The sequence below is a fragment of the Aquila chrysaetos genome, chromosome 19 (assembly GCF_900496995.4).
Source record: "Aquila chrysaetos chrysaetos chromosome 19, bAquChr1.4, whole genome shotgun sequence".
Lineage (NCBI taxonomy): Eukaryota > Metazoa > Chordata > Aves > Accipitriformes > Accipitridae > Aquila > Aquila chrysaetos.
Genome location: NC_044022.1, coordinates 25,619,175 through 25,677,560, shown reverse-complemented (window position 1 = coordinate 25,677,560; position 58,386 = coordinate 25,619,175). Strand labels below are relative to the sequence as shown.

General features: G+C 51.0%; 2 protein-coding genes, 1 long non-coding RNA gene and 3 other non-coding genes across 9 annotated transcripts; 5 read left to right on the top strand and 1 right to left on the bottom strand.

The window, feature by feature from the left end:
• Positions 1 to 16,892: 16,892 nt before the first annotated feature.
• Positions 16,893 to 23,244, top strand: RPS3 (ribosomal protein S3). The gene is made up of 7 exons (XM_030043149.2): positions 16,893 to 17,003; positions 17,905 to 18,035; positions 18,288 to 18,381; positions 19,557 to 19,651; positions 20,521 to 20,708; positions 21,990 to 22,186; positions 23,176 to 23,244. Exons 1-6 carry the CDS (start codon positions 16,974 to 16,976, stop codon positions 22,181 to 22,183), a joined length of 732 nt encoding a protein of 243 aa, XP_029899009.1. The 5' UTR covers positions 16,893 to 16,973; the 3' UTR covers positions 22,184 to 22,186; positions 23,176 to 23,244.
• On the top strand, positions 20,036 to 20,182 carry LOC115353646. Its single transcript, XR_003927647.1, has one exon. It is a non-coding gene; the product is annotated as a small nucleolar RNA SNORD15 (small nucleolar RNA).
• LOC115353645 lies at positions 21,488 to 21,635 on the top strand. The gene has a single exon (XR_003927646.1). It is a non-coding gene; the product is annotated as a small nucleolar RNA SNORD15 (small nucleolar RNA).
• Positions 22,385 to 22,521, top strand: LOC115353647. The gene has a single exon (XR_003927648.1). It is a non-coding gene; the product is annotated as a small nucleolar RNA SNORD15 (small nucleolar RNA).
• A 3,493-nt stretch (positions 23,245 to 26,737) lies between the features above and the next one.
• On the bottom strand, positions 26,738 to 33,637 carry SERPINH1 (serpin family H member 1). Of its 4 annotated transcripts, none has more exons than XM_030043145.2 (5): positions 33,483 to 33,637; positions 30,269 to 30,882; positions 29,987 to 30,085; positions 29,340 to 29,572; positions 26,738 to 29,160 (listed from the first exon to the last, which is right to left on the bottom strand). In XM_030043145.2, the coding sequence occupies exons 2-5, from the start codon at positions 30,849 to 30,851 to the stop codon at positions 28,858 to 28,860; spliced, it is 1,218 nt and encodes a 405-aa protein (XP_029899005.1). In that variant the 5' UTR covers positions 30,852 to 30,882; positions 33,483 to 33,637; the 3' UTR covers positions 26,738 to 28,857. The 4 variants fall into 4 exon arrangements, with proteins under 4 accessions (XP_029899005.1, XP_029899006.1, XP_029899007.1 ...); XM_030043146.2 differs by having other exon boundaries at positions 30,269 to 30,885; positions 33,483 to 33,616; XM_030043147.1 differs by lacking the exon at positions 33,483 to 33,637 and adding an exon at positions 32,343 to 32,367.
• A 616-nt stretch (positions 33,638 to 34,253) lies between these two features.
• On the top strand, positions 34,254 to 41,816 carry LOC115353554. The gene is made up of 3 exons (XR_005930849.1): positions 34,254 to 35,831; positions 38,782 to 38,904; positions 39,546 to 41,816. It is a non-coding gene; the product is annotated as an uncharacterized LOC115353554 (long non-coding RNA).
• The last annotated feature ends 16,570 nt before the right edge of the window (positions 41,817 to 58,386 follow it).

The window sequence follows — 58,386 nt, the reverse complement described above, 5'->3', positions numbered from 1 at the left end:
AAACACATACTATAGAGACTGGCTGCTTTGTACATTGGAAACGGCTTGTGGAGGCTTTCAAATCCCGAGTCCAGACCACATCACCAGTGAATGAAGCATGTTGCGGTGTCTGCCAGATCAGTTTGCAGCCCCATCTTGTTCCTTCTCCTCTTCCCGTTTCAAGTTTGCTCCCTGCAATCAATTTTCCAGCCTCTCGGCCTATCGCGAATGTGTTAAGCAGCGGTTCTTCCGCCACTTTGTTTAAAACCCTCTTTTGCTGTCTTCTGAATTTCACAGCCGGTATCTGAAGGGGACATGGTGGAGGAAGCAGGCCTGGCGATCTCCATCCAGCTCTATTGAGCAGGCATCGCCTCTCACGAAAACCGTCCCTGCTACTTGACAGCCTGGGCAGTGGCCAAGGATTAAATGCAAGTTAGAGAAAGCTTTGGGTTCTCTTACATCATTTCACCCAACAAAAACGTAACCACTTGAATGTCTTTTAAATGTTGTCCCGAGTCATCCAGTATTTGCTGTGAAGAACAGGAGACATGGATAAGCTTGCCTTTTTAGCGCTTCACCTTTGCCAGTAGAAGTAGAAGCTACTCAACCTCCAGTCTGCAAGCTGAGCTCCACAGGTGGTTTCCCCAGCTACTCCAGTTCTTCTTGCACCTAAATACATCATATCAACAACGCGCTTGGATGCGGAACGGGCAGTGTAGATACGCACAGATGGAGAAGACTCTGGGTCTCTTCCCAGTGCTCACTGGGAGAGAGCGTGCTGCTGAGGCTGGCGGTCAGGCTTGGATCGCCAATACGCCCGTGTGTCGTCACACGGCTGAGAATGGCTCACGAATTACACGGTTACAATTCAACCCATGGGATTTCACTGCATGAGAATACACTATTTTACATTGCATTACGGATTTGCCGTGAGGAGAGAATCAAAATTAACTGGATGCTTTGAAGGAAGAGGTCGGGCTGAGCGAGCAGCATTGCCAGTCCACACAAAAGCGGTCATGGCTATGGCGTGAGTGAGCTGAACATGAAATGGGCCTGAGCGTGGAAGAAATGGTTACGTTAAAACATTGGATTGAGGAACTGGAAGCTCATTTCTGCTCCCTGCTCCGACATAGCTTCCCTGGACAAATTCTCTGTGCCCCTGCGTCCTGTTTGCAGAGCAGTGCCAGCATCACCTGAAGATTTATCTTTACAAAGATCTTTATCTTTACAAAGATAAATCTGTGCATTATCAAGCTGCGTGATAAAGTACCCTGCTATTTTGAAATTGTTTTTTATTCCACTCCCAAATTTTTACCTTTTTTTAATGGAGTGGGTTTTGGTTTAGATTTTTCATTTCTAATGCAGATTCAAGAGCAGTTGCTGTGAGGTATGCTTCTGCTCTGGTGTAATTAGTTTTCTCTACTGTAATTGCTTCTCCTTTTTCCTTTGTTTATTGAAAGACAAATGAATTTCCAGGTCTAGTTGCATTGGGAATGCTGACAGCAGCTTTTTAAAATCCCACAGCACAGCTATTTGTCTTTTTCACTGAGCTGAATCCTGCAGAGTGGGCCAAATTTGGCTTCACCTCTGTGTCCTGGGCAAATTACTGCACTAATTAATTTCTCTAAGACTGGGACCTCCTTCCTGTTTAACATTAGGGGAGTGATGAAGTGAGGGCACCGTCTGCAGGCATCAAGTGTGGATAGAAAACAGCAACAACTTGCTGAGTAAACTTGCATGAAGAGACGTGAGAGGCTGATCATTTAAAAGTAAGGTTACAGGATTTTTAAAAAATACATACTCCATTATTAATTTCTCCTCCTCCTTCATAAGAATATCTTGGTTTCTGAGAAGTGAGGTATGATCCATTGCATTGTGTGGTTTTCTGTTTATGCTCACTTGCTTTATTGCTGCAGGCATTGCTGTGGAGTGAGCAGAGTTGATTTTAGAACGGAAGAATTGGCATTTTTTCAGGAATGAGGTGACAAATTATTGCCGCTCCTTAAAAAGGAGAAAAGGGTGCTCCGTATGGCAGCAAGAGAAGAGACAAAGAGGGGACTGTGGCTGAAGAACGTGCGTGGTTACTGAGAACATCAGTAACGGTGGGAGACAGCAAACCGAGTGGCAGAGAAGGGCTGCTCGGCAGCACCCGACCAGCCAGCGCGTTCGGCTGCCAGAAGAGAAAGGCTTTGCAGAGGGAAGCTCCTTTGGGCAGAGCTTTGGAAGAAAGAGGGAAGCAGTGAGTGCTTGGACTTCCCAGGAACTTCAGTGAAAAGATCTGAGCGCTCCTCTTGGGGGGCATGAGCCAGCAGAGCTGAGACTAAGCCAGATAATAATCACTTGTTAAGACGTGAAAGCAGCAGGAGGCTTTCTGAGGCCATGGTCCAGTGATAGAGTAAATCCAGCTTTAGGACACCTTGTGCTAATCCAAGAATGCCATGGCCCCGTAAGATGGAGCGCTGGTCCAGATAAACTCCCTCTGCCAGCTCAGATGTGCCCAAAAGGCTTCAATAACTTAAGTTTTGTAGCAGCGGGCTGGGTTTTATCTGTCTATGTCGCTCTAATATGTCAAATCAGGTTTTGCATGTCCTCTTGCAGGCAGCGCGGCGAGGGAAAGCTGGCCTGAGTTCTGTGCTGTGGGTTGTGGCTGGTTCAGCAGAGACGAACTGGTGCCGGGGCTGGTTCTGCTTTGTCTTGGTGGATACTGGGCCGGGTCTTGTTTCTGAAACGAAAAAGCAAACTGGGAAAAACATGAAATTTTTTTCTAATGAAGCAGATTTCGTTAGGAAACGCTGGTTTGGCAAAACTTTTTAAAGATTTGTAGCAGTAAATAAAGCAGAACACTTCACTGCTTCAATCAGTTGTGTGGAAACTTGGGAGAGGACCACCCCAAACTCTGGTGAGCGTTGCTGAAAAGCTTTGTCTCCCTGCGGATCTGAGGCTCACGAACCCCCGAGTCCCTGCCCACGCTCTGGTCCCCTTGGGGTCTCCCGGGTTTCCATTGAAGACAGGCCTCCCTACCAGGGTCAAGGAACATCGCAGCTGCAGACTGCCTGTGGGGAGCTGGAAGCCGATGAACAACACGTAGAGACGAGGACCAGCCGTGTACAGAGCCAAGAAGCTCTCGATGCCTCGTGGGGCTTCCCTGCCAGTAACGGGGACCCTCTTTTGGGTCATGGCATCTGGGATTCACGGAATCTGCCTCCAGTTTTGCCAAAACAGGTGGGTTTTTTTGCCAGAGTTTCGACAGAAATTTCATTCCAAGTCTTAAACTTCATAAATATCTATTTTTGACATGTTAGTTAAACTTCTGAGCAGAACAGAAATGCCACGTTTTGAGCATCCCCCTGGCAGTGAGCCTGCACAGGTCTGAAGTGGAAGCCCACTGCAATGCAGGACACAGCCCCAGGAGCTGCATGGTTGTAAGACTGAAAGAGGGAGTGCTGAATTCTTCGCTCGGAGTGACATTTGAGGGATTGCAGCAGAGGAGAGAGGTGGCTGGAACCGAGAGGTGCGTCGGTAAATCCGCTGTTGTGATCTCCTTTATCCCAGCTCTCATCTCTTGAACGTCTCGTACTAGTTGGCTTTTGATTGCCGTTGCCTTTGCGAGGCCAAGTGTCCCTGCACCGTAAATCAGCGCAGCTTCCCTCGACCGATGTTGCCGCATCCCGGCTCTTGCAGTAGAGAGCCTCGCTGGGCGTGAGGACTACATGCCAGGCAGTTAATGTTCCTGGAAAGGAAACCCGCATCACAGCCGATTCTCAGGCTACCGCAAATTGTTGTCGAGGTCAGTGCAAATTGTTACCCAAGGACACTGGCAGAGTGTGATTGTTCTCGGATAACAAGGGGGATCTCATGTTAATTCAGCTGGCAGAGCTGTTACCACTAATAGCGGGGAACTGCTGCCGCTGCTTTCGAAATTATCCGACTGAGCTAATCCGAGGATGAGGAGACGATTTATTGATTTGAAGTCCTAGCCAGACATAGATAGAGATAATTCTAGGATGTTAGGGGTATTATTCCCACAGAAAAGCAAGCTTGGTAAATACTTTTCATTTATTTATTAGCCCCTGCAAAACAGTTGTGTTGTATTGCAGCTTGAATGTTTTATATAGAGATGTGAATAGCTGAGATACTGAAAATAAGAGCTTTCTGGATGGCAGTCATTTGATATTTTTGCTGAAACTGCTTGTTTCCTAAAGCAAATAGCCACTCGAACCGCTAACACTGGTTTGAGCTCACCCTTTCTTTAAAGCTATTTTTAAAAGATTTAAAAAAAAAAAAAAGGTGTTAAGTTTGCGGCTCTGCTTTTGCATTCTGGTCAGGTGTCTTTTCGCTCTTCATGGGTCTCTTGCAAGCTGGCTTCTGAGGACTCTGGTTAATGTCCTAGAAAATAACCTTGTGCTTAGAATAACAGCCATTTTATCCCTGCTGCTCTCTCGCTGTTTCTTGGGGGTGGAGAACTGCCTGCGGGAGCAGGGCAAAGCGAGAACCAGGTTATTGCCAGGCTGCTCGTCAACAGCTCCGGCTCTGCTGCCGCGCCGCCGGTCCCGAGCCTGAAGCGTTCCTGCCCGCCGCGGCTGGCTGACCCGGGGTTTTCACCGAGCCGGGCAGGCTGGCAAACCCCGAGTTACAGAGATCAGATGTACATGTTGTGAAGGACGAGCTCGGACCCCGAGCCTCAGCTGGCGATGGGACCTCAGAGAGCATTCTGCCCCATTAGTAGTCAGTCTGTCCTCTTGCCAACGGCCATTAGAAGGAACCGCAGGATGGAGGTCAGCCAGCGCTGGATCAGAAAGCCTCCCCGAGGAGCCCTCGTGTGGGATTACAAGTAAGGATGCCACCTCTTTGATGCCTTCATCTTCGTTCTCTGCATTGCAAAGTAGTTTTGCTTCCCCTTGCCCAAACAGGGAGGCGACGCAGCTGAAATCTTTTGAGGCGCAGCTCTGGGACCAAAGGTCTGGGCGTCGAGACCTGCCCTTCCACTGACTCCTGCTGCAGCCCTACCAAGTCACTTCACTGGTACTTACCTCCAGTTCTCTTAAAATGTTTTGAAGGTGCCATCCTCCCAGATGGACGGCTCCACGGAGAAGCGCAGTGTCTCGGAGACAGAGCAAACGTTGCTGATTTCTGGCCCTTTTCAGCCTTCAGTGTTATTGCTCCCCACCTGGATTCTTTCACCTTCAGTTTTGCTTTCATTCACCCTATCGCAATCAGGCTGGGATGAGCACTGCTCCTCTCTCATTCCCCCAAGTAGGGAAAATCCCACATCCTCCAAATCCCCAGACTCCCATAAAAAAACCCAAAATCTCTTATCACTCTGCAGCATAACAGATTTCACATTCTTAAGCGGAATGTCCTCTGGAAGGTGGCTGCATGCCTGCTTCAGAGATGAGGGCAGCATTGAATGTAGGTGTTACATGTTTATAGAGACCGAACTGGCAGTTAAATTGTTTCAGTACAGCCAACTTAATGCCCCCCAGCCTCAGTGTCTGCTGTTTGATGGCCTCGTTATACACAGGCTGTTGATATGGCTGTAGTTTTATTCAGGGCGTTGTCACTCGACCGTAATAGTGTGAAAATAAGAGAATGTTTTTGTGAGTCTGTGGCCAGCGAGGACTTCACAAATGTGAGTGCAGTGCGGTGCCGATCTGCAGCCCTGGTGCGGCGGCTGCTGTAGAAGCTGCTGGCAGCGTTTGGCTGCCCGTGGAGGGCTGCAGGCTGCACCGGAGCAGGTAAAAAGAGGGAATGTTTGGAACAGGCCCTATAGCACCTATAGCGGCGCTGCCGGGTCCACAGCGACTGATCGAGGCCGCAGCTGGGGTTGCGTGAACGTCACCAAGGGGCAGCTCTGCAGGAGGAAGCCTATGGGTCCAGCGCTCCTCAGAGAAGCAGCTCCGCAGAGCTGTGCCAAGTGCTCTGCTTTGTGCGAAAAAGAGAAAAAAAAAAAAGAAAAAAAAAAGAGGCCAGTTGAACCACTCAAAACCTGATATCGGTGCTCCCACCCGACGCCTGCGGTAGCGATGGGGTTCAGGGCTCGGTGTGCACGTTGGCTCGGACACCCCCGAGCCGCCCGCCAAGGCTCCGCTCGCCGGTGCCACACACCGAGCCCAGAACCGCGGCGGGCTCGTGATCATCCCCAAGTGACGCAGCACCGGCGTGGGATGTCAGCGGGCGTCCCGCGATTCTCCCGTTGGAGCTGGGGCCAGCGCTGACATTTTCCATTACCAGAAGCATGGGCGGGGGAAGGTATTTTAAAAGTGTATTTATAAACCTGTGCTCTTACGTGCTGTTTCCCAAACTTTGGGTGAAGAACGGCAGAGATGGGGATTCGTGTTGGGCCATATGGCTGCTGGTGGTTAGGAACAACAGGAGCACGACTCCTGTTTGGGAGAAAAGGGGAGTAATACGGGCTGAGCTGACTGCAGTCGGTGACGGGGTGCACGTGGGGAGGCGTGGGGAACGAAACACCGGTGCGGTGGACGAGGCACCTGTGTCCTCTCCTCCACTGAACCGCTGCAGCTCTGTGTGCGCTCTTCTCTTGCCTGTCCCCTTTCACAACTGTAAAAGAAGTGACATTTCCATCGCAGGGGGGGTACACGTGCACTAGGTAGATGTGGAAAACACATGCCGCTGCTCTGAGCCCAGGGCAGAGAGACCTGCGTGCCCACAAGCACATCATAGCCAGACGTTCTCCTCCACTCGCGTGCAAGAGGGAAAGCGCTTGTGTGCAACGCTCAGAGATCCCACCACGATGTTTGAGCCTCTGGACTGTTAGGAAATGCTTGCTGGCAGGAGGAAAAGCTCCTCTGCAGTTAAGTCTCCGATGCGGCGCGACATCTTTGTGAAAAATATAAAAGGGGTGTGATTTTTCTGGCGCTGTATTTCTCCTGCTGTAATTATTGCTTTTAATCATCTCATTACCTAGCAGAGAAAGGAGCATAAGGCTGTAGGTAGCAGCGCAGTGGGGACAAGGCACATGGAGGTTTCAGGCTGTGTTTTTTCACTCTGTGCTTTGGGGCATTAGTATTACTTCCCTCGAGGACCAGCTTCCCAGCAGAAAATCAAAAGCTGCGTGAAGAGGTAGCCCGAGAAACACAGCAGCAGCAGGGAAGAGCCCTCATCGTCTCGACACTGCCACGGCTGAGGTCGCCATCAGCTCGGGAGGTTTTGTCCAGACAAGATAATGAGGCATAAACGTCCCTGAGCGCTCCAGACGACGCTGCCGAGAGCAGGCACCACGTGCTGCCGTGGGTTAGGGCAAAAAGCGGTGGCAGGAACCGAGGAGTCTAAAACTTGGTACCACTTTCCCACTCTCCACTTTTTTCAATCTAAAGCAGCAAAAATGCCTCCTGCGGGATCTGGGCTGGCCGGGGGCGTAGCGTACCTGCGCTGTTCCTTGCATGCTGGCCAGAGGAGCAAAAGCAAACGCTTCTCCCTTGATTTCTCCCCACTTTGTCCTCATACTGAGTGCATGCTCCGTGTATGCACACCCACATCCATCTCAACAGAGTCCTGGGCTCTCCTGGGCTGTCCGCGTCCTCCTGTGTCATGTAACCACGGCGAGCGGTTAAACCATGAGCTGCCATTTCAGGGAGTGCACGGAAGAGCAGGTAACGGCCTTATCTCAGTGCCTCTGATACAGATGCACCCATAAATCATCGTAAAATGTGGCATGCAGGGGAGAGCAGCCACTTCCTGCCCTCTGCTTATTTCCTGGAGCTTGAAAGCTGATTAAGAACCGCTTACTTAAGCTGATGGGTTTCAAGTGATACTACCAGGGCAAACTGCTCTCTTCAAAATGCCCATTAAAGTTTCAGTTTACGTACCTCACACAGAGCCTTTAAGGCCAGGGTGTGAGCTGCTGGAATGACCTCTGTTAGCAGCCAGTGGGTTCATTAAATAGTAAAGAGCCGAACAATTTCTAGCTAAATAGCACGCTGAGTGTCCTTATTTCATTTCCTGTTTTTAAAGGAAGTATAAATTATTTACTAATGTGCTTAAAGTCCTTTAAGTGAATCCAGGCAGGGAAGCAAAATGCCCAAAGGAAAGTGTCAGAGTGATGGACCCATTTGTGAACAGCCATTAAAACGCTGCCAACAATTTATCAGATTTAATGGGGGTAATGGGCCAGGATTATAGTCGAGTCAGGCTGGTGGGTAGGACTTCTGCGCTTCAGTAATGGTTTGGTGATTGCTGCAATTTGTGGATTAAGTCCAGAGAACTTCTGGTGCAGAACTTCTAAGTTTGCCCATTTGTAAGTTCAGGGGTGTTGATTTTCAAGCCTTGTCATTCAAAAGCTTTAACCACGTTCTCACACGTGTGAAGTCTCCTCCTGGAGATTCACGCACACTTTTCCAGAGCCGCATTTCGCTAGACCACAGTTACTCATCCTTGGCATAGACCTGAGCAGTCTTCTGCCCCAGTTTCAATCCTGGCCTTGGATTCCTTTAGCCAGCTGCAGGGAAAGAGACAGGATTGGGGCAGCTGAATGCCATCTCTGCCTGGAAACACGGTACCCTTTCCCCTCTGTGTCCTGCGGGATCACGCCGCCTTCCACTGCTGCCGGAAGGTTTGCTGGACTTAGTCCCCCATGTTCTTGCCAAGCCAAGAAACAGTAAATCCTCCTGCATATGAAATGTTTACAAAATTTAGGCTGTGAACATGGCCCTGACTCCGGCTCCTCCCGGCTGCGTTTCCACTCCATCTTGCCCTGCTCCGACAGCTTCCTCAGGCTGCTCCGTGCGGGAAGAGGCTCAACGGAACAAGGCTTGGGCTCCCCATAAGGCAGCCGGCTCCACGGGGGCAGGACACATTTCTCAGGAGCTTTTCCAGAGCTGCCAGAGAGTTGTGAGTAACTCGGTGAGGGGATTTATAACAGACATGGCAATTCAACTCCAACGGTAGCAGCTGCTCCAACTGCAGCAATAAACTATAATACTGCGGCTCTTGCAGTAAAACTCCCATCTGAGTCAGACTTTACAAATGCTTTACAACTGGTGCTTGCAATTCATCATATCTCTACTTGAATTACTTTCCAGCACCAGTATCCATTCATTTAATGCAAACTATCTCATCTTGTCCATCTCTACCCTGGGTTTCATTTTCCACAGCTACTTGCTGGGAAAATTCATTAACTCTGTGGTGCGTCTGATGAAACTGCTGGTTGTAGGGATGGCGATTTGGATGTTTTTCTTTTCTAGGCTTCTGGCTCCTGTACAAAGAGGTGGTGCGACGTAGGCTTAACTTGGTGCATTGACTTGGTCTTGTTTCTTGGTGTCACAGCAGGGCTCGGGAGCTTTGGATGGGGCTCGGGAGCGTGGGACAGGCAGCCTGTTCCTCTGAGGATGGCGATGGTGCAGTTTGGGGACCCCTCACAGGCCATGTGAAGACAGCAGCATCCTACAGACACAAAGCTGCATAGCTGCGTCAAGCTCTTGGGTCTTGTGCCCTGCCCTGGCACCCAGCTCTTGTCCAGGCTGGGCAGAACTGACGGAAACAAGTCTGAATGATGTGTCTGAACAGATATTCATCCAAGTAGGTATTTCGGGTTGCTCGGCACCCTCCGTTTGGGAGGTGAAGAGACCTTCTGCCCTTGGCTTCTTGTGTATGTCATCCTGGTCCCCTCCTCTGGTCCTGGCAGCACTGGGGTGCCGTGATGCAGCTCCTGGCCCTCAGCAGGGCCTTGGCTTTGGCTGAGGTTTCTGCTCCATCCTCCATTTCCCATAGCAGACGTTCTCCCCTGGGACCACCCCGTTACAGGAGAGCTTCCTTGCCACTGAGAAATTTGGTTGGGAGCTGACTGGCGTAAATGCTTTTTTTTTTTTTTTTTTCCTTCTTTATATGATTTAGTTATTCCTGTAATAGCAATCATCAGATTTCTTGCTGCTGGGGGCAGCTCTTTTCTTGCAGAGGCCATGTCGGTCCTCCACAGCTCCTCCTTGCCGTTCCCCAGGTGACTGGGGTCTGGTGAGCCCCGTACTGGTCCTCGGTCCAGGAGTCTCTGCCCCGACAGCACGGGGTTGTAGTACACCATCCTGCTGGGGAACAGCCGGCCCCAGGGAGCCCGTCTGTTAGAGACAGTCTATCGGCCTCAGTCAGTAGATTTATATCCAGACAAATCCCTCCCAGCAGCCGCCCTTTCCTTTAGGACCAGCTCCATCTCCTGCTGCCCACAGCTGCAAGGAGAAAAGCTCATCTGCTATGAAAGGGGTGATTTTAGAGGCAGGAGCGACATCCTTCCAACACCCCAAAAAGCTTTTTGGGGAAGGTGGTGCGTCCTCAGAGCCAGAGCTCAGAAGAGAGCGCATAGTGAGGACTCGCTCTCGAGGGGCTCTTTCGGGGTCTGCCGTGAATGGAGACAGGGTCTCTGCTGAGGCTGTCGAAATCCCCCTGTAGCATGGCCCCAAGGACTGTGCCACGGCTTGTTTTTGCAGGGAGAGAAATCAGAAGAAACGGGCTCCTGCAAGGGAGGTTTCTGAAGTCCTCGGGCGTATTCAGAGAGGTGATGGGCCCTGTCCTGTCCTGGATGGGGACCCAGCTCGTAACCCGAAATCCTGCAGGTGTCGGAGCTCGAGGGACCACAGGGCGGAGGTTTTACCTCACCTCCCTCCCTCCCGTGAAGTTCAGTTTGCATCTCGCTCTGCGAGCGCAGGTGGAAGAGGCTGGGTCTGGCCGCGGCTGCCCCGTGTCGCCTGGGGAATGGCTGCCTCGGCCACAGCAGGAAGGGACAGGCCCCGTGCTTCTGCCCGTACCAATTTGTCCGGGTGCGATTTTTATGACCCCCAGGCTGTTCCCTGATGCTTTCTTCCTTTGCAGAGCCAGCATGGTCCTTGTGTGCCTGCAGGATCTCTCTGCAGCGCTAGCATTTTATTGCCGCGTGAAAGCAGCAGCAGCAGCAGCAGCAGCAGCAGCATCAGCAGCAGCAATGGCAGTCGGGGACCTTCCCAGGCAGGACTTTTGCTCCCAGTGCCACCTTTCGCTATCGCCCAGAGAAAGCAGGGGGTATCCCAAAATCCAGCATGCCTGCAAGCCGGAAAAGCCGCTGGCTGTCCTGGCCCCTTCACTGCGAAGGGCTGCCAGCCCCTCCTGGATGCTCTGAACAGGAGCCAGGTTCCTGGGGAGAAAACGCGGGGATGCCGGCTTAATTGAGCCTGTTCAATGGCCTTCGGCTGCCATAAACCATGTTGCTGTCTGGGCAATGAAAGGAGCTGGGAGGAGGCAGGAAAGCTCCCGATTCCCGAACCTGCTCTAAGCCGGCATCCCCCACAGCGAGGAAACCTGCTGCTAACCCCCCAGCCCCTGCAAGGGGCCCTCGGCGGGGGCACAGGGGGGTCCCTGGTGGCACCAAATGCCACGGCCGGGGGTAGCATCCCTCCCGTGCATCCCCTGTCTTTGCTCCTGCCCATGGCTGCGAAAGAGAACCTGTTTTCCAAGTGCAAGAGGAGATCCAAGTGCTGTGTGCCAAGAGTGGGGGCCTTTAATGCCAACTTGGGGGGCAGGTGGGATGTCAGGAGTGCCCATCCTGTGCCTGGGAGCCAGGCGGAGCGGTCATGACCGGAGCCGGAGCCGGTGGCTGCATCGTTGTGGCAGCCTACGGGGACTAACCCCCGGTCCTGGGCAGTGGAGTGGGGCCGGGATTGCTGGCGCCTTCCTGACCACCCCAGTTTATCCCGCTCCCGGAGCACGGGGGAGCCCCGAGGCAATGCTCTGGGCATGCAGCCGGGGACCTGTTCCTTTTGCTGCCGCAACCCCAAGGGTTTTTCCATCCACCCAGGGCCCCGGGGACAAAGGGAGCTCCTTTCCTTGCGGGGGGAGGCAGCCCCTGCCCTCTCACGGCTGGCTCCACGCAACAGCGGCAGGGAAATGGGGGACAGCCGGGCTGCAGTCCCCAAGGGTGGCCGCCCCTTCCCCAGCTCCCTTCGGCCACAGAAACCTGAGCAACAGCCGCTCCCGTCGTGGACAGTCCTTGGCCCGCTGCAGACCCAAGCCACCGACTGGCCTCACTGGGGCTGGGAAGCCACCTGGGGCCCTTTTGCTTTGTTGGACCAGATTTGAGCTCTCCAAGGCGAGGGCTTGCAGGCACATCGCAGCTTTTTCGGGATGCTGCCAGCCTCCGTTTCAGCAGGGATGGAGCGGAGATTAATTCATCCCAATTTGGCTGCAAACAGCATCTCAGAGCATCACCACGTATCTCTGGGAGCTGCGCCGGCTGGCTTGGGCTGCCGACGGGGATGGCCGGAGCTGAGGGAGGAATCCCACGTTGCTATTTGTGGAAGGGACTGAAATGTTCCCGGCTGCGAAGGCCGCAGCTTGGAGCCCGCTGACTTAGCTGGGCCACGTCTGGGGGGAGAGGGGACATTCCCTTGCTGCCGAAAGCCACCGAGGCCCCTGCTTTGTACCAGGGTGCAGCTTGACCCCGACTCCGGTTGTGGATGCTGACCCTGAAATGCTGACACAACACATAGTTTCTCCTTAATAGGGCATGGAAAAGGCGATGCACGTCAGGGCCAGGCTTTTTGCTAATGTCGTGCCTTTCCCTGTCTTTATATGATCCAGAAATACATTGGTTGAGCCCCTCCTGGGTAAACTCAGCCCCCAAAAAAAAAGATGATCTTGGGCAGATACTTCCTGCTCTGGAAGTATTGTGGTCCCAAGCTGGAAACCAGCAAACAGAGTGGGTTTTGTGCAGATTAGGAGGGTCTTTTCTTAAAAATTGTTTGAGACCCTCATTAATAGGGTCTTGGGCTCAGATCCCTGCACAGAGACATCTTCAGCTCCTGGCCACTTCTCCAAAGCCAGTGTCTGATGGTCTGGTGTTACCCTGGGGTGAGGACCTCAAACGCAGATGTGCCCTCAACTTGGCACAGTGCTGGGACCATGGGTTCCCCAAGTGCCACCCCGAACCTGACCACCTTCGTGGTCTTTTGAGCAAGATGTTCTTGCCTGGCCCCATCCCCCTGCCGCAATTTGCTGCCCTCTCCTTGGTGCCCACAAGCTGCTGTGGAGCTGGGCTGGAGCAGGGAAACGAGCAGGGCTTTAAATAACCTCCTCCAAAATATATGTGTGTTTGTGTTGGACCGTTTCTGGGAGCTGGTTGACAGCCGGGCTCCAGAAACAGCAGGATGGGCCAGGGAAGGGGGGAGGAAGGGGCAGGGGTGAGGGAGGAAAGAGGGGAGCTCCTCTAAGCCTCTTCGCTGCCAGGGAAAATGCGATACTGCACCGTGCTGGAAGAAAAAAGGAAAGCTTTCCTTGGAGCTGAGATTTCTCCTGCTCATCTCCTGTCTCAGTGATGGGCTGGAGAAAGGTCACACGTGCACTCACGCTTGTTTGCATCCAGTGCAGAAACGCTGCGTTGGTCAGTCCTGTGGTCCATCCAGATGGATGAGGGATGTTCGAGGTACATCCCTGGCCTGGTGGCTTTAGTATCTCCTCATGAGGTGGCTACCCTATCCCCTTTTCCTACCTGCTTTAAATCCTGGGCACCCTCCTGAACTCCCCTGCAGCTCTGCCACAGCTCACGCAGCCCAACGGCCCCAGCTCCTCCAGAGGATGAGGCTCAGTGGGTCCCTCTGAGGGGTCAGTTCAGAAAGCACGGTGAGGAGCAACCTGCAGGCTTAAATGGGGGGGGACAGAAATTAGGGTACCTTACACCCAGGCCAATTTGTTGCAGGTATAGGCTTGGATGGAGTGTCGGTGGTGATTTATACAGCGCTAGGAAGGGACCAGCACCTCTTCTGCCATCTGGATGGGAGCTGGCTTTGTCTCATTGTGTCCAGGGATGCAGATGGAGAAGAGCACCAAGAGCTCACCGAGTGCCTAAGCAGGTATTTCTGTCCACAGTACGTCAGCCCAGCCTGAGCCCTGGTCCCTCACTGCCCCTCAAATCCATCCCATGGTCAACCTGGCTCCATCCTGGCCACAGCCTCAGTCCCTGGGGGGGAGAACAGGAAGAGATTGGTGGAGCTGTGGCTCCTAATTTTGGCAAAGACGAAGTCCCCGTTGAGGACAGCGCTGCTGGAGTCCGTGGACAGTAACTGGCACTTGAGGAGCACGGAGATGAAACCAGAGGAGGACGGGGCTGCCAGAGAGACCGCTGAGGTCAGCGTGTTTGGGCAGCCCAAGAGCGAGGAAAGGGGGATGGGGGTGAGGGACGGTGTCTCCTGCTGAGTCCCTTCTCTCTGGAGAGATCATAGCTCTCTGCAGAGGGTGGGGAGAGAGGTCGAAGGGTGGATGGTGAAGGACAGCTAAGCTTGGACAGGCCCAGAGAGAGGGGAAGGAGTTGGCTGAGGGCAGGGGGTGATGGTTGGACACAGCAGGAGTGACAGAAAAAGGTGTTTGGTGACAACAAGAGGGGACACAAGTGCCTCACCGGCAGCTGCCCTTGCGAAGTGGACCGTGGGCTGCTCCGGACAGGCTCTGTCTCACGATGTCTCTGTCATCCCTCAAATTCCGGACGAATGAACCCCCGGGAAAGAGGGAAGAGGGAGGAGAGGAGAGACACGAAGCTTTTCCCACTCTAGAAACTGTCTCCACTGACATCTAGTGGCAAAATAGTCCTTTCCCTGGTAAAGAGGAGAGCTGGCTCTTCCAGGTGCTGCTGCGTCCCCGCTGCTCCCCACGGGCGATGCTGGCGTGGGTGTTTGAAGCAGGGGTGTTTTACCAGCGCTGCACTGGTCATACTGGTACTCCCTGCATGGTTTGCCTGGCTACGTCTCAATGAGGCAGCAAAGCAGTTCCCAAAAAAGACGGGCCCCAAAACACCGTCGTTGGCGCAGTGACACTGTTCACAGGGCCCTGGTGGGGTTTGGCCCAGGAGTTAGCAGGGTGCCAAACCGCAACAGGGGTCTGGATGTGGCCAGCCTGTTTGGGAGAGAGCTTAAACAGCCAGAGGAGGGCTGGGCCACGTCAGACACCCTCACCCACACTCCCGGGTGGATTCGGGGTGGGTGGCAGAGGTCCCGCTCCACTCTCTGTCCTCCCTTTAAGGGTTGGTACCACTCCAGAGCAGAGAGACGTTTTCTCCACCTCGCTGTTCCCAGAGTGATGCTGATTGCTGCCCAGCATGTTTATGGGGACTACTCTTTGCTCATCAACTTTGCACGACCTAAGCGGTCCAGCCCAAAAGCAGAGGCAGTGTGGAGGTGGCTGCCAGGCAGACCAGCCGGTGGCAATGCCTCTTGGTGGGGACACGGGGGTCATCAACTGTCTAATTTCGAACGACCGCTGGCCCTAACCAGCAATCCGCTACTGTCAGCTACCTACAAACGAGAGAGCAGCCATGCTGGCTCAGAAGAAATCCAGTCCAGCGTTTCCCTCTGTAGCCAGAAGCCCAAAGAAAACTGAAAATACGACAAACCTGTTTGCAGCAAACACCCAGCTCCCACTGCCTTCATCTGCTCTTCGTGGGAGAACTGCGAATAGTCAGACCCTGCCTGTCCTCTCAAAGCTTGTGTGGGTTGGTGGATTTCGACCACATTTTATCTTTCCCAGGCTGAGTCCCAACCTGCACAGCTCACTTCACACAGAGGTGCTGCCAGACCTGTAAGCATCCCTGCTGCCCTGCTCTGACTCTCTCCTGAGTCTCATTTACCCTTTTGGAGACACAGGATCAGATGTACCCAGTGGGCACACCACAGAATTATTTACAGAGCCATGAAATGATAGTCTCCCATTTCTTCTTTCTTTTTTGATAATTCTGACATTTCATTTCTTCTTTTGTTGCACAGACCCCCTGCAGCATGTAAGCTCCATGTAAGGAGCAGAGCTGTGCAATGCCCCTGCCTTCGCCCGTGGCCACTCAGTTTCTGTAAAACCTCTGGCAAGGCTTTCCAAGAGAAGCCTTACAGAAAGCCAAGCCGCTCATTTCAACCTTTTTGCCCTTATCCCCTATCTTCTGGCTCCCTCCTGGGAGGTTTGCAAGGCAGGGCTTCCCTTTGCCGACTCTTCCCAAACAGACCATTTTTACCCACTAGTGTGGGTATTTTCATGTATCGATTCTGCCCATTATTATTATTTCTAATAGAAATGGCACAACCAAACCCTTGTAATCCCCTACAATCCCTAAACCATTTCAAAAAAAATTTGCCACTTTCCCCATCTTTGGCCACCGCAGAAGTTTCAAGCGAGAAGTCTCATCCTGCTGTTACTAATTTAACCCAATGCTTGGACTGGTGAGGTGATGATACCATCATAGGTGTCAAAAAAACCCCACAGAAGATCTGCCCTGGAGCCACAACTGTCCTATTGACTGAATCATTTGTCTTGCAGTGAGGCATAGGGACTATAGCCCTGCTGCTCAAGATGCTGCACACAGAGTAGGGAAGACCTGCAATAGCTTTAAGTTTACAGTTAGCTATCATCCTTATCTATGGTTAACAATAAATAGTTAACAGCTATTGTTAAAATTTACATAAAGCAGCGACTTAATGGATAACAGTGCAGCATCCTCTGGCAGCAAAGACTCTTGATGTTTCCCTGGAAATAACCAAATAGCCTGTCTGTGATTTTCACACCTTTTTCCTGATGGGCCTTTCCTTCCTCTGTGCCTAAAAATAAGGTTAAAACGACAGAAGCAGCAGCCTGTTAGGAGACGGGCCAGCCCTCAAGCTGCGCTCCCCTCACGCCTGGGGCAGCCAGCCACGGTGCCATGAGGGGAGGGCGTCTCTACCGCCAGAGCGGGCCTCCAAGTAGCAAATCGGGGTGAATTATCTTGCTGCTAGCTCCTGTGCCCGTTTATGTCGGTTTTATAACAGTTTTAATGGAGACCGTGGACGTTCACAGCAACCTGACAGGGCGGAAAACCCCACTGACAGCGGTAGGGTTCAGCCTCCCCAACATGGCGGCGCGCCAGGGCAGGGGGAAGACTACATTTCCCATCGGCCCTCGCCCGCCCGCCACGTGATCTCTCCGGCCCAATGGGAAGCGGCGGAAGGCAGATATAGCCCTCCCTCTAGGGCTCGCTCCCTCCTTTCCGCCGGGCGGCGCGGCTCAAGATGGCGGTGCAGATCTCCAAGAAGCGCAAGGTGAGGGCGGCGGCCCGGCTCGCCGGGGCCGCGGGACACCTCCATATCGGTGGATTCGCGCCGGGGGCGGCCCCGAGCGTCGCCGGGGCGGGGCGGCGGCGAGGGGATGGCGGCGGATGCGGGAGGATGGCGGCGGATGCGGTTCGGCGGCCCGGCGGGGAACATGGCGGCAGCGGCGGGAGGCCGGGGTGAGGGAGGGCGCGGGGGGCCTTGCGCAGGCCCCGGGGGGGCAAGCCATGATCCACCCCCCCCAGCCCTGCTTGGGGCTTGTACAGAGCTCCGGGCTTGCGTGCAGAAGGGAGGCAGGCGGGGGTTGTGCTGAGGGACGCGGAGCGGTGCTGGAAGCTGATGAACTTGCTTGGGTTTTCCTTGTGTGTTTTTTTTTTTTTTTCTTTAGTGGGAAGTGTCTGGGTTTAGTGACTCCCTGGTTCTGTGGGTCAGAGGGGGCGGGAGGGTGCAGGGCTCTGCCTGTCGTGGAGAGGGAGGGAGGGAGGCTTGGGGCCTGTGCGCTGTCAGGGTGGGAGTGGGAGCCCTAGCAGCAGGCCCCTGTGGGGACGGTAAAGGGATGGGACCCCCCCGTAATTATTTTATATAAATTCATACTGAATCAAAGGGCCACGGTAAGACGTAGCAGCAAGCTATGATTTCAGCGTGGAAGTGTGGCTGTAGCGAGGTGTGGATCGGGCAGTGGTGTAGGCTCCTGCTAGAAGTGAATTGTCTCTGGGAACTTCAGGGGAGACGCTTTTATTTCTCGCCACTGCTGCTTCCTCTCCATGGGGGGAGAGACTGTCAGCCTGCAGAGTGGTCCCAGGGATGGATTGCACCCAAACTCAGAATGTGAAAATCTTGTGTTCAGCCTGAGCACTTGAACAGCGCTTGACTTGGTCCGTTTGTTTTTTAGTTTGTCGCTGACGGTATCTTCAAAGCTGAGCTGAATGAGTTTCTGACTCGTGAACTGGCTGAAGATGGCTACTCCGGAGTAGAAGTCCGGGTCACTCCAACCAGGACTGAGATTATCATACTTGCCACCAGGTAACTGAGATGCTGTTGTTGACTCACAGGTGCTGTGCACGGCTGTAAGGGATGCTGCTGCAGGCTGAAGCTTAAAGTGGTCCACATTAGGGGAAACTACTTGAGAAAGAGATCTTGAAGTGATCTTTAGTGATACAGCAGTGTTACAACCCCTGAACTAAGTTAGATGCTCAGGCTGGAAGCTCTTTGGGATGGTTACAGGCTCAGACCTGGAGACACTTTTCTAAGGCGTACTGTACTTTTTTTTTCCAGAACTCAGAACGTCCTGGGTGAAAAGGGACGCCGCATCCGGGAGCTGACAGCTGTCGTGCAGAAGAGGTTTGGCTTCCCTGAGGGAAGCGTTGAGGTAAAAGTGTCTTGGTTAAAACAGTAAGTAGTAAGAGGGTTGTGCAGTTAGCTTTGTGCACTGTCTGGATGGTGTCAGCTGAAAGGCGGTTTGACTTGAAGATAACTTGGGGCCTGTTTTACCTATTCTCACAAAACACTCTTGTACTGAAATACAAAATGCTTTGCTGTTTGTGGTATTTTGAGCGCTGTCACTTTGGCTCGTTTTCTCTGATTACCCAACAAGGAGGATGCAGGTAGAACTTTTTAAACGTACCTGTAAATGTTTTGTAGAGAATGTTGCTGTCCTGGTATTGAGGTGAGAAGCTAGTATAACAGCATAATGTTTGGTATTCGTGTGTTACCATTACCCTTATTGTATTCATAATGCTTCTGTCCTTACAAAGAAGTTCTTTCAGTGCAGAAGGATCTTTGAGATTTTTGAGTATGATACTGTAATGAAATAGACAGCGTAAGTGACACACCAGTTATTTCTGGTCTTTTAATGTTTGAAATCTGTGCCCTTACTAGTACTTTCCTCTAAAACAAATTGGGGGGGATGGGGAATGTGTGGTCTGGGGTGGTGCTTGCATTGATTCCTGCTTGGCCAGTGTTGCTGGATCACATTATACAGTGAAGGTTGCCGATTATCTCCAGCAAATGCTTAAACATACTGAATGACAAAAACGCTCAACAAACGCTCACAGAGTGCATCATGATTTGTCAGCTCTAGGAATACCATGTGCATGTTTTTGAATGTCTGCTTCTTCTGAAGTATCAGACTTTGGTCTCTTGGAGATGTTAGATTTAATACACCTCACTCTCCCAGCTTTCAAAAATCAACCCTTTTCTTAGGTTTGATTTTAACACTTAAGCAGACTTAATGTAACTGATGTGTTGTAAAAACTGTGTCTCAAGCGAAGTTTTTGTGATTGTCTGGATACCTCTCTCCAGTGGTACTTAATGCTCTGGGGCTGTTTGAAGCAGCAGCTCTTTGAGACTGCACCGTGGATGTTTTAATAGTCTCCTGACTTTCCCTGGAGTGTCGTCAGTGTGTCTCAGCTCTGCCTGGAGTAGGAGACAGGCACTGAGTGTAGTGTCCGAAGAAAAAACTTCTGCATGTGAATGGGGAAGGACTAACTGAAAACTGTCTTGAAATATAGCTCTGTTTCTGAGTTTACTTATTCTCCTTTGTAGCTCTATGCCGAGAAGGTGGCCACGAGAGGTCTGTGCGCAATCGCTCAGGCAGAGTCCCTGCGGTACAAGCTTCTGGGAGGTTTAGCAGTGCGTCGGTGAGTAGAGCAAGTTGAGTGTGGTGGCACACTAAGGAAGTGTGGGATTCAAATACGATTTCAAAAAACCTCCTTGCCAGCTCATCTTTAGTTTGAAATTTTAACCTAATAATGCTGCACTTGGAGAGGGCAGTTTATATTGATAATTCTACCGTATGGAAGCTTTTTGTTTAGTACCCAGTTACGTTTGATAGTAGTTGTTAGAATGTATTTCAGACATGAAAGTTGTAGTCTTAGAGTAGATCAGATTACAAGTTGTCTGACTGGTGTGCTTAAAGCTTGCATTTACTTCTTCATGAATACATTGGTGGAGGAGTGAAATACAATTTCACGCCTTCTGGGTGAATTGTAGTTCAGGTGACAGTGGCCTTGCTTCTCAGATCCCTTCGGTGATGATAAGATGACGAGTCAGAAGTGGGTGGCTCTTGTTGCGGTACCTCTGCAGCGTCATGTTCTGTGATGCTGCGTGTGGTTCTTCAGCAGGAGCATCCTGTCATCATTGAATGATTTAGAGGCATTTGTCTGAGAAGGGATGGGGAGCTGCACTCCTGACGTGGGTGTATTGGCCACCTTCAGCTGTGGAGCTGCTTTTGTGTCACAAAGAACGTGTGCTTGTCACTGTTCCCACAACCTTACAAGGACCATAAGTCACAAGAGTTTTCTTAGGCTGGGTTTGACTGCTAAAACGCTGTGAAGATTTTTGCTGCTTTGCATAGTATTGACAGGGTGTGCATTTGGAAGGCTTCTTACAAACAAAACTTGAAGTGTGATTGTCTGTGCTTGAAATTGGTGTAAAATGCCTCCATGGAGCCACGTGGATTTGGCAGAGTGGGAGTAACGCTGTGGCTGTTGCTGCTCTCTCCCTGCAGAGCCTGCTATGGTGTCCTCCGCTTCATCATGGAGAGCGGTGCCAAGGGTTGCGAGGTGGTTGTGTCCGGCAAACTCAGAGGTCAGCGTGCCAAGTCCATGAAGTTTGTGGATGGCTTGATGATCCACAGTGGAGACCCAGTGAATTACTACGTTGACACAGCTGTGCGTCACGTCCTTCTCCGGCAGGGTGAGTGGCTGGGATGCAGATCCCTTTGCAGCTCTGTTGGTTCCTTCTATCAGTGCTTCAGAGCCAGATCTCAACTCCTGGCATCCCATGCCTGCAGGTTAGAGGTTTCCCTCTATCACCTGTGGGATGGTAACTCACATGATTTTGATGCACCACTGATCTTGCAAAGTGGTTCAGTTGTGCTACCTGTAGTCCTGACTCTGAAAATCTCTTGTTTTCTTGGGCTTTTGCAACTAAGCTGTCACTGTGGAGTTTGCACATTACATATGAAGTAGAACTTTATTTGCATTTGTGTTATGTGAATGGGAAATGGAGAAGGGGCTGTCAGCAGACAACAGAATTTTGTGTAGTCATCCCAGGTCATCCACTTTTCTAGTGGTGGGGATTGCATGTTTCCAGTTGAGAATGTGACTTTTGGATTTTCCAGATACTGTCACTTGTGTCCTGTGGCCTCTGAGGTTGGGTACCAAAACAACTTAAAAATGAAATGGATATTGATGGAGTTTAAGAGCTGTTGGCAGTTTGGATTCTTGGCTCCTAGGGGTAGGCAGACAGAACACGGGTGCTACAAGACCCACGAAAAAGCAAGTGTCAGACAGTTTTCCCCCATAGCTGTGACCTGGCAAGTCTTCCCAGCTAAACTAGCCAAGCCTGCTGACACTTGTCCTTCCCCTGGTAAAACACAAATGATTTCTGCATCTTAATTGGCTTTGGGTTACTTAATTGCAGAACACCTGATGTAGGGATACTAGCATAGACAAAGCTATTCTCCACCCTCCCTTCAGTGATGATACGATGACGAGTCAGAAGGGATGTCCTTGTGTCATTGCAGCCTGTTCAGTGCCATGTTCTGTGGTGCTGTGCTAAGGCTGCCTTGGGCAGGATGTCCTACTCATTGGATGATTTAGAGGCATTTGTCTGAGAAGGGATGCAAAAAACCCAGTGCAATTTCCTAGGAAAGTGAGCTATCTCAGGAAGGACAGGGTTTAAAACCAGGCTTAGCATGACTTAAGGATATAGCATGTTTTCATTGCTGTCCCAGACTGCAGTTAACAAAGGCAATGAATTGGATAAAGGTAAACACGCTGATGTAAATTCACAGTAATTAGATTTTTAAGCTATAGCCCGTTTGTGTCAATCAGCTTGCATCTTCGGTGTTGTCAGGAGACGTTTTTGGTGCAGATAGCATATTTTGTGACCTTGGGGCTTGTCCCTACTGAACGTGTACTTGATGTTCTGTGTCTAATGAGCGTGTCTGTGTTATCCTGTCACTCTTCTCAGGAGTACTGGGCATCAAAGTAAAGATTATGTTGCCCTGGGACCCAAGTGGAAAGATTGGCCCCAAAAAGCCTCTGCCAGACCACGTCAGCATTGTGGAACCCAAAGAAGAGATCTTGCCCACCACCCCCATTTCAGAGCAGAAAGGTGGCAAACCAGAACAGCCAGCCATGCCTCAGCCGGTTCCCACTGCCTGAGGGGTAAGTGCCTGTGCGTGGTGGGAGGATCCATGCGGAAAAGGTGTCATGTCACCAAAAAAGCTGTACAGTAGCTGGGATACTGGGAGGAAAAGCTGCTGCATTGTGCCAGGCACAGTGGTCAGCTGGGTTGGGTTTAGAGTATTGCCCTGGATGAAGGGAGCATGGTTTAAGGCACGCTGCAAACTGGCTAAGCACACCCTTCAGTGAAGATGAGATGACAAATCTGAAAGGGAATATGCTTGTCCAAGTGCCCTATTCTGTGTTGTGTTCTACAGCATGGATTTGGGGACCTTGGGTCACAATTTGAGTGACTTAGAGGCATTTGTCTGAGAAGGGTTCAGTGCCTTGGATGTTTTCACATTGTACCACCTGCTACCAGCGTGCAGTTGACAAGCACAGGGTATATTATATATTCCTCATACACCCCACCCTCCATGGGATCCAGTTTGGGGTAGATTTAGAAGCCAATAACGTTGAGCACAATGTGTAGGCTAGTTTCATAAGTAAATAATAAAGGTTTGAAATCCTGTCTCCCTGAAGGAGTAGCTTCTAAGAGAGAAATTGATAGCTTGAAATTGTCTGAGACCTGCTCTGGGTTGTTCCTAGTGAAAATGTGCAACTTGCTGCTTTTGAAAGTTTTGCTCGCTTTCTCCAGTTAGAGCAGCAGGAGGCACAGGGCCTAAGGCCTCTTCCAGAAGACTTCCTTAGCTTCCAGTGAGAGCCCGGCTGTGGTGTTCTCTGACTGAAGCTGGCCTTGTGTGAACAGGGAGAGTTCAGGGAGTTTGCAGGGCCACAGTGAAAGAAGGGAATCTGACTAGCAAGGTCTGTTCCTGTGGGCAAAAGGGGTATCATTGGCTAAAATGCAAGAAGTGAGAGATGCCATTTAATTTGAAAATTTGGAGCCTGTTTGTTCAGTGTTTCAGGTAGGAGAATGGTTATGGGAAATGGTTTGCCACCATCTCACTCAGTATTTTGTTTTTTTGTTGTAGGGTTTGTAACATCTGCAACCAGAAGCTTGACTGTCCTGAAAACATCTCTTAATAAAATCACAAAAGACAGTGTTTGTGGAGGTGCTTTTTTTTGCAAGATGTGTTCCAGGAAAGCCTTGCTCCCACCTTTGGTATGGAAGAAATTCTGTTGCATTTCTTCCAGCTTGTGTTACCCTTTTGGAGTGAACATACCAGATCCTGATCTAAACAAAGTGGGGACAAAATGCTGATTTCTAGGTAGAGCTGGAGCAGCAGTCTGGTGTTTAGAGGGTCATGAATAACACCCCATGAACTGGAGTAGTACTGGTAACTTTTCACTTGCATACCACTCCCTTTCTCCAAGGTTTCCAGAAGGGGGAGCTTTTTTAGCAATGTCCGAAGCAGTTGCAGTAGTTTATACCTTTCTGGCTTCAACTGAAATATTACTGTGTTCTACTAAATACTTTTTTCACCTCTGTGCATCCACGTCCCTTGTCACTGAGAAGACATTCACTATGTGACTTTCAGGGCTATAGACCATATAGGAACAATGTAGCTCCTGTTAGGGTCAGGTAACCTTAGTTGGTGAACGTGTGGGGTGAGACAAACTTCTGAGTAGGTATTTACACATTGGTGGGGAGGGGGAAGTGTACACTCTGGATTTCAAACCATCTGTCCTAAGCTTTGAGATGGTAATATATTTAAGCGATTGGGGAAAAATCTTTCCTTCCTTTGAGGCTTGAGTAGACAGTCCATTAATTTGTCACTGTATTAATAATTGGCTTTAATGAGCCAATGTATGATAACACAGGTAGATCCTGAAGTTGATAATAGATGACAAGGCTACTTAAGCTATTGAAATGCGTAGTCTGTAGGTGGGATGTGTTTTCACTTCTGTTCCATTGCTGTATGAATTACTTTTGATGCTCTTGTCTGCTGCGGTCAAACTAAAGCCTTGTAGCTAAAGCAGCGAGATGATTGAGCATTTGGTTAAGTTTCAGGCAGACATTTTAGTTCTGTCAGCTCCTTTCCCAGTGTGTTTTTCTAAGTCTGATGCAGTAATGGGAAGAGACTGTTACGCACGTCCTAAGAGATCATGTGCACAGGATCAAGGCTTTGTTCTGTTCAGATTTTGAGAAATTCAGAACCTGTTCGTTACATTAACAAAAATTGTACAAATCTACAAAATTTGTTGCTTAGGAATAGCTTTGACATCCAGATTTCCATTTGCAGGAGGCTTCTTTGCAGGAGCTAGGCAGGCAGCGTACGAACTGGAATTTCAAACTGACGGTGTCAGGAACTGGTCTGTCTGGCAGAGTGTGTGGATGTGTGAGCCTCAGCCTTCCTGTTCCCAGCTTCTCTGGCAGGCCTCCTGGAAACCCAGCCTGGCAGGGTGCTGGCTGGGAAGCTGGTTAAGTCTGTCAGAAACAGATGTGCCTTCTCAGGGTGTCAGAGAGTGAGTCTGATTCCAGGTTTCTGTGCAGATCTTTCAGTGGAAAGCTTTAAAAAAAAGTTATTGCATGTTAAGTGTTACAGTAAGTAATATCAACATTCATTTTTTATTTTTTTAAATATAAATTTGAATTTGGAACAAAAAAAGTGACAGGCCAGCTTTGCCACTTTATAGGAGCAGGAAACGTGTGAAAGCTGGCAGGCCTGAAGCAATGTAAGAGTGACACAGTGCAAGGCCTTGCACGCTGTGTCTAAATTCTTAAAATGTCCCAATATACTAGAGGATGATCAGCTAGAAACTTTTACTGCAGTCCTCCAGTGAGGGCTGGCTTTCCTGGAGATGGCTCAGTTTCTTTTGGGTTTAAAGCCCTCCAACCTGGTCCATCAGCCTATTAATCTCACAGTGTCAATTACTGATAGAATCAAGAGATGTTTATAGTTGCTTGTGTGTAAGATCAAGAGATGTGCAAGTAGTGTGTTTAAGAGTGGTATTGCTGTACCTCTCTTCTTGCTAGATCCATCATGTTGTGAGAAGTTGAGGACAACATCAAGGATTACCGCTCTGGTGAGACCCTGCCTGCGGTTCTGCGTCCAGCTCTGGAGTCCTCAGCACAGGAAGGACATGGACCTGTTGGAGCGGGTCCAGAGGAGGCCACAAAATGATCCGAGGGCTGGAACACCTCTGCTGTGAGGAAAAGCTGAGAGAGTTGGGGTTGTTCAGCCTGGAGAAGAGAAGGTTACAGGGAGACCTTATAGCAGCCTTCCAGTACTTAAAGGGGGCTTGTAAGAAAGATGGGTACAGACTTCTTAGTAGGGCCTGTAGTGATAGGACAGGGGATGATGGTTTTAAACTAAAAGAGGAAAGATTCAGACTAGATAAAAGGAAATTTTTTTACACTGAGGTTGGTGAAACCCTGGCCCAGGTTTCCCAGAGAGGTGGTCGATGCCCCATCCCTGGAAACATTCGAGGTCAGGTTGGACGGGGCTCTGAACAGCGTGATCTGGTTGAAGATGTCCCTGCCCATGGCAGGGGGGTTGGACTAGATGACCTTGAAAGGTCCCTTCCAACCCAAACCATTTGTGATTCTATGATTATCCCATAATGGTGAAGGTTTGCACATGTGAACCGAATACCTTTCTAGCATGCATTGGTTGGAATATACCACCACCATGAGCTGTTAGAAGCTGCTAAAGGAGGGGTAGGGGGCTCATTAGGTTCCCTGTGTCTTGAGGGTGCTGTCTTCCCTGGGATGAAAAACACAAGTATTTAAAGCTGCTTGCAAGATGAGCTGGGGGTAGGATGAGCTCAGAAGCTCTGGAAAGCTTTTAACTTGCAGTATTGCTATTCTAGGTTGATGGTGTTCCTGGGCTGCTATGGTTAGTGCTGGAGATGGCTTCTGTAATTTTGTGCAGTGAAAGACTGTGATCTGGCAAGCAGCTGGTGCTTTTTCAGTTTGTGAGGAGCTCTACACGGATGTGGGTGCCTGTCCTTCCCAGACATGCTATTTTAGCTCGGGGAAAAGGGGAGGTGAGATGTCTGTGGCTTTAGTTTTGCTTGTGACTGAGTGGCAGAAAGTTAATCCCTTCCCAGAAGTGGAAGGACATGGGCCAGCAGGGTCTGACACTGCTGGATTTTCCAACTGTGGAAGTCATATTTAGCTGTATGGCCATAGCGATGGTGCAGGTTCTTGCAGTTCCTTTTCCTCCTCTATTTCCTTCGATTGGATCCCAGCTAGAGAAGCTTTTGAGTTGTAGGGTCAGGAAGGCTGGTCCCTGCAGCTAATAGCTCGCTTCTTTTTCTTCCTACGCTGCCATATTTTAACAGCCATTTGCTGTTCTGTTAAATGTCAGAGGAGGGCAGGGCAGTAGGTCCTTTACCTTGAAGCATTAAAGATGCTGGATACTTGCAGTTTCAGGAAAAAAATTTTAAAGTGAAGTGAAAAGCTGACATGTCTGTTGCTATTAGCAGGTCATAAGAACCCATCTGTTGTGTATTAAGTGTAATTTTTGTCCATAATTAACAGATTAAGAGAGGTATATTGGATTTAAAGATGGCAAGGAACCTCCCTAAGCTCTTTTAAGAGCATTTTGTCTCTACCCCCACCCTGCAAGTGACTGTGGCTGCCGGAGGTTCATTGAAAAAGTTTTATTGCAAAATTATACAACTGTCATTGTGTGGTACAAGAACAGACAATAAAAGCCATCAGACGCCTGCATCCACATGATGCAAATTATTCACAATATCCCACAGTGTGTTCTTGCCTTGCCCACCCCTTTTACCCACCCACCCCCCATCCTCCATAATGTGCTACAGCGTGTGGGTTTCAGTGCGCTGATTCAGCGGGTAGTGTCTTCGCATACACACTGGGCTTTAGGCTTCCCGTGCATTTGGGTACATCCTTGTGGATTGCCTCCTACCTCCCAACACAGTGGGGAAAGCACCTGGGAACATGATCTGGGAAGAGGCTTAAGGACAAGAATCTCCCATTCCGGCTGGCTTGGATAGGAATTAGGGCAGATGAGCTTTTCTGTGATTGTGTAACCTTGCAAACCTGGAGAAGGCATGGTCAGGTCAAGCTGCCGTATTTTTGACTATAGGAGACACCTAATAAGAGACTTTGTACTTGTAACTTAATAAATAAGTGGAAATAGTCCTGTGTATGGTCTGAAAAAATGCAGTATTGGGCTTCTATGTAGCAACCTGACACGAAGCACATTAGCAGGGAAATAAAAACAAAGAAAAGCAATGCAGTCACTGTCCTTACTGATTTCAAATAACTGGTGCTTAGATTGTGATGCACAGATTTCTCTCATTTCAATAATCTTGTCATTACTTGCTTTACGATGTCTCTCAGTGCATAGCAAGGCTTACCTGACACATGCTTCAATGCTCATGGGATCATATCAGTTCTTTGAGTAGTACTAACCTGATGATATCCCTTAAAGAGAAGATGGCAATAGCTTCCAAGTCTAGGCTGGAGCAGGCTGTGAAACTTGCTAATTATCAGACATAAATACGAGTATAACTATAAATACATTTGTTTTTCTGCATGCCCTTATCCAGGTCAGCCAACAGGGAGCTAAAGTATCATGGAGGAGAGGAGCTTCAGAAAAGGGTCATTAGGAAGTCAGGTAACGGCAGCTCTAAAGCTTTGTATTTAAACAAGAAAGTGGAAGTGAACCTGATCCACCTCCCCGTGAGAAGCCCGCAGGAGTCCCTTGGCCTGCTACGGGAGCTGACGGGTACCAGCCCTAGACATAATTGGGAGAACCTTCACAGTGGTAACTGTCTCTTTCCCAGCCCTATGTGCTGATGCAGAAGCACCAGGAGTAGTGGAGTCCCTCTGCCTAGTACAGGGTGTTTAATTCCAGATGTTGGCCCAAAAGCCCCCTTCGTGATCCCGAGGGCCATTTCTGTCATGCAAGGGTGCTGAAGGGACCTCGGGTTTATCTTTCTAGAAGCCCATCTGCTCTTTGGCCTCTCTGTTGACACCCCTAAGCCACTTACTTCTCTGTGAAGTGTTGAGCAAAGCTGCGCTTGGCTTTGCAGCAAGTGTTCTACCTAAGGAGGTGATGACCTGTTGCAGTTGAAGTATCTAACGGTCACGCAGAGCAGGGTTAGGCAGGACAGAAGGGCACAACTCCATACAATCTCTGTACTTACATGCTGTCATGGTTCTGCTCTGCTCCCAGGGCCATAGAGGGGGCTGGACTGCAGGATTGGCCCTCCGTGCTCTGTTACACACCGCTGAAGAGAGAAGCAAGGAACAACTGCAAAGCGACCAGAGCAGCTCTGGTGTGGTGCCGCATAGCGTCAAAGGGGGAGAAAAGTAAGTGGCAGAGCTAAATGTGCAGAAGCGTCTGAGATGGAAGGGTGGAGGGCTTGTGCCTTTGCAGGGCTGATGGTAGCAGCAAGGTACTTAGCAGGAGGCTTAACTCTAGTGTAGGGAGGAGCTAGGCATCAGCCTGAACATCTCAGCTGAGAATGCCAGTAGCTGAGACAGTGCATGCCAGTTCCCTTCCACTCCTGGTGACCCTCTTGTGCCAGGCTTCCCTGTTCCTCTCTGAAGGTGGGTTTGTGCAATAAGTATTTTGGGGTGAGGTAAAGTGTATGCTGGTTTCTCATCACAATGCACCCTGGTCTGAATAGCACCCATAGTTCGAGAAGGATACAAAATAGTGTTTCCCCTTTTTTGAAATCCCCCACTAAAAAACACACAAACCAAAGCTCTGGAAAAAAAAAAAACCTAACTACAACTCATCACGCATCTTGTCCCCTTTGGGCCTCACGAGCCTGCCAATGAAGAGAATGGAGTTGGTTTTACTGTCCTTGATCATGAAGATGAAGGGGTGGTCAGCGTAGAAGAGCCTGGGGTTCCTCATCTCCTCTCGGCCATAGATGTCAGCATCGTAGGGGTTCCCTTCCGTGTCCCATTCAAGAGCAGCAGCGTGGAAGACGTTGGACAGGTAAAGGTCTTTCTTGCCAGAGATCTTTGACAAGTCAGCCTTCGTTTTGTCAATGGCTTCTGTCAGGCCCAGATCAGCCAAATGTTTCTAGGAGGAGAAAAGAGGTCAGCAACCCTCCCAGAGATGACACAGTGCAATCCTTTCCAGCCATGCTTAGGCTAGCCGCTGGAAAAAGGATGACAGGCACAGAAAAATCTTCCCACTATCTTCTCTCCCACCCCAAAGAACTGCAAGGCCCAACTGTTTTCTTTAAGGACCAACTTTACCTGAAGGTCGTGGCTGACTTCCAGGACGACCTTAGGCAGCGAGATGGCCACAGATCTCTTCTTCATCTTGCCAGCCCAGGCCTTTAGCTGCTCCCTGTTCAGCAGTTTCTCAACCCTCTCCAGAGGCTCCACATGGTTTGGCATGATAAAGATCATGCTGGAGAGCTTGTGAGCAAGTGGCATCTCTACCACCTGGAGCTTTTCTGTCTCATCATCATAGTAATTGTAGAGACCTTGAAATCAGAAGCAGGAAATGGTAAGATGAGGGGCAGAGGCAAAACTACCCACAGCCTTGTTGTGAATTCACCCTGGGCTTTCCCTGACCAGCAAGGGAAGCGGGTCTGAACGCTGTTTTGGGAACTGGCCCAGCACTACTGGAGTTGGCAGCAACTCAAAACTGTGGCTTTCATTTGCGTGATAAGCTAGGATTTATTCCTAACAGCCAAGCACCCAATAGGAAACATGGATTCTCTCGGCTCACAGAGAGATTGAATCAGCAGAACAAGCGCACCCTGCTTTGTTCTCTCTCACTTAATGCCCGTCAGGCAAAACAATCTTGGAAGCAGTTGGTGGAAAACTGGGTAACGGAGCAGCAGCAAGCATAACTCCGGTTGGTCTTGACGTGGGGCAGGAGGTTTGCAACTTACCTGTGCGATGCATCATAGGAACTCCCACAGTGTAGGAACGGGTCACCATGAACCCACGGTTGTCCACCATCTTATGGTGGAACTTCTCATCCCAGTGAGCTGCAGGAGAGAGAAATTCAGCTTGTAAGGAAAGGGAATGGGTGGTAATCTCATGCACAGTTCCTAACTACTCGCTCTGAAAAAGGGTGGACCCAGGGTTTGTTCACCTTCCCATTTGGGCCGCTGTATTGGCTCAGGCTAGGTTTTGGGTCACTTGTATCAAGAATTGAAGGTAGAACTTACGCTTGAAGAACATGGCATTGACAATGAGGGCCCCATCGGTTTTCTCAACATCTTTCGTGACCTCTGGGAGTTTCCCATCCGTGGTCTGGGCTGCCCACTCATTAATGGATTTCAGGGCGCTCCTCTTGTCTCGGAAGTTGATCTTGGAGTGCTCGTAGTTGTAGTGTTTCTTGCTGTTCTTCACAAAGTCATCGGCGAAGTTGATGGAGGCAGGGCCGTACAAGCGGTTGCCGATCTTCCAGGTGACATTGCGGGCTGTGCTGTTGCTGACCTCATTCAGGAGCTCGGACAACCCGCTGTGCACGTAGTCATCATTCAGTTTGTCCGCGCTGAGCACTGCCTTGGCTTGGGAGGCGGTTGTGGCTTTGCCCCCGAGGGACACGAGGCCGAGGGAAGAGGCCACGACCACGGGGGACAGCAGGATGTTCTCCATGTTCTTGTCCTTCGCCATGGCATGGTAGAGGTTGAAGGCCAGTGTTGTGCTGCGGTCAGCCAGCGTTGTTGCCTTGTCGCTCAGCTTTCTGTCCTCCGATGGCACGGCTGCAGCGAGGCCGCAGAGAGCGAGCACCAGAGTAATCCACATGGCTTCAGCGGCACCCAACACCTCTGAGGACCTGCTGGGCAAGAAGAGCTCACCGTCAGCATGATTGACGCCCTTCCTGGAGCATTGAGAGACCCCAGGGGCTCTTCCAGTGAAACCCACTCCTAGGCTCCAGTGATAGCCAGAGCATCTGCATCAACGCTTTGCTTGGGGTGCAGCGATCCCAAGTCCACACTGGGCTTTCCCCTGAGCAACAGTTAATCTTCAAGAGTCCAGGCTGCACTCTGGCACGCACAGCCTGTGCATTTTGAATGAATGCTTCCTTTTTAAGCAATTTTACTATATTACGGTATGTTCATGTACAGTAAATGACTTAAGGAGGGGCCAGGGAATGGAAGCAACAGATATTTCTGTCCCCAGAGTAGCAGGTCAAACCTCTGCTGTGGTGGGGAAAAGCTAAAAGTAGGATGTTTCTGTTGCCCAAGGGCCACGTAGCACAGTGCTGCCTGTCGATCTAGGGGCTACTGGGGTCAGTGTACGGCAGGGATCGTCCTCTCTGGGGACCCCAGCTCGGTACCCAAATGCTCAGCTTTCTAGACACTAGATGGAGCACATGAGCTTCCACCGAGCTAAGTCAGAAGGGCCCCTTGAGAAGATCCAGCACTGTCTAGTCAGCTTCGTCCGACTTAAGTTTTGTCTGTACAGCCCTGCCAGGGAGACACAGGGGCAGAGGAAGGTTGTGGACCCCTCCTTTGCCCCAGCAGAGCCCCCCTCCCAATATGTTCATGCATTAGGTAGGTGCATCTCTTTACAACGTAGGTGCACCCATCCCCAGTGAGGGCACTGAGCTACTAGCTTTGATAAATCTGCAGACTGACCAGTCCTAAATGCCGTGCCTGAAAGCTCTTTGGAGCTCATCCCGCCTGCCTCCGAGGCTGTAACCGGTCCCCGGACCTTCCCTCCCTCCTGACTTCACGCTGCTCACGGCAAACCTTCCTGATGGCAGATCCTCAGGGCTTAAATTCCACCTTCACGCGCAAAGCGAGCTTTTCCTGGACAGGCTGCATCACGCCCAAGGCTACAGTGAAGTTCTGTTCCTTGGTCCTCTCCTCCCACCCTGCTCCTGGCCAGCCTCAGAGGCTGCTTGACAAGAAAGGGCTGCAACGGGGCAGCTTCAGGGTTAAAGCGAACCGAGGAGGAAGCGAAGGGCCCGCTGGGATTACATATGGAAGGAAACACGCACATAGCCCGAAGCAAAGAGAGTGCGCAGTTGCACTAGGGACCCTTTGCCAGACTGGGAATTATGTAGCCTCAGAGAGGGAGGCAGCTTGTATCCTAAAATCCTTTTGGGAGCAAGCCTTCCGTTGAAGGGAAGAGCCATCCTGGCTACCTAGGAGCACAGACTTGTGCGACGGGCTCAAAACTGCTCTTGATGCACTTTTAAGGTGCAGACAGCATTGGGTGCGGCAAGCATTTAAAATCTGAGGGGTTTTCTTTTGGTTTTTTTTTCTTCCCTTTTATTTCTAAAGATACCTTGAAACTGTTTCATAGTGAGGTCAACGTTTGCCTTTTTCATTCTGAAAGAAAACAGATACATGGAGTAATTCTCTTGCGAGCAACGGGCAGCCCACACCGCTTACATCCTCAGCTTAAAAAAAGTTCATTACTTCAGAGACTGGTGAGAAATGTGTCTGGGTGCCCTGGGCTGCGACAAGTGATGCAGCCTGCGGCGGCGAGACAGAGAAATTTTGCCCATCCTTGGATTACGGCTGAGATTACTGGTGAATTCATAACCCAGGGTGAAAATAGAGGGAATGCAGGGGAATGCGCAGCCTATAACATCCTCTCTTGCGTTTGTACAGCCCAGCCCTGCAAGGGGACGCCCTGTGCCAACGTGGCATTCCGCAGACCTCCTCGGGCCCGTTGGGGACCCGCTCTCCTGGCAGGATGGCAGGATTTGGAGGTACCATCGCCCACGACAGCCACCCAGAGGCACGCACCCCTGCAAGGACTGTATTTCTCCCAGGACCGAGACAAAGCCGCAGGACGGAGGCACGCAAGCAAAAGGCTATTTCCATGTCAGCGGAGGGACGTGACATTTGTTAAGGCAGGCAGAAGGACAGGGTTAGTCAGTCTTGTCGCGGGGAGGCTGTAGTGAGAGCCCCCCCTCCTGCGCTGGGCTGGTGCCCAGGGTCCCGCAGGCTCCCAGGCTGGGCAGGAGCAGGGGCTGGAGGCTTTTTTCTCCAACCAGGGCTGCTCCGGCACCACTTGGACCAAGTTAGTGCTTCCCTTACCCCCCCCTCTTTTCTTTCTTCGCCCCCTGAAAATTTCTCCTGGGTGTAAGACCAGGGTGCGGCTTCACTGCAAGGAGGCGGGGGGGGGGGGCGGATCTTTTAATGTCTTTTCTCAAAAAACACAGCCGGCTTGTGGGGCAGTCTGTACCCTACCCCACTTCAACCCACCCCAATGCAACCCCCTTTTCCCCCATGCAATACCCCCCCCCTTCCCTGCCCCGTGGGGCCAGCCAGGAACAGGCAGGACCCCCAAACCAACACGCAGCCTGCTGCAATCTCAGCTTGGCCACATCCCTGCCTGGCAGCGGTCCTGCGAACCCGGGCTGCGCCGGTTTCCCCCTCCCACCACCCCTTTATTTTTATTTTTTTTTTCTTTTACCTGCGGGGCTGGGGTGCTGCTTTGCTCGGCTCCCCTGTGCACCTCACGGTCCGGCGGAGGGGGTATATAAGGGGCCGGGGAGAAACTTCTGGAAAGTTGGGAAAAACCTCGCAAAAAACGCCTGGGGAGGGAGAGGAAGGGGAGGATCCGACCAAGCTCTCCCTGCCTCTCGCCAATAGCAGGGAGCGCCCGGCCCCGCTGCTGCAAAGCGGAGGGGGGGTCCGGCGGGGCTGGGGGGGGGGACACGCGTGGTCCCTCCTTCTGCCGCCACGGCCGGAGCTGCCTCCGTGCCTGCCCCCGGCCGGGCCTTGCGGGAGGGCTCGGGGGGGGGGCTTTCCCAAGCCCAAACGGTGCTTTTTGCATTTTTACGGGGCTCTGGAGCTTCTTATTACCCCCCCCTGCCCCGGCAGCTCTTGGGGCTGGGTGGTTGTTGGTGCGTGAGGCGGGTGATTTATTTATTTTTTTCCGGTGTGTCGTCCTCCGTGAAGTTAGGGGTGTTGCAAAGGGTTTCAGGCAGGACCGGAGCAGTCACAGGCAGCGAGTGTTTAACATCTGCACCTGGTTCAGGCCACGTCTTGCCCTTCCAGCACCTAAAGGAGGCCTAGAAGAAAGCTGGAGAAGGACTTTTTACAAGGGCATGTAGTGATAGGACAAAGGGTCATGGCTTTAAACTGAAAGGGGGCAGGTTTAGATTAGATATTAGGAAGAAATTCTTTACTGTGAGGGTGGTGAGACACTGGAGCAGGTTGCCCAGAGAAGTTGTGGCTGCCCCGTCCCTGGCAGTGTTCAAGGCCAGGTTGGATGTGGCTGTGAGCAACCTGGTCTAGTGGAAGGTGTCCCTGCCTATGTTGAATGATTCTGTGATTCTATGTTCTTAAATGCCCCCCAGTTCGGTGATACCCAAGAGGACCTGTATTTGCTTTGCGGGGACCTCATGGCCAAGTTACAGGCAGTGGGAGAGCTTCCTCATATTGCTGTATCCCACAGAGACTGGTTTTCCATCCATCTCCCCCCCTCTGTACTAACACCCCCTCTTTTTCCCCCGCAGCTGGGCTGCTGAAGTGGTGAACATCACATCTTCCATACTTCCAAACCTCCCCCTGCACCCTAGGTGTGAGAGCAGCAGGTCGGCTGGGGTCTGTTCTTCATTGTAGTGTAACACCGTGGCAAAATCCTCATGTCTGGCAAACTTAGGCAGTTTAGAAAGGCGTTATGGCTGCAAATATCCGCAGCCCCAAAGTAATGTCGAAGGAGTTAAATGCTCATGCTCCCCTGTGCCAGACTGCCTGGCTGAGAGCGCTTGCAGCAAAGTATGTGCCATAGAGAAGTTTCTGCGCTGAGTCACAAGTATTGAGCACCACTCGGTTTCAACCCTGTCACATTTTAAGCAGGCATGGGATTTTTTTTAATGGCAATCTGGGATACAGTGATATGCTAGGTACCACCCAGTAACTAAGCACCATTCTCATTGGTGGTTGCCACATTAGCAGAAGGATGCTGCATCACTGTGTTGTTTAACTGATGTCTATGTCTTCCCTTGCTTCTAATCACCATATAATTTCATTTCCCCCCCCCCCCCCCCCCCCAGTTTTGGCTCTGCAGGTTTCTCTGCTTCCCTCGGAAGACAGGGGTCTTCACAGGTTGCTACCTCTTGTTGTTATAGTAGAAAACAGCACCTGATTTTGTCTTCTGGCTTTGACTATTCTGCCCTCAGACCTGAGTTGTTGTCTTGCAAGCACCTTGCATTCCCTGCACAACATCAGTGTACCGATTCTAGAAGATGGCATCAAAAAGTGACATTTTTCTTCTGTCTAAACCATTCAGATGATGCCATGTGTGCAGATACTCCACACCTCAAATGAGGGGTGGTCTTTGAGACCTCCCTGTACAAAATTTTACACCAGCTGCAATAAACCAGCTCCCCAGAACTCTAATAGCAAAACAAAACGTGTGTTTCTACGATAATTTCGCTCACAGCACCGTTTGCAGCAACAAGACCTTGATAACAGTGGTAGCAGATAACAGGAGGTTTGTTCTGGTCACTGGGTGTTTGCTTCTGGCTGTGAGAAAGATTGTCCCGTTCATCCATTCCCAATAGCCTTTATTATGGCTGAATTGATCCATGCGGTGTCATTTGCACAAAAGCTGTTATAGGGGAAAAGTGCCAAGGGGTCTCACTCACTGGGTGACCTTTTGGGTGCCAAGCATGAAGTCATTTCAGATGCCTGAAGGCTCCTGGCCTTTTTAATTTTTTTTTTTTTTTTTTATTTCAGTGGTGTGTGTGGAGAAATACCTGAACAAAACATGTTTCCAGCTGACATCTTCCCTGGGCATTTTGCATCCTAGCAGGTACCTTACGCTGCGGTCTTCAATGATAACGTGCCTAAATGGTCCTAATGGCTTCACAACATGATGTTCAGAAATCAGCTTCCTTCTGGGAAGGGAGGGCTTCAGTGGGAGAGAGAGGTTTGAAGTACCTTGAGCACCATATTTTTGTGCACCCTCGTGTATATTTGGAGCAGTTTTCTTGGCTTTGTGTCTGCATAAATGATCAGGATGTGGCCCCAGGGTTTTTATAGCACAATCTCTGCTTTATTACTATGTTGCCATGGTAAAAAATGAATTTGCTGATAGCAAACAATCAATACACAGGTGAAATGTTACTGGTTTGTACCAGCAGCACGTACCAACTGATAAATGAGAAAAGCTCCTTTAAACTTCCAGTGTCAGCTGGTTTTCTCTGCCAAGCCCTGCATTGCTCCACCTTCAAACCCTTCTGTGTAATTACTTCCCATGTAAGATTTTCTTTTTCTTCCTAGTGAAATTTAAAATAAACTCTAAAACTTTTAATCTTGATCTCTTCCAATGCTTCCCAGCACCAAACTCCTTTGACACAAGTGCAGGGCTCTGTGCTTCAGTCCTTTTAAATGGCTCTGCCTCAGTAACGGGTATTTGGAGTTGAATAAAAATAGTTCTTTGTGTTTGAGGACAGGCAGCCCAGCATAAAGATATTTCAAATTTTTGACTGTATATTCCAACCTATTCCTGCTATCACCAGCTGCCCCACGCTACTAATTCATCCCCCCAGACAACACAATCCTGAGTGCATTGCTGTAGGACAGCCACAATAAATCTGCGGGGCTTTAGGATGTGAATGTGCAGAAAACGAGTAAATTCTACCAAAATGTCATCAAACAGCTTAATCTTGGCCGTGAACATTTTTGTCCAGGGCAAAAGTGCTAGGAATTGGGCTGATCTGCGTCGCAGGGGGAGATTTTTGTTGCCATCGAGCGATTTCCAAGTGCAACTGGACTTTGCAGGCGCCGTGGCCAGCGCTCCCTGCCCCCACAGTGCCACGTAGGAGATCCTACAGCAGTGGGATGCGGGGAGAGGACCGGGAAGGGGGAGCGATACTGGGAGTTGCCTTCTTCCGTCTTCTCTGCTCCTTTAATGAGAGGGCCCAGCTGCCAAAAGACACATCCACTTCTCCAGCACAACTCCTCCCCTCCAGCCGCCCAGCTTTAAAACACACTTGTGCGCAGGGCAAAACTTGCGTTTCTTTTGTTGCGAGTTATTTCATGTGCGGTTGTCCTCCTTGGGGAGCCTTTGGATTTAGGGGGCTGCAAATCTACTGAGCTATAACATACTTTAATTAAAAAAAAACCCAAACAATTTGTGATATGGGTCTGATCCTACACAGCCCCACAAACCAGACGGAGATTTGCAGCCTGTTGTCGCAGTGCCTGGGCCGGGTGTGGGGGAGCTACTGAGGTGGAGAGCAGTGAAATCCGACTGGTACCATGAGTCCTACACCCAGCTCTGCGGTAAAACCCGATGCCCAGCTGTAAAACATCTGGACTGATGCTGTCGTGGTCGTTTGGCTTGTCTTATTTAAAGCAGTGTTACTAATTCATTTGATTATATATTAAAGGAGCACTTTACTTCTACAAAAGCAAAAGAAAGCAAACACTGCACTCTAACAGGCTCTTTGGACAGAACTTTCAAAATATAAACTCCAGCAGCTTTGCACATTCCCCATTTCCTGTAGGCTGCAGTGACCTGGGAGACTGACCCTTGTTTTCCTCTATCAGTGACAGAGTCTGTCATCTTCTAAGCTGCTGTGAAGCAGCGCTGGTGCAGGATTTCTGCTTTCCAGGATGAAGCATGGTCTGTAGCAAGGATAGCAATGAAGGCAATTTGTAGAGCAGACGTACTTAGTCCCTTCTTGTAACTCTCAGCTTTAATGGGGCAGGGGATTAAAGCTGTTCACCACATCCCACAGTTAAGAGCGTGGAGCTAGGTAGAAGCTACCAGGAGATCATTTTAAAACAGATCCCAGGGAGTCCTTTTACATGCAGTTGCATCCACAGGAGGCAGATGGGATCTAATCTAAAAGTATTAGACAAATTAGACTAATTAGTTCCAGAAGTAGATACTAATGGGGATGCATACTGAACATCCCTAATCCAGCAGGTTTGGGTGCTGGGGTGGCACAAGTGCAATGGACCACAGGCAAGCTGGAACTAGTTGCTTGCTTTCAAGGTGCTTGCCTCTTGCACAGTTGCTGGTGGAGCGGAGATAGACAACCCACACTTGGCCTGGTGGGACATTTTGCATGTCCTTACGAGCCTCAGAGTTTATGAGCCTTACCTCCCCTTGTGGGTAACTCAGTTACCTCTGGGGTTTCTCTGTGCTGCAGATGAGGAAGGCGGGGATGCTCAGAGCCAGCATGGGTCTGGCACTGAAGAGCAGCTGAGAAGCTGTCATGGTGCTGAACATCTCTTGGAGGGAGCACAGCACATGGCAGGATTAGGTCTTGGAGGATTAAAAACCATGGGATACTGATCCTCTTTGCAGCCTCCACCTTGAATGCATCTAGTCTTCCTGCAGAGGATGCAGTCAGCCTGGGACACTCCCTGATACAGTCAAATTCCCAAATTTGCACGTCCCCCTTGCGTCCCCCATCCTGGTGACAGCGTTATCTCACCTGCCTGCAAGGGTGAGACAAAGGCAGCACTGATGTGAATGCTCCCCTGCCTCTGCACCGCTTCTTGCTTCTCCTGCCCGCATCTGCTGGGCATCTTTTTCTCACCTGATGACAGACAAGGTGAACCAGCCTTAAAGAAACCCTCCCTCGGTCAGCTCAAACCTTGTCAAATCAGTTCAATCCTCCCCAGACCATTTCTCAGAGCTTCCCAGGGCAGCCCCAGGAGCGGTGTTATCACGGATTTGTCTGGGATTGCTGAGGAGCTTGCACGTGTCTCAGTTTCACCAGCCAAATCTCTTCCCCAAACCGGAGCAAAACGAGTCTGGATGGAGCCTGGAAGCAGCCGTGGCCGATGGAGGGATCCAGCCTGCGGTCATCTCCCAGAGCCGTGTGAGGAGCCATGAATGGTGGCAACCAGCATGACTCCAGTCTCAGGTGAATTCCCAGTAGCACTCAAACACGACGGCCTCACCTCCAGGCAAATCAAGCATGTATTGGGTGAGGGAATCCCTCCCTATCCAGAGCTAGTCAGAGCTCGCCTGGTTCTCTGGGTACGCACATACAAAGGCTTTGGGGGGATTCTGCTTCTCTGCTCAGCTCAAGGGCAAGTTCAGGATCGGCGCTTTAATTTTCCCCTTGCAACCTCCTCCTTTGCCACTCTGAGCTCGTTCACGCAGCTCCAGGCATCACGGAGCGATGGCTTTGCAGGTAGCGATGGCTTGGACTCCGGCAGAATCACAGCCCTTCTCCCCCTCTCTCTGGCTTGTGGCCGTGCCCGGGTCCCAGTTTGGCTGGAGCTGGAAGGGACCAGCTTTATCTGAATAGAGGGCACACAAAGGACGGCAGTGAAGCTGAAAGGCTGAGTGTCCCGTGGATCTGTGCCCTGGCCTGTCTGGTCTGCAGCAGTGACGAGCCAAACTCATCTCTGCTAGCCTGCTGTGCCCAGAGCCGGGGATGCCGGCCCCCGGCTTTCTGGGAGGTCACAGGGTGGGTTTATATGCCCTGAAGTCACAAATTCAGCCTCTGGATGCACGCATCCTCTGCAAAGCACTGGTCAGCTTTTGCTTCTTCAGCAGATGTGACGGAGGAGAAAAAGGCAGAGGGAAAAGAACTGTGATTTCCCTGGAGGGGGGCGAATTCTCCATCCGTGGTATCACGCAGGTATGCCGTGATGCACGAACAAGGAAGGACAGGCTAGAGAGGCCACAGCTGCAGCTTTCCCACAGGGCATGGAGGAGAGAGACTCCCTTGATCCCGGTTTGTAATCCCTGTTTAATACTCCCAGCGAAAAGTTCAAAATCCACAGGGTCTCCTGCCAACACATCGAGGCGGGGGGGAAATTCCTCTGGTGCTTTTGGGTGGAAAGAATGACATCTGCGAGGCCTCGGCGGAGGTCCAGCACGGGTGACGGCAGGTCGGATTGCAAACCCCTGCATCCCGTACCTTCCCGGGAGCTAGGCTATGGGGGGACGAGATGGGGTCCTTGTGGACAGCCACAGCTCCGGGGCAGGACTTTGCCATCCCTGGGTGGCAAGCTGGGAGGACGCACGTGGCCGCCAGGTCCCGTGCTCTTTCTACACTGATACAGGAGCTCTGGTTTGGGATCGTGGCAAACCAACAAGACGTGGGGCTCTGGGGTACGCTTTCCAGGCTGGCTGGATGCGCTGCCTTGGACTGGTGATATTCGGTCCTCACCCCCTCCCTTCTGCCTCGCAGTGACTGCGACCGTCTGGATCCACCCGAAAATTAACCGAAAGAAAAAGAAAGTGGTTAGTTTTTCAGCCACGTCAGCCCCACGAACGCCAGGGCCATCTCAAGGGCAGGCTGCGAGAGCGGGACGAGACCGGTGATTTGGGACGCTGTAGCTTCAGTTTCCCCACTGTGAGGAGGCTGAGGCAGGCAGCAAGGAACGCGCCATTTCCAGTTTTTGACCCTTTATTACAAAATACGAGCAAAGAAGGCCCAGGACCAGGGTGGTCCGTCTGCTCAGTCATGCACAGAGTGGGGCTGCAAAGGGGAATCTCTGACGTCTCGTTAAAAAGCTGAATTCCTGTCCGCTGCGATGTTAAAGCTCTTCCTGGCTGCCTGTTTTCAAGAAGCATATGGGAACTTAAAAGGTTTGAGCTCTCTGCCTCTCCTTTAAATTTGGTTGAAGCTGTCAGACAGCTGAGAGGAGGCGCAGACCCACATGCCCCCCCTCCCCTGCAGCGCAGCAATTTTTCAGGCCTCTTCTGAGGAAACGGGATGTAAAAGGAAACCATTTATTCTGGAGCCAGCCGAAGGAACAGAAACGCCCCTAAAACCGACCCTTGCTTGGAAAGAGATCCTCCGCCAGCCAGTCTTCTGCTTCCAGCGCATTGCTGCTCTGGGGCGGGCAGCGGGGCGGGTTCAGCGTGTGCACGCGTGTGCACGTGTGTGCATGCGTGTGCACGCCCGCTTGTGCGTAGGCACACAAGTTACACAACTGCCTGCTTCGCCAATCTTACCGATGTCCCTCAAAGTGGCTTGGTTGTTGGAAATCAGGTCCCCAGCAAGCCGAGCTGCAAAACTCTGCCACTGGTGATGCTGGTGGGGGCCGAATGCAGGAGAGGGCTGGGGGTTTTGCTGCGTTGTGGACTTCGGGGTGCTTGGTGCGGCAGTTTTAAGGCAGGAAAGGAGGAGGGGAGAGATGAATCTGAGGAAAGACACGCTGGGCTCGGCACCCCCCCCTGCACCGGGCAGCGGTCCAGCAGGAGTAAACGGCGTGTACATTTCTCATCGCCCACGTGTTGCAGATATGTAAGCAAAGGGATGCTTAGGAAGGGGCTTGGCAGCCTCTTCGTCTTTTCTGCTCTTACAGAGGCAACAGAAAAGCTGCCCAGAGAGATACAACAGGAGAAGGGGCTTCATCCTTCCCCGTGTCCAGGGACCAGAGGCTCTTGGTTGCCCCAACCCTCGTGACATTGTTGTGCTGATCTGGTGGGACCAAACCAGTTTGTGTCTAGACCTGAGCTGCTGCGCCTTTGCTTGGGTTGACAGAACGCACCCACGTGGGAGGCAAATGTCACGCCGGTCGGGTCCCTTCACGTAGGTCCAAACTGGGTGAGGAAGCATAACCCTTGTGGCAGTTTAGGATGTATCTGCAAAAGGCCAAGACCAGTCTCCAAGGCAAGGGGACCGGCTGGTGGAGGGTTGAGCATGCGTTGATGAGAACAGAGATAAGGCATCTGAGAGTTTCTTTGCTCTCTGTGTCGTAAGAGTGGTTGAGCTCAAGTAAGAGTTACCCATTTGAACTTAATTTGGCCTTTCCAAGCTTTTTAGTGCTTTTTGCAACTTTAATGCCACTTCTGATGTCGTTTTGCAGTGCATGATAGATGCATAGTGTCACAGGTAATGTTTAATAAATTTAACGATGTATTTCTCTCTGTCTGAAGTTTCCTATGTCCCAGAATACTGTTTCTGCATGTGGGACCCGGCATCAAAAACCACATACTATGCTTAGTCTAAATACTCCTGCCTGTTTAAAATATGCCAGCAGAGAATTTCAGTGTGTATTTCCTAGCTACTGTATAGATTTTCAGTGAAAACTTGGCAGGGAAGAGGTGGTAGGCAGGATTTCTGGAAAATTCAAGGAGCCCACATGATGCAACCCTGATGCATTCTTGCAGAGCGACGCCTGCTAGTGTAATCTTTAGAAGGGGCCGCTAGCATTTTGCGCCAGATGTCAATGGGCTGCATCCACACATTAAAGACTTTTCCAGGGTCAGATCTTTGTCCTGCCAGAGTGCCAGGGTTTGTGCTGTTGGTATTGCAGAACCACATTCTTGTGTCAGGGAGAATTATGTTAATTTTAGAAGCGAAAGCCACTGTTAGATTTCCATTTTCCTTCTTTTATAACTTGCAGGGAGGAAAGTTGTCGATCGGCCAATGAACTTTTCTCTATTTCCCATTTTAGAATTAACCACAGCTGCTGCAGTCTTCACTGAAAGCACAAAAAAAGCCATCCAGCCATTGCAAATGTTTCTTCTTCGCTTCTTCCTCGCAAATCACCCTCTGGCTGTTGGACACAGCAAGTCTTGCAGGGTTTGAGCATTCATGTGGCTGAGTCTTGTTATCCTCAGCTGGTGTCCTGGCCACCGGGAACCTGAAGGCTTTGAGAGGTAACTGGGATGGGATGGAGCGGGTCGAAATGCCTTTTGGCTGTTCCTATAGTTAAATTAGCTACTGTGGGCATTGGCAGCAGCTTGGCCACTGCAGGTAAATATACCCTGGCCTTTGTCTCTCTCTTACATCATTGCATAGACCAGAGGTTATATTCATTCATAACACGCTGATGAAGATGTTGCGATGACCCCTGTATTGCTAACAGAAATGTTTAATCTAGAAAGGTGTTTTTCCCGGTCTTCCCAAATGGGTCTAGAAACTCACAGAAGTATTGAGTTGTGGGAATAGTCAGGCACTCAGGAGGCGTCTGTGGCTGTGTTGCTGCAGTAAGAATAGCAAATACAGATCCTGGAGCAGAGGAAGCTCTGTAGCTGTTCAGTGGGAGATGGTCACGGTGATGCAGGACTCGGCATCTGTGAGCTGAGTCACACAAGGGAAGATCTGACTCATCACAGAAGATCTGCATCTGCAGATGTCCAAACATTTTATGAAGTTGGGCAAAGCTGATTGTCCTGGGTTAAGACTTGGGGAAACTGAGGCACAGAGAGCAAGTGTGGGGCAGAACCAGAGCCAGGCATCCTGCACCGCTGGTTTGTGCTGCTTTCCTTCTCCGAAAGGATGCCAAGTACTTTATAGGGAGTCACAGAGGCATCTTCTCACTCCCTGAACAGATAATCTGCCTGGAGGGCTGGTACCCCAGGATGCTGAGCTGCTCTTTGCCAGCTGTACCTAAGCAGGGCAGAGCCCCTGTGATTACCCAGCTCAAATCTCATCCTAGAGAGATGGATCTCATGGCCAGGCAGGCTACATGGTCCTCACAGCCACAGAGCACCCCTCTGTATCCTTGTCTTCTCTCCCACCTTCTGGTCAGTCTGTCATAAACCCCAGGCAGGAACAGGCTCTTGCTTTGTGCTTTTGCAGCCCCTAGCACCACAGGACCATGATCGATGACCCTTCTCCAATATGGATGCCCAAATTTTGCTTTAAGCAAGGAGCTGTCTGTTTCCCACAGCGGGAGGAGATGCACAAACTGCTTCTCTTTTCACCTCCAGCTACCGGGCTGCCCAAAGGCAGCACCGTTCATGCTCTTGGCCCAACACACAGCAAATTAAACATTTCTTGCATAGTGCCCGGGGTTTCACAGGCCGTTTCCAACACTGGAGGAGGCATCGGTGCTGATGAATTTGGTTTTGCACACAAGGTCTCTTGTTCAGCGTGGGGCAGAGATGGTTGGGCATGCGTGGGAGAGGTGGGGTAGGAGGATTAGATGAATGAGGACCGTTGTTTCACTCCTGATTACTTTCAGGGGGATGCTGGATGTTTACCAGCCATGCACAAGCAGCTTGGATTCAGTCTTTAAAATCATTTGCACTTCTGGACTCTGTCGGGTTTGACGACAAGACCTGTATCCCCCTGTGATCACTCCTGGTTTGGTACCCAGGGGGATGCTGTGGTTAGGAAGACATGCGTGAATCGAAGCCTCTTACAGGCGCCCTTCTCCTCTCCTGCATGGATCTGGCTCAGCCCCATCCAGCTGGGATTTATTTCAAGCTCATCTGCTGCCCGAACATAGAGAAGAAACAGCAGAGAATGAAAGGCAGCTCCTGAGCTTTGAATACTTCAGGATGTGAATCAAGGGCTGCAGTTTAGTTAAAGGGAAACACTCATCCTAAACTTCCAAGGCCACAGGTATCTGTTGGATACGGTAATACCCAGCTGTGGTTATTGTTGACTGCAGTTTCCAATGGCGAAGCTGTGTGCTGGACACACAAAATTGTGGAGAAACTGGAATTTGTACATTGTACAATTTGTAAACAAGCCTAATTTGCTCCCCGGTGGAGACAGCTGCAAGATCTCCAGATCCAAAATCCCAGTTTCTGTTCAAGCCCATGTTTCCTGCCCCAGCAGCCTCCTTTAGCGCTGTGTCTGCGAGCTGTAACCCTCCTAACAAGCACTCCCTTCGTGGTCCTTTTCTAGGAGAACTCCCTGGCACCTCTTCAGAGACACAGCATCCATGTGGGAAATCGCAGTGGCACAGGAATCTGTTTTCTCAGTGAACGCACTTGTGATGAGGCATAAAATGCAGAATGTTTGGTGTCTCCTGTTCACTTTGATTCATGAATACCCTCCAATACCACATTTCCAGGTTTGATTTCATGTTTTTTTCAGGAATCCCCCATGAGCATCTCTTTGTCTCCATTTTTTATTCCTGTTTGGTTTTATTTTTCAACTTTTAAACTTTTTTTAACCCTTTCCCATTCTCTGTCTGGACACAGTGGCAGGAGTTAGGGAAAAGCTATTTCTGCATCTCTTCCATGGACCCTGTGCTTCTGCTTTGAGCATGCATCTGTAGTGGGACTCCTAGTACAAACTTCCCACATAGCAACTAGCAGGGGATAATTCACAGTAAGGGCATGCTGGGCCATGACTTTCACTTTGGTTAACATATGCAAAGGTCTCAGAATCTTTCAAGCACCTAAATTAAATGCGTGGGTCTCTCCCAAGAGACAGGAACCTCAGGAGATGAACCTAGGTCCTTCTTTGGACCGTGGAGGAAGTCTGAGAGCAGCTCTTGTGTTAGAGCACGTGTAGACCCTCTTCCCAGGCTTCAGCTCCAGCTGCTAATCCACCTCTAGGGTGGATTATGTTTTGTCCCCTGTAATGGTGCATCTTAGGATGTCTGAAGTCTGGGAGCAGCGTACACCTGGAGAATTCGTATCAGCGGCTATTGGGGAGTGAACGTCAAATGCCAGGGAACACTTACGGTGCGGTTAAGAAAATGGAGGCTTGCCTGGCATTGACCTTTCATTTATCCTGGTGCACATCAGGTGTGGGCACTTGGCACAGCAAAGCTGTAAGAGGGGCATGATTTCCCCACCCCTGCCGAGACTCCACGAGCACCTGCATCATACCAAGCCTGGTGGGATTGCTCACCGAAGGGGCAGCCCTATTCCTTCTCCCTGATCCCCACTCCAACTTCACTCTTCTTCACACCATGTCCTGTTCATGCAAACCCGGGGGTAAGCAGCTTACGAGCTGATTTGGCGGTGAATTATTTGGTTGTTGCTGGTGTTAGGAAGTGCAGGCAGATGACTGGGTCACCTGTATATCTTAGCAGCCGGTGGGTGGGTCTTGATTTTCCTGTGGCATCACCATCACACAGTCATCCTGGGAAGTGGGCAGCAGAGTCCAGAGCATTTAGAAACCCAGGACAGAAACATCTGGATTTTCCCCCATGGAAGAAATCGGTGAGAGTTCTTTTGGGGGCAAGAGTTGGTCTTAGCACTGGGAAAGTCTCCTGTGTTTGATTCATTCAGTGGTCACTGTAGGGAACTGAGGGGGGATTGGGAGGCACCCTACAAAGAAGCAGGTTTGGATCTCGAGGGGAGAGAAGGGTAAACATGTGGATGCAGCAGTGAGAAGAGGCTAAAAGAGCAGTGCCTGAGAGCTGGTGTTTCACGTTTCCAGTCTACTCTTGCCACATTGGTGGAAAGCTTTTAGCCCAACTTTGTTAAAACAAAGGCGAACTGATGTGTGCAGCACCCACATGTCTGGGAAGCCACCAATGTGGTCACCAAGGTCACAAAATCAGGTCCCCTGGGATAGGGTCAGCCCCATCTCTGGGCATGCAGAAAGCTGAACCCATGTGGGGGTTGCTGGGGGCTACTCACTGGTCTGGACCAAGAGTCTGATGAGTGATGAGCAGCCAGATGTTGGCAGGTATTGGACGCTGGGTATGGATGAAGCTGTTTTCTCCTCCCTCCTCTGCAAACCAGGGAGACACCCCAGTGCAGTAAGTTTTAGCGGCCTCAGTGGTGGTGGAAGTATCTGTAGGACATCATGACCCTACACCACTCAGGTGGCTTTCAAAATGAAATGTTAGATGTTTCCTATGTGCCCATGGTGGGAAGGATTACTTGCTAGAAATGGCAGTTTGTTGATGATGGAGGAGATGTACAAACCCTCTCTGATGTTACAGGCACAGCTTTGGGAGGAGTAGAGTTTTTGTCCCAAGAATCACTCCAGGAGATCAAATTCATTGTTCTTTTGAGACAAATGAAGTCAGAAGGAGCAATTTTCTAGCCAAAATTGAAATCCACAACACTTAATTTTAAGGAAACGTTTTGTTTTTTATTTCAGTATTGTTCTGAAGTAAAAAAGGGCTTAATGTAGCCTCAAATATCATTTTCAGGCAAAGAAAATGAAAACATTTAAAGACATCAAAACAAACTGCTTAGTTGATTTTCCCCCATTTTTGTCTTCATTTTTCAAACACACCCCAAAATTCAGAAATGTCTTCAGTCACTGTGACAGTGCCTGTCTGGATGAATTAACTATTTAACAATTATTTTCTCCCTAATTCCAGCTACTAGAATAATTGGACCTGCTGGAGGCAAGTTCATAAAATGTGGGATGCATAACGAATCCACTCTGGGCTCTGCCACTGAGTCACCACGTACCTTTGAATCAAGCAATTCACCGCTGCCTCAAGCTTTCCTGATGGCAGGTTGAGCCCCAGCGTTTGCAGGCAGGTCCGTGGTCACTGCGTGGAAGGGGCTATGAAGTGGCAGGTGGGTCACCAGGCAGCAGGGTGGGGAGACACCCGAAAAGCCCTGCAGGAATCATCTTGGGCACCACAGGACTGATGTAGAGTTGGTGCAACTAAATTCTCGTGGACATGAGGTTTCAAAGAAGCGCTAGACGTCATGGCACAATGTTTTCCAGCAGGTCCCGTAGGACCTTGTCACCCGTGTTTTCCCATTAGCTGGAGAACCTCAGCGCTCTTGCTTCATATAAACAGAAAATTGTGTGCCTTGATGTCATCCCTGCATCCCTGGACGGGCACGATCGCTATCCTCGGGGGTGAGATCAAGGCGAAAACCTCCCTCTGCCTTGACTGCGACCAGGGTTTCTCTTGCTTGTCCCAGCCCCAGTCCCACGCTCTGAATCCTGCACTGGGAATACAGTTCTGGCTGCATGTGGCTGTGGCCGACAGCTTCCCATGCTTCAAAAAGTGCCATAAAACCACAAGAAACAGCACAATCCCTGTGCTGCTGTCTCTGGGCTCTCTCTGATCCCTGGTGGAGCTGATGCTTGCACTTGGGAGAACAATTATATTTAGGAGGACTTTCTGGGCTGTAAGTGTCAGTAAAGCATATGGAAAAGACTGATCCAAGGCAAGAGGGACGATTGGAAAAAGATGGAATTAAAAATAGCAGAGACAGAGGAGGTGGGCTGGATGAGATTCAGTAGCTACCAGAGAGATGGGCGCGCAGACACCAAATCAGCGTGCTGCAGCGTTAACGTAGACCCCGTTCCCTCTCCGCTGGCGAGGCACCAGCCCTGGGCAGAGCTTTCCCCCCGTGCCCCCGGCCCCGCTGCCTCTGCCCCGGCGGGTTCCCCACTGTCGTGGTTTAACCCCAGCCAGCAACTAAGCACCACGCAGCCGCTCACTCACTCCCCCCCCACCCAGTGGGATGGGGGAGAAAATCGGGAAAAAGAAGCAAAACCCACGGGTTGAGATAAGAACAGTTTAATAGAACAGAAGAAACTAATAATGATAATGATAACACTAATAAAATGACAACAAAATGAAACTAGGACACCCACCGAGCCGTGTCCGAACCCGGCTCCCACCCGGCTCCACCATGTTCCCTTTCTGCGGAGCACCAGGTCCCGGCTAAACCCATCCGCCGTCCCTCTCGGCGGAGCTCGGCGCTGCCGGGGGCCCCAGGTCTTGTCCCCCAGGGAAGGTCTCCCCTGGCTGCTGCTGCCCCAGGCTGGGGGGAAACCCACTCGTCCCGCGCCACGGCCCCGGGTGAGGGTCTCGCTGCTCCCCCCGCCGCCCCGCTCCTGCACCCTGCGCCGGTCCCTTCGTGGCCCTGGCAGCGTTCCGCAGAGGGGACGATATTCCTCCCACCCGTGGCTTTCTGCCTCGGCTCCCGGCCGGGGGCTGCCTGCGGACTCCGGAGCAGATCCTGCTCTCCGACCCCGCTGCGTCACCCGCGCCGGTGGGTGAGCCACCAGGGACCCGGCGCGAAGCGTTCACCCACCTGACGAAGGTCTTGCATGGGCTCCTTCTTCTCCGTTATGGGTGCTGGAGCCCAGGAGAAGCAGCATTGCCACTGCCAGGGCCAGGTTGCCGGCTTTGTGCTGGGTTTGTAGGACCTCGGGAATGGGGTTTGCCAGTCCTGCTTCGTCTTAACTTGTCTCGAGCTGCCCGAAGCTTAGTTTTTTCCTTCATTTAGTTGTAACTGCATTTTTTTTCATAACCAAGTGGCTATGACTAATTTGTTTTACTTCTGCTTGTCTTTGTCTGGTGTAACCAAAGTTTCATATAGACATTAGGAACAAGCAGTTTATCTGTGCAGAGTGAAATATTTGTGCCTCTCCTGTACTGGTGCAGGGTGGAAGGACAGAGGCACGATGTGACAGTGGAGGTTCTGAGCAGCGGGACGCAGGATGAGAAGGGCCACGGGCTGGTGCAGGAGCTCCTGGGGTTGTTTCTAGGACCAGGGATAACATAAGGGATGTGTATCTCTGAGCCAGGCGAGGTAACAAGGCTGGCTGGGGCCAGGAAGGAAAAAATGAAGCAAAGATGGACGCAGGCACCACATTTCACAGGGAATATTTTCTTTTTGTTACTTCTTGATGGGACCATCCTCTCTCCCATCCTCTGCCCTGCATCCTTGTCTTGGCTTTCTCCTTTCTAGCTGATTCCTGAAGCTCGGCTTGGCTCACTGCCCATTGCATTGGCTCTGCAAATGCTTGCAGGCTCCCAGTGATGGAAGAGAGCTCTCGGCATCCCTGGGGTAGCTAGCCCAGTGGTAAATTATTCTTGGTGGTAAAAACTGCTCGTGGAATCTACAGAGTTGTCAGCAGATGATTCTGCTGACATTGGAGAGGAGCCTGGCAGGAAGAGGAACAGGCGCTGATTTTGCAGGGACCTGGCTTTGCCTGCATGGAAACACCATTCCCATTTAACAGTGTGGGATTGCTGTGCTCTCTGCGGATTAATCTCCCAGCCGTGCTTGCTTATAGCACCCCACGACACTCCCCCATGACTCCCCGATGTGCTGCTCGGTTGGTGCAGGGTGTTGTATAGTTAAGGGAACATTTTGGGGACAACGCACACTGCTGGCCTTCCCAGGAGGGGGCAGCCAGATCTGTGACCCCCCAGCACAAGGGATGCTAAAGCAAGCTGGGCACTCACCCAGCCTCTACGCGCTCTGGCAGGGTAACACGATCACGGGCAACCGTGGCCCTGAAGGGCTGATGCTGCTCCGATGCGACAGGTTTGGGGGGGCAGGACAACAGGGGGGCTGCAGTCCTTCCCCCGGCAAGCGCTGGCCCCGAGCTGATGGGAACTTGTGAGGGTGTTTTCCCCTGGCGGTGTTAAGTCTTCTGCTGCAAATTGTGTGCTGTGATATATCTTGGGCACTTTCAGAGCCCACCCCGAGCTGTAAGCAGAGAGTAATCCTCCTGGCTGCACTACCCCTGTCTCTAATATCAGTTTATTTTGGGGGTAATGGGGTGGATTTCTGTGAATTAGGGTTACTTCTGCCCAGCATCTAGCAGAGGGGAGCACAGATGTGAGTGATGCCCTGGGGCCCTGCATGCATCTTCTCTCCTGGTTCATCCTGCTATGAAAGACACTCAGGCTCTGCAAAGTATTATTTAAAATCTGATTTATTAGAGTTAAGACTAGAAAGAAGACGATGATAGCATAGATAATCCCATGCCCCTTCAGATGCTGAGGACCCAAATTGGGCAGCATCGAATGGGTGCCCGACCAGCATGCAGCACGCTGCGAGATCCCATATGTCTTTTCAGGTTTCGTTTTAAAAGCTTGGTCAATGCTGCTGTTCTGCTAGAGGGCAGAGAGAGGGAGTCCTTCTCCTTCTTTCTGAAGTACCTGCAGGATTCTCTTCTCTTGAAAAGGGTTCCGCAGACTGCCCAAATCCCGGTTGCCATGAGGACTCTCTGAACCGTTCATCTCTTTCCCATGCAGGGAGGGAAAGAGGCAGGGAGCAGCCGGGATCTGCAGGAAAAACTTCCAGGAAAAGCGTGGGACAGGAGGGAATTAGAGCAGCTCTCATATAAAATCATAAAGTCACGGAACGGTTTGGGTTGGAAGGGATCTTAAAGATCATCTAGTCCAACCCCCTGCCATGGGCAGGGACACCTTCCACTAGACCAGGTTGCTCAAAGCCCCATCCAACCTGGCTTTGAAGGGGAACTTAACTTATGTCCTCTGTCCTTGACCACTATCAAAACCACAGAGGCTTCGTGCCGGGTCCCTGGTGGCTCACCCACCGGCGCGGGTGACACAGCTCCGCGGGCGAGCCCGGTGCCACCGCCAGCCGTGGGGCATCCCGGAGTCGGGCGAGGGAGCCTGACTTGTCCTCCTTGGTGCCAGGGTCCCGATCCATCTTTTTCCGATGGTCCCTCTCTTCCCGCCTCGCAGCCCTTTTCTATAAGCTTTGCTGGTGGAAGAAACCCCCCCCACAGAGCCAGGGGCAGCCCCTCAGGGAGCCGCGGGGCCAATCCTGCAGTCACAGAACCCTTTTAGCACCCAGTGTTGGAGCCAATGTGGAGCTCAGAGCATTTCTGAATGATGCAAAGAGAAGAAAAGGCCACGTCCCACCACGTACCATGTCACGGGTGGCTCAGGCTATGTGCAATTTAAGCCCTGGTGTCAGGAGGATGGTGTTGGTAGTATTTGCCGGGTACTGTTTTTCCCCTATTCTGGATTGTCAGTCCTTTTGGGTGGAAAAATCAAAGTACGGGCATCTTCTGGGTATCCCAATGTGCTTCAAAATTGGTGGGTATATTGAGAAGAGGGACGTGCTGCCCTCCCTTGCTGTAGCTGTTAGTCACTACTCCACGAGGTGCCAGATCTCCTGCTTCTGGGGCACATCCATGTGTCCTTGAAGGATGTGCCAGGGTGCACAGCCCAACCCAAGCAGCAAGCAATATCTTTAGCAGGGGATGGGAAGGGCTGGCTTCCCACAGGGCACTAGCAACTGGGAAAAAAAAAAAAAAAAGGGCTGGAGCCATCAGAGGGGGCTTGCAGCAATACGCTTATGGTCTCCCGCTCAGGTCTGATCCAAAACTGCAGCCTCACATCAAACACCAACCAGAAAGGGAGGTTTTGGCTTGTAGGGAAGTGTTTTATTTTCTTTAATTAGTTCGATCTGAACTGGATGGAGACCAAACATTTTCTCAGTCGCCAGCGAGCCCTGAGCCGTGCAGTGCATGATCGGAGCTGACAGCCTCAGTGGTGTCGGTACTAATGCCAGCAAAACCTACCGATCGACCTGAAAAACCCCTACAGATCTGACATGAAACACTTCATGCTCAGGGAATGGACATTTTAAATGAAACGTTAGGAGCAGTTCCTGCTCAGATCCCCTCCTCTCCTGACTTTGCAATTGCTAGCAGTTAGGAAAATCCCCACAGAGTAACTCAGACCTGCTCTAACAGCCCCTTGCATTGGAATAATCAACTGAAGCAATAAGTTTTACCCTATATATATAGCCAGGACAGAGCAATTAGAGCCTGTCATGATTATTACAGCCTGTCTGTGGTGATTTACCAGGCATCTGAGTGCCTGTGCACGCATTTCCAGGTGCCTTATGTCGCCTTTCTTAAGGATAGGATGCCTCCCACAGGGATCTACTGAATGAGGGGGGAATTAAAGGCAAATGTTATTCACTGACACAGTTCATCAACAGGCCGGCTTCCTAAGGAGCAACAGCTCAGGGTCTTGCGTTTGAGGGAGGATCTGCTTTATCATGGCGTGGCAGCTCGCCCAGGGAAAGCCAATGCTGCACCCTGCCTCGGAGACAGCTGTGATTTGTTCCGGAGCTGGATTTCTGCTCCTGTGCAACAGGCTGGTGAGATGTGGGGTCGGAGAGATGAGCCAGGCTGCGTCAAGGAGCACTTGATGATCACTCTTCCAGCATCCCTCTTGTAACCACTCCGACATTGCATCCCCAACCCAACCTGGAAGGCAGGTCCCAGCCCCACTGGCACTTTGCCTTCCTGAAGGAACCAGTGCTTTTCTCCCGGTGCCCAGAGCTCATTGCACAGCCCAGCCCTACCCCTGACCTCTGCGCAGACTAATCAGATGCACGCAGGGATGTTCGGTCAGCTCCATTTCATGCCTGGATATGTGCTTGCTAACCAGGCTGCAAACCTCTCTGCAAGCGCAGCCCGTTTCCCCTGCGGAGACTTGTTCCACCTCTAAACCCTATGGCCTTTTGCTTGCAAACACTTTATTTCCATCTTCTTGGCTCCCATCTCTGTCCTATAAACGGAAAGGCTTAGACAGACACTGCTGCACATTTAGGGCTGTGTGACCATGAGATTTACTGAAGCAAACCCAGTCAGCTGATCTATCCCAGCACACTCATTAAAGGAATTATTTTCCACTGACATTCAATCTGTGTCTGCAGAGGGTGGGGGAAAAAAAGGGTGAGGTGGTATGTTTTGCATAACTGGTGAATGAAAAGCACCCCAGCGTGTCCCAGGAGATGGGGGCACATCTCTGCCATACCTGTATCACTGTCTGCTATACTCTTTATCAGGGAGTGTAGTGATAGGATGAGGGGTAATGGTTATAAACCAAAAGAGGGTAGATTTAGATATTAGATATAAGGAAGAATTTCTTTACAGTGAGGGTGGTGAGGCACTGGCAGAAGTTGCCCAGAGAAGCTGTGGATGCCCCATCCCTGGCAGTGTTCAAGGCCAGGTTGGATGGGGCTTTGAGCAACCTGGTCTAGTGGAAACTGTCCCTGCCTGTGGCAGAGGGGGTCAAATTAGATGATCTTTAAGGTCCCTTCCAACACAAACCATTCTGTGATTCTACCTGCAGCCTTTTCTCCTGGGTAGAGTCGGATGGGGTGGGACTACAAAGACCTCTTTTTATTCCCATAGGAATTTCTCTTCTGAGCAGCCAGTGTGAGCACTGTAGAGAGAAAACTTCTCAAAGCATATCTGAGGATCGGTACCGTGATGGAGGGAGGCCCTACCCCATGCTGTGTAATACTTTCTAATGTTTCAACAGCTTTTCCCTCTAGGAGACCAAAGGACTTGTTATACCTGAACAGGGTTTGCATAGGATGCAACCAGCTCTGGGGTGCGGCGCAGCCCCCGGCACCAGCTGTGATGATGGGAAGGGATGACACGAGCCTGGGAGGCACTGGGAGAGCAGAGGAGGCCATGCCCTTGTCCACCAGGGTTAGATACCATTGAGGGCTGGAGTAATGTACTTGCCAGTGTGCACGTCCCATGCTGGGGGATGGACACCAGCCCCGTCACTTCTGAGCTCGTCTGGAGGACGCGAGGAGGAGGAGACGGTGGGGGGACTCTGGCTGATCACAAGTGTGTGACGCTGCACAGGCAAAGGCAAATGAGATCCCCAGATGCATCTGGAAGGGTGTTTTCAGCAGATCAGGGAAGGGTTTGGGCCACGACACAGATCCTTTGGGATACCTCCTCCTGCACAGCCACTTTGCTGGCAGCACAGAGAGACCAGCCCAAATCCTTGGAGGGACCAAAGTCCCGCTGCTCCCAATGGCTGTCAGAGACTGATTTGCACATCCAGGGAGTCTGACAGAGCAGGAATGTAAATTCAAGCATCCAATACCCAATCTAGTGCTCTAAATGCTCAGCCATCCTCTCCCCTGATCTGCCAGTCCCACGCTGTCCCTACAGAGCTCTCTGCCAGCAGCACTGCCCGTGAAGGTTTGGAGAAGGGCCATTGATCTATCACTTGCTGGACACCAGGCAAAGAAGATGGTGTTGATGTAAAAAACAAAAGGACAGCATCGTCCTGGGCTGCATGTCCTGCAAACAGTCTACCTGCAGTCGTATGCCTTGGGGAGCCTTTGGCTGTTGAGCTGTATGCAGCCTGGTGCAGATATCAAAACAGGTAGGACCAATGAGAGACTTGGGATAAAAATGATGGGAGAGACTGGCAATCAGGAAAATGCAGTTTCTGGGCAAAGATGAATTGAAATGGGATTTTTAGCCAGAAGAAAGCAAGTGGAGACATAAAATGGCCTTCAAATACATAGAAAAAGCTGGTACAAAGAGCAAAGGCATAAACTTTTCCATGCCCAGGATGCATAGGAGGAGACGTTACAGGCTTAAATCCTACCAATTAAGGTCAGATATTAGGCAAAAATTATAAGGACAAAGAGAGATAAGGCTGGGGAGGGCTTGCAGTTCCCATCGCTGGAGGTCTTAAAGCACATGGCAGATAAACACATGCCATAGCTAGGCCTGCCTGGGGCAAGGGATGTCTCAGTGGCTTTTTGAGGGCTCTGTGATTCCAAGTGAAAATGATTTGTTTAGTCCAGGAAAACAAAGGATGAGACATCACTGTCTATAAATATGTACGGAGTCTGGAGAGGGAAGGGGTGGTAAACACACTGGAGGAAAAAAAGGTGACTTTGAGAGAACTTTGGGACAGTGTGGACTAGCCTGGGTGATGGCTAGGCAGGTGGAGGGCTCTGAACATCAGAATGTCCCTGTTCATGGCAGCAAGGATCTTCTCTGCCTCCCAAAATGGGGAACTGAGAAATTTGACTCAGTCAAGGAAGAGCTCAGCAGTCTCTGGGTGAGGTTACAGGCCCTGGTGCAACTGAGGACTGCACCCAGGTTTCCAAATTCCTGTTGAGCCCTTAAAGAAGCTTGGTGCAAACATCTGATGAAACCATGGAAGGCCCTGAATTTTGTGTGGTTTCAACATAGGATTATGGTTTCAACATTGCTCAGGCTTGCTGTGACGGTGGAAGCTGTCTCCTAGCGAGCGTATCCCTCCAGCATTAAGTCAAACACATCCCAACCAGCACAACCCATGACTGGGGCTGCAGACCTCTGGCCCAGCTCAGACAGGACAATCCTGCTGCAGGCGGCTGCTGTGTCCCCGTACGTTGGTGACCTCTCTGGTGTTTTGCTGCAAATGAGGTCCACATCTGGACTCTTTCCTTCCACCTTCAGCTTTCCAAGGTCTCCTTTCAAGTTCTGCACCTCACGCTCCCCTGGAGAAATCAAGGCTTGCCCCCGAGGCTACCCTAAACCTACATCAGCACTGTAAATCATGCCGGGTTGGATTTATTGCTGTCATGTGGTGAACTGAATTAAGGTCTTGTATCACATTAGCAGCTGCTGGCAGCTCCTGCTGACGTGGGCTGCAGGACCAGGGTGTGCTCTGTGGGCACAGCGAGAGGCAGGTTCTGCTCTTGTGGGTTTGCTGCTTGTCTTGAAGGAGAAATGGAGGCAGAGGGTGAGTGGCTGCAGCTTACCCAGGTGGGGGATGTGGTTATCTCATGAGTCACGGGCTACCTGGCAGCGTGGTCATCCCGGGATGTCTCCTTCTCAGCACGTGGCTGGACCTGTTGTCTGTGCACATGCGGCTAATCTGAGCTTGCAAATAGACCTGAGGCTTCCTGGGAGGGTTGAGATCCCTCACCGTGCCTTGCCCAGCCCTGGTGACCACGAAAGCCCTGGCTGCACCTAGGGACCATCACCGGGACAATTCCCACATGAGATGTCTGTCTCCTGATGTCCAGTCCTCCAACCCTCGTGGCGGGGCAGCTCGCCCCAGTCTTGCAGAATTTCACCTCTCCTCCTTTCCAAAACACGCATTCGCCAGCTGGGAGGGAGCGAGGACCGCGGGGGCCTCTCGGACGCATCCCTGCACAGCTGCTGACGGTTGGGGCCGGGGAAGGTCTTTGCTTCTTGGCTGCTCTTGGCAGCCGCCTTCACCCCCTGTGACTCCTCGTTGTTGCTTTCCGGGGGATGGCTGAAAATCTCCGGACGGAGAGAGAGGGGCTGGATTGCTCCCACGGAGGGGACAGGGTGAGATAGAAATTCCTGCCGGGGATGAGTCAGGCTCCGCGTGCACAACTCCGCCTGGAAAAAGCAACCACTGGCAACTGCTTCCCATCCTGCTGCGGTGCTGGGGGGGTGAAGAAGGGCTCGCCGGTTCCTTTGGGATCACTTTTTTTTTTTTTTTTTTGGCTTGCTTTTGTTTTAATGGGGATTCGTGGCAGGGCTGAGCATTCGCTGGGAGGCTGCAACCCCTTCTCCCGTGCCTTTGCCCCGGCATCACATCAAAGTGCCCGCTGGTGTTTACACTGTGGGATCGGGAGAAAGAAAGAGGGAAAGGATCTCTTCGGGGGAGCTGGGCTGGTATAAGATTGCTTCTTCAAGCAGGAGGATTCCTGCTGTGCTCAGTGCATTTCAAAGCCCACAGGGAACCTCAGCCTCTCCGGCCCCTGGTTTAGGGGTAGGACTGTTGCATGGGAGCGAGCTGTCGGTGAGCCGTGCTGCGGAAGCTGCTGTGTACATGTTCCCAGATATTTCTAGCCTAAACACAGAAGTGAGGGGGAGCCACCAACATGGTTGGTTTTGGGTGGTTTTGGTTTTTTTTTTTTTTTGCAAAATGGTTTTCTTCAGAAAAATGCTAATTGGTTGAACTTGCCCTTGCATGCACATCTGTGAACCTGTATGGTGCTTACCAGGCTTCAACACATTTCCATTAGGAACAGGCTTTATATTTTTTCTGCTCTAAGATAAATTAGGCTGGAGTTTCACCCAGAATGGGGAGGAGCAGCAGAGCCGGGAATCAAATCCCAAATGACTGCCCAATTCCTAGCTAGTAAGGCAAAAACCATCGAGTGACTTCTTCGATTTTACTCACATCCCTTGCTTTTTTTTTTTTTTTTTTTTGGGTCCCAGAACAACTGCACAAGTGCCAAAACCCTAGCACTTCACAGGATGCAAAAAACATTTTCCTTCCAAGCCCCTGGAGAGACACTACCCCATTTTATAGACACAGCACCCAAACTGTTTGCTCACAGCCACTGATAGTCAGGCACAAAGGTTTATCTGTGCTGCCGGGTCTGGGAGCATCCTCAGAGCCTGGATGCAGCACGCGGTGCTGTGTGGTACCAGTGCTATAACAGAGCAAGGTCTGGAGCCGCACCAAACCCCTCTGCCTCCTTACCCCTGCAGTGACCACCTCTCCGAGCCTCTGGGCTTTTCCCTATCAGCTCTTCCTCCATTTCACATTTACTTTTGTAGCGTTTTGCCTCGAGATCAAGCAAAACTCACCATCCACCTCCCCGTGTTTCTGTTGTTATTGCCGACAGTGGGAGGCAATCATACCACTGCATTTATTTCTGGTTCCCGCTCTGTTTAGCATTAAATTTTCTGCAAGATCCTCCTGCACAAGGGTCTCTTTCTGAGCAACAAACCATTGCATGCGCTTGTAGGAAATATTCCCTGCTTGTGCCTCTCCACCAAAGTCAAAACACTCCTGCCTAAAAAACTATTTGTCAATCAGGCAATACCGGGGATGGTTTAGGCAGAGAGGGAGCAGCATTAAACCACCTTTGAGTGTGGGTTTTGGTTCTGTGATGGAGCTGCAGAGCGTAATCCATGCTTAACTTTCCTGGGGTGCAGGGTTCATGCACTGGGAGAATAATAAACCACCCCCCGGGCTGCATCTCTGGCTGATGGCTGCAATGTGAGGAAATCCTGTGAGTTTCTAATCTTAGGCTGCTTTTCCTGGGTAGTTTATTCCTTTAAATAGAAAGGCTTAAATGGGATTGACTCCTGCAATCCTTCTGCTCTGGACTAGCCTGTAATCTTTAGTGGCCAGCAACGGGCATGGGTGCTGCACTGCACATCTTTTCTGCTTCTGCTGCGAAGGGAAAACAAGGCTTAGGTGGGCTCACTTTCTGCTTCTTTGTCCCA

Bases quoted from the DNA above. Each gene is read 5' to 3' on its own strand.
- RPS3 (XM_030043149.2), top strand. From the start codon at position 16,974: ATGGCGGTGCAGATCTCCAAGAAGCGCAAG. The intron at 19,652-20,520 runs GTGAGTAGAGCA...CTCTCCCTGCAG, and splicing joins GGAGGTTTAGCAGTGCGTCG to AGCCTGCTATGGTGTCCTCC. The intron at 20,709-21,989 runs GTGAGTGGCTGG...CACTCTTCTCAG, and splicing joins TCACGTCCTTCTCCGGCAGG to GAGTACTGGGCATCAAAGTA.
- SERPINH1 (XM_030043145.2), bottom strand. From the start codon at position 30,851: ATGTGGATTACTCTGGTGCTCGCTCTCTGCGGCCTCGCTGCAGCCGTG. The intron at 30,086-30,268 runs GTAAGTTCTACC...TCTCTCCTGCAG, and splicing joins CAATGCCATGTTCTTCAAGC to CTCACTGGGATGAGAAGTTC. The intron at 29,161-29,339 runs GTAAAGTTGGTC...TTCTCCTCCTAG, and splicing joins AAGTCAGCCACGACCTTCAG to AAACATTTGGCTGATCTGGG.